Source organism: Cupressus sempervirens, chromosome 10 (assembly GCF_028749045.1).
Source record: "Cupressus sempervirens isolate cs-2001-9-10 chromosome 10, ASM2874904v1, whole genome shotgun sequence".
Lineage (NCBI taxonomy): Eukaryota > Viridiplantae > Streptophyta > Pinopsida > Cupressales > Cupressaceae > Cupressus > Cupressus sempervirens.
The window spans coordinates 67702362-67774450 of NC_143127.1; the positions used below are offsets into that span (position 1 = coordinate 67702362).

A 72089-nucleotide genomic window follows, 5' to 3' on the forward strand; every position below is an offset into this window, starting at 1 on the left:
AAATTTAATCTTTCACTTAAGTTGTCAATCAAATGAACAAAATTGTATTACTTAAATTTAAAGTTCCACGTGATGAATTTGTGTAAAGAGTTTTATAATGATATTGATTTCATGTTATAATGCATGAATCATAAAGGCTATTTTAAAATAGATACTGCTATGCACAAGACTTCCTTGTACCATATATAGAGAACCACTTTTATAGATTTTAGTATCTAAATCTTAATTTATGCTTTAGATAGAGTTGGCCTAGTGGTGGAGAACTTGTACTCTTGAAAGAGAGGTCACAAGTTCAAATCCCAATGGGGGGTAGGGTATGTACGCCTCGTTTGTAGCGCCAAGCGCCTCTCGAAAAAGAGTACGAGGTAGTCCCATATCACTGTCACCATATGTAAACCCAAAAACTATGGCATAGTGTCGTGGACTATAAAACCACCTTTCCTTTCCTTTCCTAGATAAACCTATCCATGCCTTGCACCTCTCCTTTAGGTGCAAGTGCTAGTACCAGTTACAAAGGGGCGTTGCTAGGAACTAACAATAGCCTGATAACGATAAAGCCCACACTGCGATTCTCTCTGGACAATTGTCAAGAACAAAAACTACCCGCTACTTATATAAATAAACAAGTGCGGGCCGAGGAACTAAGATTCAGGGAACAAACATATATACAGGGGAAGAGGGAGAAACGAACGAGGGATTTTCCGAGCAGATGTGAAGAGCGAGGGACCGGAGGGAAGGGAAGGAGAACATGGAGGAGGAGCATGAAGTGTATGGAGGCGATATTCCTGAAGAAGTGGAAGGCGACATGGACGGAGACACGGAAAACCACATGCTTCCCCACGACGTGGACATGGGCAAGGCCGATGAAGACACTGATGCTGCTGCCAAGGTTTTTTAATACCTTATTTCGTATGCCATTATATGGTGCTCCATATTTTTTGAACTAATCCGCTTCGTAATCGATTTGCTGTTCAGGAATTGGAAGAGATGAAGAAGAGGCTTAAGGAGATGGAAGAGGAAGCAGCTGCCCTCCGAGATATGCAGGCCAAGGTAGAAAAAGAAATGGGCGCTGTTCAAGGTTTTGATTCTACCCCCTCCCAAAATGAAAACCCTACACTTACGTAGATTATTACCTGTTTTTGCATCTGTGTACCTCTAATGTGCAAATATAAGGTTGGTTTGCCTGTTAAATCCCTCAAATGGCATATGGTGAAAAATATGCAGATTCCGCTGGGGCAGCCGCAGCTCAGGCAAGCAGGGAAGAAGCTGATGCGCGTTCCGTTTTTGTTGGCAATGTACGTGAAAGAAACTACCTATTTTCTTATTTCTTATTTCTTCCCTATATTAGTATTTCACGAACGCGCTATAGATTGCCTCATGGAGAATTAACTACATCGAACTTAACACGGTTTACTAAGAAAACCTCGCCCTAAATAGAAAGTATAAGCTATCTTATCAGCGTCACACGAGTTAGCGACCCAAGAAGCAAAGGCAACTCGGCTTGGAAAAAGTTAACTTCCCAGAGCGGATAGACAAGGTCTTTCCCTTTTTATGCTGTCATATTTAAAATGATACGTGGTAATGTAGGCAGGAGGGATGCATTACATCCTTTAGGACGGATTCGCGTGTAGGATCTCACAAGAGTGTGGTGTGGTAAATATTGCTCTAAATGGGCAGATTTTGGTCCAGTTACATCTTGGAGTGTACCCTGCCCATTTAGGTCCAGTTACATCTTGGGATGTATCCTGGTTCATGGTACTTTGATCTCTGGCATCTTAAGCTGTCGAGTTATGCTCCATTTAATTCTTCAGCCGTGTTAGTAGACAAATATTCTTCAGCCTTGTTGGTAAACATGTTTGTACCTGCAGATTTCGAAGTTTGGGGCACTGTAAAATGTCCCAATAGTTGGAGATTGGTACGAGATTACAATTTTCCTGTGTGTTTGATCTCACACTATGATGACTTTTTTATAACTTTTTTGGGTGTTTTTAACTTGAAAGTATAAAAAGAGAATACTAAAGATAAGTGAACAAAAAAAGCTCCAATACTAGACATGCAAACACCGTCCAAGATTTCACAACTAAAATACGAATGCCATATGGTGTGTTAGATACACAAAGACGATGAAAGAAGGAAAATGAATTCCTAGATTCAAGGAAACAAGTCACCCTAACAACTTCAAACCAATATTACCAGGGTGTGATTGTGGTAAGGGATTGCCAATTTACCATACGAGAAATCAACAATAATAATTCAGAAAAATGTTCAAGACAGCCAAATGCATTCTTCTCATCTTTTTGAAAATATATGACAATCAAATAGAAACCCTTTGGAGTCAACAAATATGCAAAGAGATACCAATTTAACACATGGGAAATTGACAACATGATGGCCATTAGGTGGCATCTCTGTCATGTATCTCTGTCTATGCTTCACATGTTGCATGCATGTATAATTACACTCTTGCAAATACAAGAACTAATGAAAACCTTCTATTCCTTATGTTTTGATGGCACTTCATATTTGTGTTTTTAAAGATTTTTTGTGTAGAACTGGGATGAGGTTAGCAAAGTTCATGGAGTTTATATTTATGTCTGCCAAATGCATACACTTGAAAGTTCCTATCATTGCCTTAATAAATCTTTTTTTGTGCAGACCTATCATCACTTGTAATGAGAAAACATCTTTTTGAGGTATCTTGCTAAATAGTTCAAAGCCTTGTCTATGGTTTGAGGAATGTGTTGGTAAACAGATTTGTTCTTCTTTGATTATGACTCTTGAATGCCCAAATTAGGAACAATATCTGATTACAAACAGCTGAAAAGCCACTTATGAGTAGATTGGCTTTTTTCTGAATTGATAGGTACACCTCCCTATGGTAGACTTGCAATGAATTATGTTTTGTTTCTAAAACTAAAACGGGGGTATGTTCTTGACCCGAGACAAAAGAGGTAAACCAAGCTAGACCTAAAAAGAATCTAACTCAGGCGAAAAGAATTTCTGAAGAATTGATTAAGTTTATGAATCCACACATCTTATGAACTCATAAAGCTTAATAGTATGATTAATAAGATTGAACTTAGTTAATTTGAATCTGAACTACAGTTAGCTTAAAAGAAAAACGCTTGAATGATCTCTCTTTGAACATGCAGTGACACTACTTATCACATCCGTTCGCTGCTTTGAAATAGAGGAGCGAAATTCTGTTCTTTCCTTGCCTCAATCCAAACAAAAGAGAAAGCATAAAACTATAACTAATAGAATTGGAACAGAAAATAATTGATATCAAAATACCATTCAATTGTCTCTGCAACATCAAGTATTTCACACCAAAAGTTTGCCGACCTTTTATTAATCTTTCAATTTCATACATATAGGATTTTGAGATGACCGTTACAATAAATTTCAATCAGTTCATCTTCTCAAAAAAAATGACAAATGGCAAGACACCAGTTTGTTGTATTACAGTAATTACATAAGAAAGAAAAAAGGGGGCAAAATGTGAATCACTTCGACTTCATCCCTTTTTTTGCTTTCGCTCTATAGGCCTTAGCGGCAACTATGATTGGGATTAGCTCTTCATGCTTAGGCACGTGTATGTTGGTGTATCTCAAGAGCCATTTGGAATGTTCTTTGGCCAACTCTTTCACATCATTCAATTGATTTGGTAGCTCCTTTGTGGCCACATGTATGCATCCGTTGAGTGTCTGGAGTTCTGCAACTTTGTTTTGACTACTGGAAGACACACCAGACAGACTATCCAAGAACTTGGAGAAGTTCTCCTTCATGACATTTATCTCGATGAGTGCTTTTCCTTGGCCACTAGTTTGTGAATCTATATGTAGCCCCTTCATGAGTTCAAATCCTCTATCTTGTGTCTTCTTCGCTTTATCCTCTATTTCTTTAAGTCCCTTTTCTGCTAACAGGATCATTTCTGTCTTGAGCTGCATGCTTTGAATTCGAAGAGAGGTTCGTCTACCTTTGGCAAGATTGTTGCTTCAACAACTTCCTTTGCCTTCATCTGAATGATCATCTTCAGAAGAGAGACACAATCATCGCACTTCGTCCTTTCTCCAGCCAGAGTATTGCTATTTGATAATATGTTATCCTTCTCTGTTTCCAATCTTAGGATAACATTACCAACTTGTTCTATAATAGCGACTCCTCCTAATTTGAGCTTCTCAATCCATTCCTTACCAATTTGACCAAAGTGCCTATCTTCCTGAAGTTGAGAGATGAGGGCTTGAACCTCAACAGTAGTAGGATTTTTGGTTACTGATACTCCAAAGATAGTTGCCAATGGAGTAACCAACTGTCTGATGAACCTATTCAATTCTTCTATCTCAGCGTTCATTCTAGTCTTTGACAATTTCAGACTTTCTAATTGTCCCTCAATCAACTCATTGGTTAACTTCCACAAGCCAACCTTGGTGTCATGCCTTGCCTCTCCAAGGTCCACCGATGCAAAGTCATTAGCAATCATATCTTCAATCCTTCCTCAGTTGTTAGGCTTGGCTATCTCCATTGTTAGGTGCCCTGTTTCTGGATCTTGCCCAAGTATAGACAAAGTTTTCTGCTTCTTTACCTTGGTTAATGCAGATCTAGAACGAACTGCAAGGGATATAGTGTCTTTGGTGGGAGCGCTTTCATCTTTCCTTTTCCTCTTCCTTTCTAGAGTATCCTCCAACCAGGAATCAATGCCTATCACTTTGGAGGCCGTCCCAAGTGATTCTATACTAAACATCTTCTTCTTAGCTGGATTGATTATCATTGCAGTTGAAGAGAAGGGATTCTTCGGATCTTGAGAAATGAGCTTGGAAGAGCTTTGGCCTTTATCTATCTCTGGAGTTTTCTTCATTGCCTCATCTGACTCAGTAGACTCACTACTATTGCTCTTTCCATCTCCCAAATCTACTATCTGTATTGGGGAGCCACTTGGTTGCAGAAGTGTAGCACTTATTGGTGGAATGGGGCTATGATGAGGAGAGGGAACTAGAGTAACATGGGGAGAAGGAACTGGAGAAACATGAGGAGATGGAATTGGTGTGACATGGGGGAATGGAATTGGAGTGGTAGCATTATCCTTTGGCTCCTCTGTCTTCTTCTCTTGAGCACCAGTTTGGGTTCTGATGATTGGGAGGGAGCCACAATAACAAGTCTTAGCTATGGGAATGCTTTTGTCTGGACGTTGATCACCTCCACCCGAAGGTTGCGCTGGTCCTTGAGTGGTAGCTATTGTTACGCCTGGTGTAGCACTTTGGGAGGAAGAAGGCGTTGCAGCTGCTGGAGAGGCTTGAGTGGCTGTACCTTTACTCCAACTCCTTTTGGTTGTCCATTCAACCCACTTCCCAGTTCTCTTGATGATTCTGGCCATCATAACATCTAAATCTTCCTCAGCATCCTCAGAAGGTTCCGAACTGATAGGAGTGCTTTTTATCTTAGTTAAATATGTATTGCTATACATATTTTGTCCATCATCCTCCAATCCTTCAACATTGAAATTGATACCATATGTTTTAATTTGCTCCACTGTGAGCCTGGCAAAAGCACTATCTTGGCTTTCCAATTCATCTTTGCAATCCACCCAATAGTCTTCAACAGTGGTAATGTGTTTGATCACACTCCCAATTTGCAACACATCCCTCGTATATCCATTTGGATCAAACATAGGTCTTATGACCTCATACTCCTCCAATTTGTATTTCATCTCGAACACTTTGAGCATATTCTTTGCATCGGAGCAGGACTCGCAACTGTAAGCTCCAACTTTCATAGGGAATTCATACCCTTTCTTCTTCAAGCTTCCGCTTAGCACATTCACTTGGACCGCTTGCCTCACGATCTCTATTAGCACGATCATGTTGTTCAGATACCTAGGCAGCTTTAAGGGGAATCCATCGAAAGCTGCAAGACGCAAATATGAGAAAGATGAGAACTGGATAAAATAGTTCCCGAATTAACTAATAGCCGCCGTTGCCTCCGGGTTGAATCTCCTCTCCGAGCATCCTTGGAGTTCCCTGCAAATTCTCATTGTAAATGCGTCATTAATCTTGACATATTTTGCATAACTGTTTTGCAATTGCAAACATGGATAGAACTCATAACATTTCACATCATCAGGAAAGTTTTCTATTCTTGGAAGGCCCGACCACAACTATAGAGATGCTAGCATATAAATCAGAAAGGAAGACATATAAAAGGTGTTGTACAACTTCGCAATGCTGAGAGCTCTGGATTGATTCTCACTTACCTCATGGGCCCAATCAATATACTGTGTATCTGAACAAATAACTTGTACTAGAAAGAAATATTGTTCAACAAAATTTAGAGCCTCTACCTCACCTTTCAATCTGTGCAAGAGAACCATAATGTCTACAATCTCAGGCTTGAGATTAGTACTAAATAGAGTTTTGGGGACCTTACTCTTGGTACCCCGTGGCTTTTGGAACTAGGATTGCATAATTTCTTTCCTCCACACCATCTTCTTCAAGGAGAACTCAGAGACTGCTCCTATTGTCAATTCCGAAAACTCCTTTCATTCTGGGACTCGGAGGCAATTCACCACAGTTTGCCTATCAATGGAGATTAGTACTGTATGATCAGGTAGCAGGATTTGTCTGGTATCCGGATTGTGGTGATTTCTGCATTCATAAATCAATTCTGGAGCTTGGACTGCCATCGGGAAACCAACTGCCTCCACTAGTCCACTTCCTTTGAGCTTCTCTGTTATAGGATGAATCAGCTCCGACCTTAGCCTCCTTTAGAAATCTTGCATATCATAAAAGCGGAGTGAAGTATCTGTGAAGTTCTGCAATGTGGACTTGATCCCATTTAGCCCATCAAACCTCGCAAATCTGGTTGCCATTCTATTTGAGAATGAAGTAAATTGAAACTTTGAATTTAGATGAGGCATGGGGAATTGAATTCGCAAGCACAGAATATTTGAAAGCGTTGTGCAATTTAATAGCATAACAGTTCAAGAAAAAGTAGTAGTTTGAAAAATTGTTATGTTTCCCTCTATATAGGAATCCTAATTTATCCGTTAATCTTCAAGATCCGCGCCACACAAACGAATTAAAGGATAAATCTGTTGAATCAGTAAATGTGGGAGCTTCTAACGGACATTTCGGTGTCTTTTCATTGTTTTCGTTGGCCCAATGGTAACTTTCCTCTCTTTCATACTTACCTTTCTGTTTTCCACTTAGTTTCGGAGAATTAAGAACAGAGTACTTCGTAAGGAAATATCCGCCTAGCTGGATTCTGCTCAGTATACCTTTCCAACAGTGGTTAGATTGTTTTCATTATCATCTTAAGATCCCTTGCGTGTAATTTGTGAGCCCAATTTGCTTACAAAGTTGATTTCTTTATGAATACGAAGAATTGTCTTTGTGGATTGAAAACCTGTTGAGGAGAAGACGATTTCCGTTTTTCCGCCCAGGCTTTATTTACACTTTATCTTATGAGTTAACATTTCCTCTGGGTTCGAAAAATCTTGAAAGGACTACGAAAGTCGAGAGGGGTTCACTTTCTTGTCTCTTTCCTTCGTAATTGCCTTTGGCGGAAAATAGACTTCATGGGTCGAAAGCTCGCTGAGGAGAAGTCATTTTTGGGTTTTCCACTTAAGATGATTTTGAGCATCATGATGAATCCCAAATGTTTCCCAAGGCAGAAAATTGTAATGAAAATCGGAATTTTCCATAAAGCAACTTATTATCTTCTTACCTCAATGCATAAGCCTCATTTGTTAATCTTTGCAGGAAATCACTTTCATGGGTTGAAAACTTGCCGAGGAGAAGGCGATGCTCAATTTTCCGCAAACTTCATTCTTTCACAGGAAAGACATGATAAGCCACGAACAAGTCCAGCTTTGTGAATAACTTTGCGAATTGCAAGAATCCCCATCGAATTAGGTACTAATCTACCCATAGACTCACGACATCAAGGAAAACCCACCCGGCCATAAAATGTGGGAGAAGGGAAAGATGGAAAATCCGATGGAGACTCTTTTCACCTAAGGGGAAAAACTAGACCTAGACATACCTAGACCAAACTAAGACACAAAAATTTCCACTTTTGCAAAATGGATATAGGGTGAAAAGTGGGGCAACAGAACATTGACATGCTTTTTGAAGCTTTTGCTTCAGTTTCTAAGTAGTTAAAAAAAGACAAATTACTCTCTTTAGTTTCTGTAGGTAGTTGCTAACTAATTATTTCATCCTCGAACATGTTAGCATGGGGAGTTGCCAACTAATTAAAGACTTGTCACTGTAGGGTGTTTGATATTCTAAACATAATTTTTTTCTTTCAATTTGTAATGTGTTATATATATTATTAAATATTAACTAGGAGTACCTTGGCCTAGACCAAGGGTAGTAACTAGTAGGGGTACTACTATCTTGAAGTGAACCATAACAAAGAAGTTGGGAAACAAATACGTTGGCCTAGACTAAGGGTAGTAAAAAGTAGGGGTACAACCATCTCGAAGTGAACCATAACAAAGAAGTCCAGAAAAAAATCACTAAATAAAGATAACATTTACACAACTAGAAGCATTACAATATTAAACCTTTATTTTCTCCCTATCCTTATTGTGAGAACATAGATTTATATCAAAAGACTCTTTATGCACTTTCTTCTCCTTCTTGACAATTTGCCATCCATCTTCAAGTTTAGCTGCCTTATCCTGCCACTTCAAAGTATTTGGAGTAGTCTCGACTCTCATCTTATCTTCTATGCCTGAGTCCTCAAGCTGGAGATTGCCATCCCCTATTGGAGTCTCCACCATCTCCTAAGAATGTAGTGAATTGCATTTTGCTCTTCCCTCCGATGTTACTGCACCATTTCTAGGTTGCAACACCCTTTCATCTCCATTGAAGAATGAAATTGCTATTGAGCATTACTGGTTGCACATCCTACAATAAAGATTCTTTAGGCTGTTGCACCCGGTCCTTCGCTACAACATGGGGCAAACTCTTTTGTTTTTCCCCTTGTTCTCCTTTCTTTATTACTTTATAATGCTGATGAGCAACACCTTCTATACCCGAGTCTTGAAGTTGGAGACTTTCATCCTCAAGTGGAGTCTTCACCATCTCCTAAGAGTGTAGTGAATTGCATTTTTCTCTTCCCTCTAACGTTATTCCACCATTACTAGTTTGTTACACCCTTTCATCTCCATCTAACATGGAATTGCTATTGAGCATTTTCGGTAGCACATCCTGTGTTAAAGATTCTTTAGGCTGTTGCACTTTGTTCTTCACCACAATATGGAAAAACTTATTTGTTTCTCCACATGCTCGCCTTTCTTTATTATTGTATAATGCTGATGAGCAACATCTTTTCCACCAAGAAGGTTCCTTATGGATTCTCTCTTTGCCACATTTCAAAGTCATATAGCCTTTTTGGGAGCATCTTCTACACCTGAAGGGGACCCTTTCGCAATCCAAAGGTTACAACCAACAACTAACACTTTGAGGTTTTGATCTCAATTTTTGTCGGTTGCCCTTTTGATATATCCAATTCCACCAAGATACAAGCAAAAGTTGAATGTAGAAGATAAGAAGAACCCTCATCCACCATTAAAACTTTTCCCAGTGAGTCCCAACCACCTCAAGACATGCATTTAACCATAAATGTAGGGGAAAATAAGGGAGGCTTACACAAAGTGGGACTATGCCAAATCCTTCAAAGGTAGGGCATGAATCTGAATGCCAAGGTTTCAACTTTCAACATGAGGGCAAAATGTTCGCACAAAATCTTCTTTTTATCTTGCATGTTGTCAAACACAACAATGAAAAACCCCCTTGTTAAAAGGTAGATTTGAACACAACCAACAAGCATGGGCTCCTAATTATCAGAAATCCAAGTTGTAGAACATGTAGGCTTGACTAGAGACCATTGAACTGTCCAATCAAAGGACTCTTTATGTACTTTCTTCTCCTTTTTTGCAATCTGCCATCCATCTTCAAGTTTAGCCACCTCACTCTGCCACTTCAAAGTATTTTCATTGAGTAGTCTCATCTTGTCTTCTGTGCTTGAGTCCTCAAGCTGTAGAGTGCCATCCTCTATCAAAGTCTCCACCATCTCGTGAGAGTGTAGTGAACTGCATTTTTCTCTTCTCTCTAACATTACTTCACCATTACTAGGTTTTAATGCCCTTTCATCACCATCAAACATGGAATTGCAATTGTGCATTTTTGGTTGGCACATCCTGAAATAAAGATTCTCTAGGTTGTTGCACCCGGTCCTTCACCACAACATGGGAAAAACTCTTTTGTTTCTCCTCTTGTTCTCATTTCTTTTCTACTGTATAATGTTGACAAGAAACTTCTTTCTACCAAGAGGGTTCCCTTTGGATTCTCTCTTTGCCACATTTTGAAGTCATTTGTCCTATCTGGGAGCATCTTCTACATCTAAAGGGCATGCCTTTGTAATCTAAAGGGTACACCTAAGAACCCCACCCTTTGAGGTTTTGATCTCGACTTTTGCTGGTAGCCCTTTGGAAATATCCAATTCCATCAAAATATGCTCAAAAGTAGAATGTAGAAGGTTTGAGGAACCCTCATCCACCTTTAGAAAATTTCCTAGCACTTATCAACTGCCTCAAGACATGCATTTAATCATAAATGCAGGGGAAGATAAGGGAGCCTTGCCCAAAGTGGCACTGGCCTTAGCCAAAGTGGGACTGTCAAATCCTTAAACGCCAAGGTTTCAACTTTCAACATTCAAACTTGTCCTCCCAGCACCAAGTATTTTTGCCCGAAATTTTCATCCTATCTTGTATGTTACCAAACACAACAATGAAAAACCCCCTCGTTGCAAGGTAGATTTGAACACAACCATTGAGCATGGTCTCCTAATTAGAAGAAAACTAAGTATGCTGACAACACAGGCTTGATCCGAGACCCCTTAACCATTCAGTCAAACCCAACTCAGAGAAAATTAAGACATTATGAGAAACTTCCTCTTTTGCCATTGCATTCAAACCTATTGAAATAGTTTTGGTGGGCTGCACCAAAGACAACACAGATGAGGCTATTGAACGTTGATGTTGCCCTTGTCCCTGTTTATGAACTCACATTAGGGACTGAGATATATCCTCTTAGAACCCATTAATACATCTCTTGAGCACTAGTGGTCAATTGGGGCCATGTTTCATTATGTGGGCCTTCGCTGTTGTTAGGAGGGCCATGCAACAACCATTTTTCCCCCAAATGCTGTCTGTTTACAACAGTTTTGGATTTCAAACCCACGGGACCCTCAAACTCTTGTCATGAAACATCCACCTTTCTTGTTGTATATTTTTGGGACTTTGCTTGATGAAAGAACCACCTTTTTCAAGAACAAAATTTTGCCGGCTTATTCGCTGAATCAAATCCTCTCCTGATGACGAACAATTGCTTTTGCTCTAATTTCATGGTGACATTATGCATCCAAGTCGGGGAGCTTAAGAAAAATTAACTTCATTTTTGGGCAAGGGAAAAGAAACCCTGGTGCCTGTATTAGTAGACTTCAAACAATTTTGCAGTGCCATTTGTTGGGTTTTCTTTTTTCATTCTAAACATGATTTTTGTTAAAATGAGACGGTCAATGAAATTGTTTCCTTTCACGTATGTATCAAGTAATAGCTATTGCTTTTGCCATGGCCACTGTAATCTGTTCTTGATTGGTGTTTAATAATGGATTTGTGAACTTGTATTAGTGATAAAATTAAATGCCCAAGCACATAGGTTCATCGAGTCAATTTTGTCTCAATTGACATGAGAGGCTCTAATCGACATGTCAAAAATGGATCAATGTTGATTCACTTTGCTTGTGCTTGACACCTCTAGATTTAATGTCTTCAATACAAGAACATAAGTACATCCTTAATTTTCATTTTGCCAACACAATCAATGATAATGTTGGATTTTGGTAGGAGTTCAAAAAGTTCAAAAAGTTTTTGTTATCTGTCTTGGAGACTTAAATGATTTTTCTTAATAAATTGGCAAACCTGAAAATTCAGATTACCATGGAAATTTTATTCAAGACAACGTTTTGTTGTGAAACTTAGCCCCATTGTTGATAAAACCACTGCAACCAAAACTCATAAAATAACACTAAAAACAGTCCCATAAAAGGGTTTTACATTGTCGTCTACAACTATATAAACTTAATTGTTTTTGTGAGTCTTGGTAAACTAGGTAATTGTTTCAAGGGTTTTGATTGAGGTAACACATGACTTTGCTCCAAACTGGTAAGATATTCAACATTTCATGGCGATTGAGAATATTTTTGATTAGGAGATTCTCAGCTCGAGTATTGTCATGTCCCCTTCTTGAAAGACTATTAATTATAAACGATACCAATTAAATTAAAAATATAAAGAAGAATATTAAAATAATTAAATATTAGTTAAGTTTAAAAAAAATGCCAAAAGGCATGAATGGAAAAGTAGTGTCTCTCTCGAATGAGAAGTATAAAAGGGACCGATGAGAACATCATTTGGGGTTAAAGGGAAAAGAGGAAGATAGAGTGGAACCTAAGAACTAAGGGGGTATTAAGGGAAAGGATTGGGAAGAAATTTAGGAAGTGCCTTTCAAAAGGTGAAGGGTTGTGACTCTATGAAAGGGCTGTAATTATGAAGGTTGTGTCTCTTGAAAGAGTTGTAATGATGAAGGGTTATGACTCTTCAAAAGAGGGTCAACTGTGAATGGTCACGACTCTTTCTAAAAGGCATACATAGTGAAGAAGTGTGACCTCTCCCTCACATGGGAAGAGATTAAGGAGTAGAGGAGATTTAGTGCAGATTTAGGGCAACATCTATACAGCCACGAAAATGCACTTCCATACGAAGGAGAGGACTTAGTTAATTTTTTAAAAAGTTAGAAAAAGCAATGTAAAGGAAGTGCATTTTCGTGGCTGTATAGCCACGGGCCAGATTTAGAGCAAGAGGAGGGATCTAAAATAAGACTTGAGAAGGAAGAAGTAAACAAGAACTGGACATGCAAATTTTAAATGGATATGTGATTCGAAGGGCAAGAGTCTTGCGGTGCAATGGGCCATGCTACATCATACAAAGGCAAGAGTACTGCAGTGGAATGGGCCTTGCTACATCATACAAAGGCAAGAGTCCTGCTGTGGAATGGACATGAGCTACATCATACAAAGGCAAGGGAATAAATCTTGTAGCGGAATGGGCATGAGCTACATCATACAAAGGCAAGGGAATAAGGCCTGTGGTGGAATGGGCCACGCTACATCAAACAAAGGCAAGGGAATAAGGTCTACGGTGTAATGGGCCACGGTACATCATACAAAGGGAATAAGGTGTGTTTGCTAATATGAATTGGGTGTTCATTTGCTTTTAGATGTTTCACATCTCCCGATAATTCAAAGTCAGGCCTTGTTATTCCCTAGTGTTACACGTGCTCCATTTAGATAACATATTTATTTTTAGTGAACTTCCAAATAATTTAAAATTATAAACATTATAAAGTGAAATTCAGATAATTGTAAATTATAAACATTTCAACTGGACAAATTGAAAACATTATTACAATATTATTTCCTTAATTTTATTACCCTTTGCCTATGGGAATAGAGGAATGGACTTTCAGTTAGTCCTTAATTAAATTTGAAAAAAGAGAAATGATAGACCACCCTTCCTAAAATTGATTTCCCTTGAGCAATGCAAATTTGTCTCTCCAAGGATTTTAACTCCCTCCAAAGCGATGTGCTCTATGGGGAGACTCTTCCCCCTTACCAGGTAGGTGGTGACTCTTCTACTTTTCAATCTCATCTCCTTTGTTTGCTGATGGCTTTTGGTTCTAGGTAATCAATTCCCCCTCATCATCTAAATGTTGCAAGACTAAAAAAAGTGTAATGTGCTGCCCAGCACCAGTTTCAAACACTAAACATGGAAAACATGATAGATTTTGCATCCAAAAATTGCAATAGTACAAAAAGTGTAATGTGCTGCCCAATCACTTGTTTCAGACATGAAAAATGGAAAACATTATAGATTTTGCTTTCTTTAGCAATTCTAGCTCATAGGAAACTTTACATTTCCTACGATCTTGACTATAGAAGCATGGTTTGAGCTTTTCAACTCAACTTCTTTTGAGGGATGATTACGTATCTAGCTACAATTTGAGGAAGATGAGATCAAGTCTCCCACCTCAATGACCTCTTAGTCTTGTGCTAATTGATTTGTAATTTATGTTGGTTTTAAACTTGATTTTTGAGTACCTTTAACAATTTTTGTTTTGCTCGAACCAAGTTCTTAGCCTTGGGCACCTTGCTATCAATAATTAACCAAATCGACAAAAGTCAATGTTTCATAATTATATAAAGCTTTAAAAGGAGACATACCAATGGACGTGTTATGCGGTATTGTAATAGTATTCTTCCAAGTAGAAGAATTTCATCCAAACATAAATGTTCAAATATTCTTTTGCTCGCTTGTTTATTGTCATCACCCTTTCTAGAATGAGACCCAATGATTATAATGATTAAAAACATTAAATATTAAGTATAATAAAAATATAATGTGATATATTAGATATATTATTATGTATGATTATATAGTCAAGGATTATTTTCTTATATTTAGCTATATGTATGTATATTTGTGTGAGATAATTATTAATACTATTATGAATAAATGTATATAGCTAAATAAGGGACATTGAATATAAATGGCATAGGCGAACAATCATCATGATTGCAACACCTTGATTACAAAATTCCTATGGAACCATTACAAGTCATCCTTGATAGTTGGAGAAAGGAGTTGATATTGAGTGGTCACAATAATATCATTGACAAATATATGAACAATTCATTTAATATATTAACATCATCTAATATTTTATTATTTGATCCAGTTATTAATAATCTATACAATTATAATGTACTATTATCTGTTTACATATAATAATAATGTTAACATTTTATCCATTTACATATAATGATAATGTTTATTTATTAAGTTCACACCAATCACATTTAATAATCTAAGGGGATGATTAGTAAATAATAAAGGCATCTTGGGATTGGTTAAATCGACCCACCCCACTTATTCAAGTGATGCAACCGCATAATGAAACATTTGGACAAGGTGCATATATGACATAATAAAGCCCAAGAACGGCATAGGGCGAGGGAAATATTAAAACACAAAAAATAATAAGAATATGGAATGAAAAAGGAAGCCTTTAAAAATGTATAAGGGCTGAAACAAATAATGAACCGCAAACTTAATTGGTAAAAGGGAATCAGAGGAATTTAAGGAGGGTAAAACATGAATAAGGAATATAGAAGGGTAAGTGATAAATACATGAGTGGGAGGGAATAAAGATAAAAGGGAATCTAACAATTTTTTTGCAGCCAATGAAGGTTAAAGGTAATAAAGATCGATAAAGGTGGGAGGACTTATAGTAGCCAATAAGGAGAGCGTATAATGGAAGAAATAATAATTATATGAGATAAATAGTAAGGGGCAACAAATATATAAGATAATAATTAAGGAAGGCGACTAGGGTTAAGAGGAGAATGAAATAGTTTGATAGGGGTTAAGGAGAATACGGGGATGATTAGAACAAAGTCCGTACAAAGATAAAGACATCAATACAAAGAGAAAAATCTAAGTGATTTATTAAAGGCAAGTAATTAGTTTAGTGAATTAAGTCCTAACCTTAATATTATTGGGAGAAAATAATATTAAATATGTTTGGTTTTTCATATATGAAGTAATTACCTTCCTTATTCAAAGAACTTGTATAGTTTGGGGAGATAAATTTTGTATATGTTCTGTAATAAAATAGGATTATAGTTCTCATCATAAATCCATAATATATATGCAATATAAATAAGATCCATTACCATAAGTTGGGGATTAGAAGCGAATAAAGGGTGAATCCCAAGAAGGGTCATTAAACTATTTTTGTTTGATCAGTTGTTTGAGGATGATAGCTTGTGCTCAAGGTGAGTGTAGTGCCAATTCATTGGAGAAATTCTTGCTAGAAAAGATCGAGAAATTTGACATCGTATCACTTACAATTGTCCTTTGTGATTTGTGGAATTTGAAGTTTTCTTAGAAGAATAATTTAGATATTTGAGGTGCCTTGAAATATGATGATATTGTTAGTGTAAATAATTATTATTTACACTTTACTTAAGTTTACTTAGGATAAATGCATATTTTATTATTTATTAGGTTAGACACCTAGGAGTCTGCGTACTCATATGAGTTGTCATGTTGACAACACAAGAGTTAGCAACTCTATTTTAACACATGGTCTCTACAACACTGGAGTTTGCATAATCAATTGAGTTGTTATGTTGACAACACAATTGTTCACACTCTTAATTAAGCACGTGGTGTCTACAACATAATTTTACGTGACACAACTTTGTAGGCTTATCCTCTCATCATTGCACTAACTCCTGTGCTTAATGGAGGATAATCCATGCTTGGTGGACATGTGCTTAGTTGTGAGGCTTATCATATTGCTAAGTCCTAGACATTCTAGAAGCATTCTAGAGGCCTTTATATTCAGGCACTCCTAGTGCACTTGTACATCAATTGAATTTCATATTGTTATTCTGTTCATACTCTATTGGTCTATTTTGTGCTAGTTGTTGAGCTTCTTGGTCTCGAGTGATTTTGCCCTAAGGCAAATTCTTACAAATATGGCAAATAAATGTTAAAGGCAATTGAGGAGCAGATATATAGACATAAGGATAAAACCAAATCTATGCAACCTACCTTATGGCTAACCTGCTTTAGGATATTCTAATGCAGCACTCTTTTTGAGAAGGAATTTAAACAACTTATAATTTATTTTTGATGCCTTCTCAAGAAGGCCGATCTCTTACAAAGGCCCACGATCTGTTTGAAAAGTTTATAACTTTTGGCATGTGGGGTATAAAATGTCTTTCGAGGATCATTCAAACATTAAATTTATTGCATGAATCATTTTAATGTAATGAGGATAATGTAATGTCCCCAAATGTCGATGAAATAAGCTAATTAAATGAATAATTTTAATATTTGTCTAAATAAATTAAATATTACAAGGATAGCTTTATTTCAGTTAATTTAATTAAAAGTGACTTCAATAAAATAAGAATTATTAAAAGTCACTTAAGTTAATTAAGTGACTTTATTATAATGACAACTTTAAATTACAACATAAAGTTGCCTATTGGAGAGAAATGAAATAAAGTATTTCTCTCAAATTATGGAAAATGCTATTATAAAAGGAGAAAAAAGGGAATTGTGAAGGCATTTTGGAGATTGTTATTTTTATTTGGAAACTCTAGGTTGGTAACCCTAGATGGTTTGGTGATTTGGATGGAAACCCGGGTCAGCCCAGCCTCCTTGGTGGATTCGCTTCAGGATTCATGGGTGCATTACATTGTCCTTTTCCTTGCATTGTAGTGAGTATTTGTGGGTATATTCACAATGACAACTACCAAACTCTAGTTAGGAAACCCTAGATGGTTTGGTGATTTGGATGGAAACATAGGTCAGCCCAACCTCGTTTGTGAATTCGCTTCAGGATTCACAAGTGCATTGCATTGTTTTGTTCCTCATATTGCAGCGATTATTGAAGCCATGATAAAATCTTTGTGCAATAACATGCATTTAGAAATGCAATTTTATATCAGAACTGAATTCTTGTCGAGGGATCTCCTAGGAAGCACCCATAAGGGCCAAAATGGTTGAGATAAAGGGTGGGAGGAGAGAACATCCCTGCAATGGCAAAAACAAGACAAAATCAGCAACAAATGTATAAATATAACAACATCAAATAACTGAGTCAGCTCATGGTAGTCCAATGTTTAGATCTTGTTGTCTAGTCGAGTGGTGGGTTGATACTCTAATGCCAGGATGCTCTGTGGTTGGGTAGGATGTCCCATGTCTATTTTCGGGTAGGGAGGGCCTTTCTCGGTTGAGATTGTGTGGGGATATTTAAGGTTCCGTGGTTGGGTGGTCAAGCCCCTGACAATGCTTCTCCTCTCCATCAGATGCCAAGGCTTGCACAAGATAGAGATATGATTTACAATCAATATCTTTTGGTAACGGGTATTTACTATTATGATATTTGAAATCTCAAGTTGAAGAAATGTTAGATGATTATTATTGTTTAATCAGTTATTCCCATCAATTCTAGAAATCAGTTCCTCTTAAGGGCCCGTTTGGTTGCTGGAATACAACCGGAATAGGAATAGGAAATTAGAATATGATTTGTATTCTTTGTTTGGTGCGTGGAATAGGAATAGGGAATAGGAATACGTATTCTCATTTTAGCCCCAAAATGAGCTTTTGTCCATTCCAAAAAATACCTGTAATTGGAATTGCTATTCTTGCATTCATTTTCGCTTTCTCAAGTTTGATTAAATTTTCAAATCCGCTTTGACCTGGGGTGAGCGCGGGAACTTTGTTTTCAATATTTTCAAATATTTCAGCGATTTTCCAATGACGCCAATTGCATCTTCAAAAATATTTTCAAACGGCGCTGATTGCAAGTTAACCCTATTCCAATTTAAGCTTGCATAACCAAACAAGGGATAAACAAGATTGGATTGCATTTTTCCATTCCTATTCTTCATTTTCCATTCTCATTCAAATTTTCTATTCTAATTCTCAATTCCTACGCTTGCAACCAAACGGGCCCTAAATGTATTCAAAAGTTAGTTAAATCAGTTGATTTTCCAATTGAACAAGAAATGTATCTGTATGCATGAGATAGGCTTACTTGATGGTTGTTTTAATTGTCCTTCGTTTATGTGAATAATGAATATGAACATATCTTTTAACTATATGTTATTTGCCATAGTTAGCAATAAGAAAGGAAAGGGTCAATATAGTGGTATTTGATGCCCCAAATGGTGTTGGTCATTACAATACAGTGGTATAACTATTTGTGCCCTAAATGGTATATGTAAACTAACTTGGGTTTTTCAGATGCTGCTCTAGGTGGATTCCATTTTCGGAATTTAGGGCTCGTTTGTTTGCTGGAATTAACCTGGAATAAGGAAACGGGAATAGGAAAATTGGAATAAATCTATTCCAATTTTGGCCCAAAATGAGAATAAATCGAATTCCAGGTTTTTTTAGAAATTAGATTTATTCTTGCATTGGACCAAAATTGGAATAGATTTATTCCAATTTTCCTATTCCCGTTTCCTTATTCCAGGTTAATTCCAACAAACAAACGGGCTTATATAGGGTATGGAAAACTTAAATCCTCTATTTAGATTTATTGATGATGCCTTCAGTTGTTAGATATGATAATTTAGTTAAACTGATTGTAATCGTTAATCTCTTTCACACGAACATAACTGTTATGATTGCCTTCTCATGAATGTGAAGTAGTATTTGTATTTGGATGTTATGCTAGGACTTGGAAAAAGGGGATGTTACATCATGATAGAAATTTATGAAGAGGATCATTTTATCATTAGTGGTTGTCATGAATATTAAAACTCATGATCCTTGATGCCGTTACTTCAAAGTGCCGTGTTTGGCCTTAATGAAATATTGAGAGGCTTTCCTATACCAATCATCAAGTGGGAAATTTTTAGTTCTTTGTCTAAACCTTGTAGCTCAAGATTATTGGCCCAATGATTGTGTTCATGTAAATCAAGTCACTGGAGATAAAGATGTATGAATTGGTGTTTTGTTTCGACCAAAGAACGTCACCAGATATAGAATATTAAAACAAGAACCTCATCCACAAATGTCAGTACGGAGCTGGTAATAATGCCAAATTTGTCAAAGGGAAAAGAGGGGCCCTTTCACTATGACTAAAGGGCATAAGGAAAAAGCAGTGACATCAAGGGACAATGCTAGAAAATTGTCCAATCATATTATTGCACACGCCACCAACCCATGTCTTCTGTATAATGGTAGTAAACACAAGTTTATTTGGTTATGCCATTAGAAGTGCATCGGGCATGGTTTTGTCCATAACATGTAGCCTTGTATAAAATTTCTATACTATTAAGGAAACAAAGAACAAAGTACGATGTTGATTGAACACATGGAAGTGAATGTGATTGATCATAAATACAAACCATGATGTCGAGTGAATGGGTAGTGAAGGTCCCATCATATACCTTGAGTAGATTCATACTAAAAGTGGATGTTCTATAAAATATAGGCCTCAAAAGGGAAGTATGGGGAAATATATAGTTCTTGAGTAGTCCCCTTATGATTAAACAAAGAGTTGTAATTACACCACCTCCAATCATTTAGCGACATTAAGAACGTGCAAAAAAGGAGGAAAAAGTCATTCCTGCAAAACAACCATCTTCTAAGGGATGTGGTCTAAACATAAAGACCATGTTTTATATGACTTTCATACAAGGTAAAGGGAGGAATGCAAATTATTTCAAATTATTATTATTATTTTTAATTTATGAAAAGGATATATGTGTGTATCTTGGGGGGTAATAATATTTTCTTGCATATATGACATGAGGGAATTATATTTTATATATACTTACAACATTATGAATTTTCATTTTATAAATGTAAAATCACTTTCTCATGATTGTAGATTATTCTATATAAAATATAAATATATGAATTTATACAATTGAGAATTATAATGTGAATCGTGATAATATTAATGAGAAATATATTTATGTTGTTAGTATGCGGTATTAGTTAAAACTACTAATATTCTTATTTGTATTATAAGTACTATTTGCCTTGATCTTTCCTTCGAGATTGTTATTGCAGAAAAAGGAAGACTGATATCAAATTTAGAGGGAATCTGACGCTCCATCAGAAGTATCATTGGATGAGGAGCTTAGATGATTGATATTCAGAGGGAGTTCGAAAGTCCATATATGTGATGATGATTCTAATGGGCCTACCCCTTATGTACACCATGAGAAAGTGATGACTTCCAAATGATGTCACTTGTACTTGCAGAAGTTATTGTAAGGTGACGATCTCACAATAACTTGTATTATGAGATCAAACAAATTGAGTACAGGGTGAATGTCTTGCATCTTAACATTTTGGAAGGCCATTACTCAGAGTATTTGGTGAATATCATTGATATTTTGGGAGGCCAATACTCTAGATATCAAATGTGATATCAAACTTTATTTTGAGTACTTCGTGAATATCATTGTAATTTTGGGAGGCCAATACTCTTGATATTAGATGTGATATCAAACCTTATTATGAGTACTTGGTGAATATCATTGGTATTTTGGGAGGCCAATACTTTTGATATTAGATGTGGTATCAAACCTTATTTTGAGTACTTGGTGAATATCATTGATATACTGGGAGGCCAATACTCTTGATATCAAATGTGATATCAAAGCTCATTTTTTGAGTACTTGATGAATATCGTTGATATTCTGGAAGACCAATACTCATGATATCGGATGCGATATCAAATGGTGGAAATCCTCTGAGATATCCTTAAATTTGTTATTTGTAATATTACATTGAAGTAATATTTATTCTTATATGGTTATCCTATTAGAGTGGGGTTGCCGTTGCACCAAAAGACCAATCTATCAATGCCTGATACAACCACTCAACTTATAATACATAGGAGGCGGTTAAGCCCTTGTCACGAATCTCAAGGAAAGTGCTGAACAAATTTCTAACAATCTCTCCCTCAGCGTTACTTGAGGGTTTGAGGATTCAAACCCATGACCAAGCTCTGATACCACTTGTTAGAGTGAGGTTGCCGTTGCACCAAAAGACCGATCTATCAATGCTCGATACAACCACTCAACTTATAATACACATGAGGCGGTTAAGCCCTTGTCACAAATCCTGAGGGAAGCGCTAAACAAATTTCTAACATATCCTTCTAAGCAAAGAGGGAGTGTTGATGTTTGATAGCTTCAACCGGATAAACCTATTATATATGTGTTATTTATATTTGAGATATAAGGTAATTATATGAGAAAAAAAATAAAATTATATATATAAAATAAAATTTGTTATTATATTAATCATCTGATTAATGAATAGACATGTCCTGTGAAGGGACATGTCTATTCATGGCCTATTCTCTATAAATAAATCTAAGAGGATGTTGCATTTGGAACACACTTACTTCACCGGCTGTGCTTAGTACTTTTGCAGCTATCCTCTATGAAAATCAACACTTGCCAGCATGTGACAGTTTTTTTTGCTTGTTAACCTTTTCAGTTGCATCTCAGATTTTTCAGTTACATGTCAAATATTTCAGTTGAATGCCAAGATTTTCAGTTGCTTGTCAAGTTAAATGATTGTATGCGAGTTAGCTGCTCTTGCATGTTAGTTCAGATGCAGTATATGAAGAAGTTTATCATTGCATGTTATTTCTGAGGCAGTCCAGGTTAGTCGATTTGCGTTGAATGTCAATTTGGTGGATACTTAGGGTGGAATGGTACTTTTGATTGATTTGTGAAAGTGAACTAATATTAGGTCTGTTTGAATTGATTCTATGCACCCTAGAGTGGCAGGGTCACACAGATATTACACTAGAAGCAGGTCAGGATAGTGAGTAGAAGCAGCTGAATTTAACCCAGTTAAAATAGAGATAACATGCAGGGGTGGATTGCTTGAGGGAAATCTTTGGGAAAGGATTGTAACGTCTACAAATGTTGGTGAAATAAATTAATCAAATTAATTAAAATAAAGCCTTCCTATTAATATGTAATTTATAGAGTTCATCAATCCAAGGAATGATGTAATTGTTCTAGATAGTCTTTTTGTTTAATGCTATGTAACATATGCTTCCTCAAAATTCCATTTCTCTTTTGGACTAAGAGTATCTAGAACTTGAATTGATTTGTCCTACCACCAATAACTTTGTTGCCTTTTATATTTCTTCTTTAGGCATCCAAGGATGTCTATAAGGTATTGGGATGACAGGCTTGGCTCTTTTCTCTATTTCTATGATATGTTGGAAGCCTCTATCATGTGGTAGTCCTAGAGGTATGTCATTGAGTATGTTGCCATGCTTCTCCAAATTATATCATATGTCTCTAACTCTATGATATTTTGGAAGCCTCTATCATGTTGCTATGCAAAATGTATCTCTCCCAAAGGTTCACCACATAGAAATCATCACGCTACTTTTCCCCTCTCATGGTGGTGATGCCCTTCTTTCTTTGTGCAAGAGATAGTATAGCCATATGTAATTGATATTGAATCCTCGTAAACCCGTAGTCTTAAGGCCTTTCTTGGCCACCAATTATTCTCTTATGAAGTAATATATGGCTCAATTATCTATAAGCATAGTGTTCTGTTGTCTCAATACGACTTCAAACTCTGAGTATATAGTATTTGGGGGTTCCTTAAAGTGTTTCAAGAGTGCTGTTGTTTACTCGTTTTATTTTCCAAGCTTGGGCTTTGAATCTTCTCTATTTTCAATGTAGTTTCTTCAACTTTGGAGTCTTTGTTATAGTTTCTTCAACTTTAGAGTCTTTGTTGAAATCACTTCAATGTAAATGAATTTGCCCCTTATTGATACAAGAGTGACTCGAATTGCATGGTTCATGACAGTTGAAGCACAATTTCTTTCTTTGGAGGTCATTCTTAGTATCTTTCTTTGACACCAAGGAGGTGAATAGTTGTTTGTTGATGATATAGCATCAGTAGTTATATGAAGAGACTCTTGTCGGGATAGATGAAGAGACATCTGAATGGGATTTGAAGAGAGTCACATTTGGAGTCATGAAAAGTCTTCTGTTAAAAGGAATATGGGTTAGTTTTTTGTGTGGACAGATGAAGAGTCTCCTGTGTGGACACATGAAGAGTCGCCTATGTGGAGATGATTGATTTTTGTATGCTATGACAACCAAGATAAATCTTTTACTGATGTCTTATATTATTGCAGAGAAGATGATCTGTACTTTTAAGGATTAAGGGTTTGATCTCAGAATGGGATTTTTCATTGGTTTTAGATTGGTACTCAGACTTCCATTTTATTCAATAAAGAGATTATTCTTGGTGTGGCTGGGTTGTTCTCAGATAAATTTTTGTGTATTAGTGTTCATCATTTGTTTCTGCTGTTTATTATTCACTTTTGGGATGAAACATTAAAATGATATCAGAGTAGGTTAGATAACCACAAATGAGGGTTTATTATCTATTTTGAAATTCCAGGTAGGATTTGATTTTAAGTCGAAGGGTTCGTCATCAATTCTATCTTTTGCTCTTGAAGGTTTCAAAGATTTATTTTAGGAGTCTATGTGTGTTTCCTTTGCATTTGTATTTGGCATTTGCAAAACATTGTGTTTTGGAAGTGTTTGCTGTTAGTACATTCTCGGGGGTTCATTAAGGAGTCTATTTTGATTCCAATTTGAATTGGGTACAGTGATCGCCTAGAAGTAGAAGACAATGGTGATTTGATCTGAATTTGTTCTGATGTGCTTGATGATGGTCTGCATGAAGTGATGTAATTGCACATGTATGACTGTCGATCCAAAGGTTGTTTTGTGTTCCCAGTCATAGTCCGTATTATGATCTCAAATTGTGAAATGGGGAGACACTGAGTCATCATTTGTACATAAGTGAGATCCATCTGATTTCATAAATCTAATCTCTATGGAAGATACCAAGCTGCCAATTGCCTGCTTCGGTGGCAGCTTTGGTATTTTGAAAACCTGCAATATTATTTTAGATCGCTTGAGGAATCAGTTTGCATTGTGACATCCATTTGAGGATAGCTATTTTATGTCCACGCTCTGCTAGCATTTCTCAAAGTCTTGTTTTTAAATTTTTTTTAAAATTTTTTATAGCCACCAAATTCGGTTAATGTTCCATCGACTATGTTTGTACTTGAGATATTGGCAGACTGACTGAGGAAAAGGCAATGACCTTGGACTGCTTGTTTTAGGCATTGTTGTGTAAGTATTATGGTATTGGGCCACATGTAAATGGTGTAGAGACTGTTTGTTGTTTGTATTCGGGTTATATTTGAAGATTCGGCTGCAAAGATCAAGAAGAATAATTAGTGAACTGTAAGGAAGACTATACAATAAAGAGATAAGTATATTATGTTTGTATCTTTGAACAATGATAATGAATTTATCTGGAATAGTGAATTATGTATGCTTCTTCAGGGTAGTTTTTGTTTCTATGAACTACTACTAATCTCTCTAAAAATGCTTTTAGGATGAATTGAGAAGCAACACGATGATGAGAGTCTACATCCAAAGTCATGCAAGCTATATAAATGAGCATGGGGACGCTTCTTGCAGCTATGAGATTGAATTGGTGGCACATAATTTTATTAAAATGGAAGAACTATATAGATTGTCATTGCAATTGGTTTCTTTGAAGAGGAAGAAATGGCATTTAGAGGGAGGCTATTCAGCTGCAGAAATCAGATCCAAAGGGAGTTTAAGTGGAAGATGTAGAGTACCAAGTCCTTTGCAGAGGATCAATAAGCATGTAGTAGTGTGACTGCAAAAGATCCTTGTTTAGTTAAATGTTGAAGTGATCTATAATTTATTGGGATAATTAAGCTGTGAGAGTGTTGCCCTTGCTGAAAGGGAGTTTCAGCATCAACGATACCTGTAATGCACTTTTCTCTAAGACGAAGAAATTTGAGGTGGAAGCCTTGTTAATGCTTTCTTCTCTATGAGAGAAGCTTGATTTTCTAGTCCTTGTTAATGCATTCTTCTCTGCGAGAGAAGTTTGAGGTGCAAGCCCTTGTTAATACATTCTTCTCTGCGAAAGAAGTTTGAGGTGTAAGCCCTTGTTAATGCATTCTTCTCTATGTGAAAAGTTTGAGGTGAAAACCTTTGTTCCACCCTCTGGGAGTAGCTATGGTGTATCTACCCTCGGGAAGGAGCCATGGTGGATGTCATGTGACAGACTTCATAACTTGTGTTTATTCACCCTCTGAGATAGCCATGGTGAACGCTATAATGAGATGGCGACATCACATTGATTGATTTTGTGATGATCACTTGTGTTCCTTAGCATTTCCATTTAAGGGAGTAGCCATGATGGACCCACCCTCTGGAAGTAGCCATGGTGGATATCACCACATAACTCAGATATCGAGAAAAGATAATTCCCTAGCTAAGAGGGATTGTTGATGATATAGCATCGGGAGTTATATGAAGAGTTCCTCACCAGGATATATGAAGAGACATTGGATTTGGAATCATGAAAAGTATTTTGTTTAAAGGAAGATGGATAGTTTTCCGTGTGAATAGTTGAAGAGTCTCCTTGTGGAGTTGATTGGTTCTTGTATGTTACGACAATTAAGACAAACCTTTTCCTGATGTCTTATATTATTGCACAAAGGATGATTTGTATTTTAAGGATTAAGGGTTTGATTTCAGATTAAGATCTTTGATTGATTCAAATTGTACTTATACTTCCATTTCATTCAATGAAGAGATTATTCTTGGTGTGGTTGGGTTTTTGTCCCTCAAGTTGGAGGGTTTTTCAGGGATAAAATGCTCTTAGTGTTCATTATTTGTTTTTGCTATTTATTCTTCATTTTTGGGATGAAACATTAACATTATCTATCGTTTGGAAAAGAAACAATGGTGATTTGATTGCTTTGGCGCATGACAGTTGAAGCACATGTTTTTTCTTCAGAGCTCATTCTTCATATCCTCCTTTTGCAGTAGGGGATTGAAATTTGTCCATCTTTTGGAAAAGGCTTCTTGTGTGGATCAAAGAAAGGTGGCTGGGAAATTTTTTTTGTGATATTGAAAATTCCACATCTTGGAGAGATGAGGTGTCGAAATCCTCTACTAGACCATTTAAAGGTTTTGATAAATCTTCCACAAATAGAACAATGATCCTCTTCTCTAAATTATCAAGAATCATCATCTCTATTGATTGAAACTTTGTTACATATATTGCTTGAGTTGGGATTGCTCTCGAAAATGGATCGTTATCTATTCTTTCAAATCTAATCAATGCTGAAATCCTCAAAGGTACTATTGAGTTTGTGACCTTGTGTAACCATGGCTCTATATTACCACTCAGTGACTACATCTTCTAGATGGTGGTCTAAATTTGATGGCCTCTTCCTCATACATGTTGATAAGGAGAGGTAAGTGTTGGTCTTCAAGATCCATGCATGCTTGAAAGTTTTGGTGCTCCAAATGTGGGAACAAAAATCTTGCCTAATTATTACAAATCTTTGTGAGCCTAATTTTCCAAGGGCTTTCAGTTCATGTAAGGCAATAAAGTCATCTCCTTGATCCCATTGTTTCTTCCTCGTGCTACTTGTTTAGAGTGCTAAATTCTGGTTTTGCTTTTTGTTTTGTGATTTTTTAATGGGTTTATAGTTACCTAACCTTGTTAAAATCCTATATGCCCTTAAGTCCTAAACCCTAGTGTTTTTGTTTGGTGTGCTTTAAGCTCCTAGTCTATTTTAACGTTAATTGCTTAAAGCAACTTCCCGGTCACATTACTCATGACTTTTAGTCCTTTACATTGTCATGTTGGCCAGGCCCTCTTGTAAGAGTTCTTGGCTTCCTTGATCACAGTAGTGTGCTTGTGCCTTCACAAAACCTTGATAACCGAAGTTCTTGCTTCCCTATCATTGTTTCAAGTGCTTTATGTTATTAAGAATGATCAACCCCTTTATGTACTAATGTGTTGTTTTGGTTAGGTCATAATAGTCTACCATGTTGCTAAATGCCAGAGTAGTCTAGATAGGTGAATAATTCAGATCTTTGTGCCACCATGCCAATGACCTCATCATACATCTTGCTCGTCCTATGCAAGTTTGCATGTTTTATGACTAACATTATGTATGTTGTTTATTGTAATTTTATCATCTTAAAATAAATAAAATATTAGAACTTTGTATGTTGGACCGATCAATTTTAGTATATCTCAAGCCCATTTCTTTTATGTTTTTGGTAGGTGTTTTCTATGCTATGTGTTGGTATGTTGTTTCTCCTTTGGGAGTTTTCCTCCGACAAGGTTTTACATCCTTCTCTCATCCTGATGATGGATCACAGAGCGTGATCCAAAACGTTGATGATAAAAAAACTTACACAATCAAATCCAGAAGCAACATCATCATTAGCAATGGATTGTGAAAATCTGATATTATTAAGGTATATATTCGTTGGGTTGGATGTTGTCAATATGTTTCTTGATTAGTTTGGTATTTACGACTTCTATATAATTCTGCTATTGCTTGCCATTTTAGAAGTGAAAGACCTAAGAGGAATTGAGGTCTTTGTTGGCACTTGGATGAGTAGTTGTTATGTTGTATTGGTGATTAGTTTTGTCATTGATGACAACATATGTTTGTATGTTCATGACATACACAGATTTTGTATATGTTTGTATGTTCATGACCTACAAAGACAATAACATTCTATGGTGAAAGGTACTTTATTCTTTTTCGTGATGTTTTGACTAGGATGATGTTGGTTGCTTTCTTGAGAGGAAAATTTGAAGCATTTGACAAATTCAAGATCTTTAAGGCAAAAGTTGAGAATGAATCATGAATGAGGATAAAATGTTTAAGGTTTGACAGAGATGGAGAATTTACTTCTAATCAATTCAATGCATATTGTGAGGATCATGGAATTCATAGACAAACTTCAACACCTAAGACACCATAATAGAATAGCATAGCAGAGAGAAGAAACAAAACAATTAGTGAGGCAACAAGAGCAATATTGCTCGAGGGTAAGGTATCACATGTACATTGGAGAGAAGCAGTTAATATTGCAATACACCATGAACTGAGTTTAGATTAGACAAGGAACAAGTGAGACACCTTATGAACTTTGGTTTGGTCATAAAACTACTGTTAAATATTCTAGAATTTTTAGAAGCAAATGTTATATCCAAGATCGTAGAAGTGATGAAGTCATATTTCTTGGATATTCAACTAAGAATAAGGCATATATATGCTATAACTTAATACTAAAGAAAGTTGTTGAAAGTGAAAATGTCAAAATTGAGGAAAGATTTCAGATACAAGAAAGAACTTCTAGGTATGATTCAAAAGATGATTCAATTCAGACAAGTACAAGTTAGAGATTTGTTCAAAATCAGAATGCAAAACATGAATTATTCTTTGAGATTGATGATGGAATTCAAGTTTAGATTGAGGAACCTAGAGAAGAACATAGAACACTAAGTATGTTGCTAGAAATCACCCTGATGATCAAATTGTTGGTGATGCAAGCAAAGGAGTATTGACAAGAAGAAAGGAAAGAGATGAAATTTGTTTGATTTCATAGATTGAACCTAAGAGTACTAATGAAGCATGAAAAGATGAATCTTGTATTAATATTCTGGAGGAAGAACTTGAGCAAATTGAAAAGAACAATACATGGGAGTTTATCCCTAGGCCTAAAAACGAAAATGTTATAAGAACAAAATGGGTATTCAAGAACAAAATGAATGAGCAAGGAGAAGTGGTAAGAAACAAAGCAAGACTGGTATTTAAAGGCTATTCACAACAAGAACATATAGACTTTTAAGAAAACTTTGCCCCAGTAGCAAGATTGGAAGCAAAAAGATTGTTTTTGGTTGTATCCGATGGATGTTAAGTCAACTTTCTTGAATGGAGAACTTGAAGAAGAAGTCTACATTGAACAACATAATAGATTTCCTTTGATAAAACAAGAAGACATGGTATGCAAATTGAAGAAAACACTATATAGATTAAAGCAAGCACCGAGAGCTTGGTCTGTGAGGTTGGACAAACGCTTGTTAAGTTTGGGTTTCAAAAAAGGTAATCCATATAATAGGTCGTACTTAAGAATCAATTTAGATGGTTTACTGATTATTGAGGTATTTGTAGATGATATCGATTTTGGAGGGAATGATGAGGTAAGTAATAAGTTTTTTGAGGAAATGAAAAGTTAATTTGAGATGTCTATGATTGGTGAAATGAAGTGCTTTTTGGGATTGTGGATAACACAAACAAAAGATGGTATTTTTATATCTCAAACTCTATCTTAAAGAGCTTTTAGGAAGATTTGGCTTGGAAAATTACAAACCAGTTGGAACACCTATGATTAGAGGATGCAAATTGACTAACAATGATGATTCACCTAGTACTATGCCAACAAGATATAGGTCAGTGATTAGTGGTTTATAGTATTTGACTCGTACAAGCCCTAATATTGCTAGTGCAGTTGGAATTGTAGCAAGGTATCAAGCAAATCCTAAGGAAACACATCTTGCAACAGTAAAAAGGATATTCGGATATTTGAAAGGAACATTGGAATTTGGCTTGTGGTAGGACAAATCTAATGATTTTACATTATATGCCTACACTGATGTTGATTGGGTAGGAAATGTAGATGAAGGAAAAGCACAAGTGGATGAGCATTTTTTTTTCTTGGAGGAAGGTTAGTATCTTGGTTGAGCAAGAAGCGAGATTGTATCGTAGTCTACAACAGAAGCAGAATATGTAGTAGCAACAAATAATCGTAATCAAATAATGTGGATGAAACAGATGCTAAAGGATATTGGTATTACATTTTTTGAACCCACTATCATGCATTGTGACAATTCAAGTACATTAAATGTCTAAGAATCCTGTCTTACATTCTAAGACTAAGCATATTGCATTTAAGTATCGTTTCTTGAGAGAGAAAGTCACTAAGAAGGAAATCAGGTCAGAATATGAGCACAAAAGAACAAGTAGCAGATATATTCATTGAACCATTGGCTGAAGACACCTTTGGGTATATCAGAGGTATGCTTGGGGTAATGACCTCACTTTGTGCAGAGTAATTGATGTAGATTTGCATCAGTCCAGTGCATTCAAAGCATATTTGTTCACGTGGACATAATGCCTGGTATCGCTCCTTAGGGGGAGTAGTTGCATTAAGCAGAGCTAATCTTAGAGCTCTTATATAATGATTTTGTTATAACAATGTTTGTTGGCACTTGACATCTGTTTGGTTGTAGATTGGCTTGATTATGCTGCAAGTACTTTGATGAAGAGCATCAACAAATGGGGAGCGTTTTAGAAGACCTATTGCTATTTGGCATATTGGCATCTTTGCTATTGATGTCAAATGGGGAGAAGTTTAGTGAAAAACCAAAGGATAAGACACCAAGGGGGAGGAGATAAGAGAAAAAGCTAATAGGAGAAAAGATTCATGCAGGGATGTATCTGAGTGAATCTGTAGATGAAGGTTGTATATGTTGAGGATATTCAAAAAATTGTATCAAGTTGTCAACAAGATACAATTCGTAAATTGATTCATGCTTTTTCACCATATGTTGCCATCAATGCCAAAGGGGGGGATTTTTAGGAATTGAGGTCTTTGTTGACACTTGGATGAGTAGCTGTTATGTTATGTTGTATTGATGACTAGTTTTGTGATTGATGATTACATTTGTTTGTATGTTCATGATAAACACAAATTCTGTATATCATAGGATGGTTATCGGTATAACATAGTTAGGCATGTGAGCTTAGATTTGTGTAGTAGAATGAGTGTAGACATCATGTCTATGTTTACTGGGTTTTATGTTCTGTTCTGAATGAGTTACAATTAATTTGGTGAAGACTAGTAATAGACTAGTACAAGGAATAATAGAATAAATAGTTGATAGTATTTTTGATATATCTTAGTAGCGAGCAGGTATTAATGTTTGTGTGCCTTTGTTCGTGATTGCAATGAATTTGGATTATTTTGGAAGGGTCACTATTGTTTAATGTGTGATATATATTATTGGTAATTGACTATGTTGAGGAAGAGGATATTTTATTATTGTAAAGTGCAACATCTCTATTGTAACTTGTGGGAACTATATTATATTAATTGTTATGATGCTTATGAAGGTGTGCATACCTTAGCATGGACCTGTGTAATTAAATGGACATCGGGGAAGCTCTAACAAGCCGATGTAATTAATTATTGGTAAAGTTGTATAAAGGAAAAATGTTTTCCTTGGTTGTGTATCATCATATATGTTATGTATGTGATTAGTTGACGTGGATGCAAATTATTATGTTGGATGATCTGAGCATTGCAATCATGATGTTGGATGATTGAGGTGAGCTTTAAAGGAAATGTTTTGGCAAGTAAGTTGTAGATCAGTTAGATCATGGATTTGGATATGTTATCTTGAATGATTGTTTTTCACAATTGCTGGAGCATTGTGGGTGTATTTGTTTCCTTTCAGCCTCTAACAAGATTGAAACCTTCCAACAAGGGTTCAAGGTTGCCTAATAGGGATTTGTCCTCTAATAGGGACTGTTGTACTAAATGCAGTGTATTTGACTCCTAATAGGTTCACATTCTTTAACAAGGAACTTATATATTTGTACATTATCTTGTACGTTCCATCCCCAACGAGATTTTTGCTCTAACCAAGTGTTTCTCTAGTCAACAAATCATTGTGTTTTGGTGTATGGTTTCCTGTTGTTGTGCATCATTGTTTTAATTGTTGGAGATTAGATTTATAAGTTTGGTTTTAATAATATTTGGTCATAGCTAATTCACCCCTTCTCAATTGTGTGTGGACTTTACTTCTTAACAAAACCTTCGCTAGTTGGCCTGTGCGATTTTAGTGGGATCTAGTCCACCCTATCCTATTTGTTGGATTAGTTTGCTCAGATCTGGCAAATCTAAGCCCCATCATTGTTTGCAATTGCAATCTCTATTTCAATGAATTTCATACCTCTTTCATTTTTGGCGAAAATGGTGTGCATTGTGGCAAATCTCTATCTGGCATTGGCTCTATCTACTTAATTGGTTTAAGGAAACTTATACGTTTGGCAAACACCCTCAGCTGGATATTGCATTGTACAATCCCCCATTGTAACACACTCACCGTAGAAGTCTGCACTCTTTCCCATCACCCCTCCACTTAGCCGTACGGATTGAACACATGGTACGCCAACCTCATCAAGCCAATAGCCACACATCCTTGAATATACTCTTGTCACCTTGTACGACCTCTTTAGACACCATCGTACAATGTCTTCTCTTCCCACCCTGTACAATCCATAGCAACTTCTTTCGTGTGGCCATTTATACCATATAGATAAGGGTGTGTTGTACGACTTCTACTTTGAGGCCCTCTATATGCTCATCTCTCCGCACACCCCTCTGTTAGTCTTTGGTGCTGGTGTATTCTCTTCAGCCATATGACTGACAGACTCCGGGGATATTACATTGGTTGCTTGAGAACAGTTGGTAGGATTATCACTCTATTGTGCAATATGAGCCTTAGCTCTGCATTGGTGCCGGTTGACACGTCAACTGTGTAAATATTTGGACCATCCAATGAGGATCAATGGTCTAGATTAACGTGCTTTTGCATGCTTGAGTAGACATGCCTACCCCAATTATCTCCACCTCACGAAGCATGTAAAGGTATTGCATGTACACTTAGATTTGTTGCAGGGTTCGAGGGATCACATCCGATGGTCTAGTTCTTTGCATTGCAATATTCAATAGAATGAGAGTTGAACAAGTAGTGATTCAGTATGGTTGTTGTGGTATGGTTGTCATTGATGTCAGCATGCTTTTTGTGTAGTGTTGATGAGGGCTTTGCTTTGCATATTCTTTATGTTGCAAGTCTAATGGTGAAATTTGTTCGGAAAATAGTGCAGTGATTTTTTTTTCTTTTCGGAGTGTGACAATTGTTGATAGTATTCTATTTGTGAAATGTGTGCTTTGCATTTCTTTGGATAATGGTTTTTGATGATGCACTTTTGGACATGAGTTGATTATATCCTTAGCTTCGTTCATTTTAGTTGGCATAAGATTTTGGGCTTCAGAGACATGGTTTCAAAGTTTTTGGTGCTGCTACTCTAATTTGGCTGACCTTGAGTGTTTATGTTTCAATGAATTTAAGTTGTGTAACATTTATGGTGTTATTTTTGGTCCTAGTTATGGCATTTGGTGGTCCACTTCTCATTCCTCCCTATTGCGGGATTTTTAGTGCCAACCATTTCGAACCTTGTTTGGTCCTTGCTTGGATGATAGCAGGAGTTTTCACAAGAGCAAATTTTATAAATAAAGGATGAATGGTTAGTGGCTAGATGTGGCATATGCGTAGTTCTAAGCAAGCTTAGTTAAAAGCAAGAGGGATAACCTAGGAACTAACAAACTAGGAAATAAAAAAGGAAACTAACAAACTGATGGACAACATGTATCTATAAGCCATCACCAATAAAAAATCCTTAAAACTGAAAATGTTGGGATTCTCAAAATTGAAACACCTTATGCTCCTTCAAAAATGCCTGCTAAGTCAATTCTCATTATGTCATTGGATACCAATTAATGTCGAGACAACTTGAACAATAATTTTTTGAAGTTTTGATTTGTTTTTTAGATTTAATGAAATGTTCAAAGTAGTGGGATCCTCTCAATACATGATGTATAATTTGGTTTTGGGAAATTATAAATGTTAAGGCAAGCTTACAAAATGGAGGGTTGATCTTGTAAGTCCATCTCGATCATGTCAAGTGCCATATAAGCTACCAATTGAAGCAAGTGCACAAGTGATTATGCAATCACACACAGGTTTCTTTTGACTGATGCAAGTTGTTATTTGTTTCATTTTATGCAATGATGAATTGAAGAATCGCAATGACGAATTATGTGTTTCAAGTAATACTTGTCTATTGTCTTTTTTGTGTTAATGTTATTACATAGTGAAGTCTGGTAAATTCTATGAGACATGACTATATGTATATATAAACATTATAATTCTGGAGAAATTAATGTAATAAGACTCGAGATATATATATATATATATATATATCAAATAAGAATCCAAGTGACTGACTGCTTAATTTTACCGATGGTCTCTACTGTCTAATTGGCATCTTAGTTAGAATGATCCTTAGTCTATCGTGGAGTCACGTCCACGATGGAGTTGCGATCCATTGTGGATGTGACTCCACAGTCATATATAAATATAGCATGAAGGTCTGCGTTGAATAACAACACAAACGCATAAATATTGACAGTCTTCAATTGTTATCATCAGAGGATAATATACAGTCAGAACCGACTTAATATCATCAACAATAGCAGGATAAAATTATCAGTGAGTGAATACAGTTTAGTTACAGAATATATATATAAAATTAAAATCATTGAAATAGAAATCAAGTTTTCTCAATTTTATAAATCTGATCATACTTTAACATTTTTAATTTCTACTTATAGCTTATTTTTCTTCATATTGGTTGTACTTTAGACATTTTATCAGCTTGCCACATTGCTATGAACAAAAGTGATTCTTATGTTCTTTGCTACCATTTTGACTATATTAGATACGATGTAATTATTGATTCTCTTGTCATAAACTTGTTATAGACAAATATTTTTACTAAGAGTAGATTCTACAGAACAAGAAAGCCTTTGACTTGAAAATACAAATATTGATGCTAAGGAATATGTAGTGTGTTCATATGTGTGCTTTCTCCTGCCAGAGTAATTTGTCATGCAGTCTTTGTTGTGACACATTTTGTTTTCAAAATGTAATCAGATCTCAGATATTAAGGAATACTAATCTGAAGAAATGGCAACCTATGATGCATTTGGTTAGTGTCTATTGTCTCAATAGAACTAAGTATATAGTGGGACACTCTAGACCTAGGTCAGCTGAATGTTTTCTGTTTTTAGTTGGGCGACAGAAAATGGGATTGGTGTAAGAGTTTTGAACATGTTTGCATCTATCCAAGATTTAAACCTTGATAAAGTTATCTAATAGCAGACAATCTATGTCAAGATGTCCAGATAGTTCAATGGTAACCCTGTACCAAAGTCAAATTAGAGTTTGATTATTGATTATGAAATGTGGTTACATTTGTTATTTCTTTTAATCCTGCACACTTGTTTATTCAAAACATGTCTACAATTTTCTAGATGCATGTGTTAATTTGTTACATTAACAGTTACACTAGTTTTAATCGTTGATGGATGTGGAGTTGCTGCTTTTGAAATGATTATCTTGTTTGCTGCTGGTTGATTTTGGAGGATTAAAGAATTCAGAGATGACTGCCTGTCTATGGTTGGTAAAATTATTGCGCATCATGGATGGAAATCATCTTGTCATAAACAAATCAATATTTTAGTTTTTAAAATTCAAATTTGTATGGATTGTTTTGTTGAAATCCGTTTTGTGAATAAACTTTGCTATTTAGTGGCAGGAAGCAGACCTTGAATTTATAACCTAATGTTTTATTGGGTAGAGTGCTATCTCTTCTGAAAAGATGCTTTGCAGCATTTTCTGAAAAGAGAGATGCTTTGCCTTATTGGAAGTGGAAGTCAAGATCTGAGAGTAGAGTGTTATCTCCTTCCATAGCCTACAACCTAGTATTTCTGAATAATATTAAAGCTCTTTTCCAGATACTTGTGTAAATATTCATAATATCCATACTTCATTATAGTTTGCATTTAGTGACAAGGCAATTTGGAAGTCCTTCAGTTTTTTGTCATTTAAAGTGACTTTGTAATATTATTAAGTTTTTGAGGTATGTTTGCTCATCTTGAATTTCTCTGAAGTAGAACAGATGCATCTGAAGGAAATTGATAAAATTGACTACTTTGTGTGAATGTGTTCTGTTTTTTTTGAGATGGCATTTTTCCTATCTTTTATAATTAGGAGACTATTTGTGACACATGCATGGCAATTTTGGCAGGAATCTTTGTTTCAGTGATGGGAATGAGATGCTTTACTGACTACGAAGCGGGAGATAGTAGATTAAGTAGGGAAATAGAATGAATGAGATTGCATTATAGATGAAAAAATGAGAAAAGTAAAAAAAAAAATGAAACAATGTCCCTAGAGAGAAAAGAAAAGAGGGAATACAGAAAAAAAGAATATAAATGCAAAGAAAAAAGAAATATGGATATTGAAAATCTAGAGTGAATGAATAAAACAATGTAAAGAAATGGTAGACTTGAGTATGAAAGTTTGAAGGAGAAGCAGTTGATGTGAAGATATATGTATCTCTGAAAAAAAGTGGTTAAAGATATTGTGAAATCTCTAAAAGTAGAATTCAGTGAAAAGTATGATGCTGAAGGAACTGAGAAGTGACCTGAATTACCACAAACATCATTGTATGGTTCTGCTGAGTACACCAGGAAGGCTCTGTGCATGACATCACATGAAAAAGCTGGTCTCTGTCTAGAATGCACGTTGAGCTCATGACTGGAGATGTATGTAAGCAATTGTGTTTAAAAAAAATCTTAAGTCAAACTGGAAGGTGTTGGATGACTCCAAGTGTACTGGTGAGAAATCTTTGCTGTCATTATTTGTGTGCACAGTTCTCTTAGTTATAAACCAAAGCCGATTTTTACCAAAGTCAAATTTAAAGATTCTTTTAGGAGACATGAACTATATGAAGTTAAGAATAGTCTCCAGGATGCTATGAAATGTTGTTGTTGAACCTATATATTTCACGGATCAAAATTGTATTTCAGATGTAATGTAATGCCTGAAACATTTTTATCCAAGTTACAACCTGTCATGTTGTCCAAGATCTTTACAATCCTATATAGTTAAGCAAATTTGGAACTAATGCGAATCAAATTTTGCATGATATTGGCAATGTTTAATGGATACATTTGTCTGTGAAGCTCTGCTGCTATTGATGAAGTTAAGGCATCTTCTCTTGAGCCTTGTGTAACTGGCATTATGTTCTGAGAGTACAGCCATTTGAATTCATAATTGAGCCTGTTTTTTTAAATTTATTTATTTCTGATTTATATCGTAATGTGAATCTTGTTTTAGACATCTCTGATTTGGTTTCTCCATGTAAATCTTGTTTTAGATCGTCTCTGATTTGGATTCTCCACTGTAATTGTTGTGCAATCAAATATTTGTGGATTTTTCTGACTAAATTGTTGCCTCACTTGAGAAAATTGGTTATCTTTTCATATAAGTTCTTGTATTCAACCTGGATTTATAGCTGTAGCGCATCTAATGTTCATTTATAGGATTGTGGTTATTAAAACATTTTCCTTAGCTGCAGGATTCCAATAGTGCACTCAGGTTCAAGAATTTCTAAATTGGCTTGTGCAATGGAGACTCCTCATTTGTTCATGATCTGTGTTTTGATTGAATTGTTTGAACTTTGATAGACAGCAGAGTAAAACTTACCTTCTCAAAAATCAATATAGTTTAGTTAGTTCAAGTTTCAATATTCTATACATAATTACTTCCCTGAATTAATTGATTTTTGCACACTTTTTCTGATGCACATTTAAATTCTCCAAATATTCAATTTATCTTTTTAAGCTGGGTTGTCAAAATATTTTGTATGTTATTGACCGTCTACATGGTTATAGCAGGCAGCATAAAGATGATACCGGGAGGCCTGTGTTTTTCTTACCTAAAATATTCACAACTTGCCCTGATTGTGAAGTCCCCATGATGAAATGCTTGTTGAATTGCTAGAGATGCTATTGAATTTTGACATTTAAGAAACTATAGTATATCTAGTTTGTCTTACACGGCAACATGGCCACTAGCCCATACAGTACAATCTTTTTCCTCTAAAATTTGATAGGTGGCGGTATGGGCAGTATGTCCATAGCCACTTAACATGTTAAATTGGCTTTTCATTTATTTATATGTCTGAAGTCCAAAATTTATTGTTTGAACTGTCATCATTATCTGTTATAATTTTTCAGAGACTAAATTTGTCGTGATTTCAAAAGTTCATTAGCATGAGATTGTTAAGTTTCTTTGCTTAGTCAATTTTTCACACACTATTTGGTGGAAAACATATTAAATGCATTCCTAACAATTTCAGGTTGATTACTCATGCACTCCAGAGGAAGTGCAACAACATTTTCAGTCTTGTGGCACGGTGAATCGAGTTACAATTTTGACAGACAAGTTTGGTCAGCCAAAAGGGTATTTCATCATGTTGCTTATGTAATACAAGCTATATTGCTTGCACAATTTTTCCTATATGCAGAGCAGTTATAAATTAGTGGCACAGGTATGCATATGTTGAGTTTGTTGAGGTTGAGGCGGTTCAGAATGCTCTTCTTCTCAACGAGTCTGAACTGCATAGTCGCCAGTTGAAGGTGAAATGCAGTTCTTTCTTTAATTCCCATACTTGTAGTTTGCTGTGCTCTTTAGTTTTTAAAAGTTTTGTTTGATTTAGATTGTTTTTTTTTTTTTGCTTTGAAAAACTTCGTTTTACTTTTTTTTCCTTGGTTCATCAATTGTGGACATGGTATTAACTCCCATGTATATTAAGCTTCAATTGTTTTTTAAGTGCTACAATCTTTAACAAAAAGACTCTAATCTATTATAGGACAGCTAAACTATCTAGAGAAAATCTTATGCCTGCTTGTTGGTGTTGTATGTCTGATGTGGCTGGTCATCATTAATTGTTATTTCCTCTGTGCAAGGTGTAATGAGATTGAATTTACTTATGATACTATCCCATGTGTTGGGGGTTTATTAGTAGTGACTTCATCATTTTGATTTATCAAGTAAATGGTAAGAAAGCTAACTTCAACATTAGCCTTTCAAGAGCAATGATTGATAGTAAAGAAATACAAAATCTTTAATAAACCAAGATAGGTAAAATCTTGAGTGCAATGTTGGTCAATTTTCAGTTTGATGTCATTCTCTTTTTAATTGCAATTAATTATTACGGAGGTAGTCCTGTTCTTGATACAAATATGAAAATCAAGCATAAAGACATGTGCCTCCGCATCATTGTTGGTACTGGTTGAGGCTGCACAAATTATTTTCTTGCATTAATCCTTACAATATTCCCAGCTCCAAAAAGCCTTTTGTTACCTCGTGCATTTCTGTCATCTTTCAGTTTGAAATATTTAACTTGAGGAGACCACTTCATTATTTTTTTGTTGTAAATCTTGGATTTATCTGCTATTGCCCCTTGATTGTCGGGACGTTTCCATTGGAACCATTTCTAAGCATATCCCTATTCCAAGGCAAAAATTTCATTTTGTTCAATTGTTCAATAGCTTTGGTCATGAGGATTATTTACAACTGTAAATTTGTTAGAAAGTGATTAATCCAAAAAGTATTGCACTCCTTTGTAAGGAGCCTGGTAGTCAAAGAAGGGATGATAATCTATTGAGAAGAGAAAACTGATTTTATTTTTTCAAGTGAAAACTTGAACTATCCATATGATATAAGGAATGTTGATTGCTATTGCTGAGATGGTGATGAACAGAATGCTTTCATTGAGAATCAAAGCTAGTGAGTCAATTTTTTCTACATGTAACTATTGAGGATGCAAGTTGGTTAAGAGACCAAGTATGGGCATTGTTGTGGTCGTTTTGCCACCCATCACACATGCTTGGGACCCCTGTTCGCATGTTTGGAATCTACTGTGTCTTTTCCAGAGGTTCCTACTTTCCTTTTGTGACAAAAACCATGAAGTGCAGTTCGCCATGCAAGGAGCACTAGTCAACCCATCCTGTGGAATGGTCAATGAAGGAGAGCATAGTTTTGGAGTGGTGGAGGAATTTGCTTGCCGTGGACAAAATCCTTGACGGACTTCAACTTGTGCTCTCCACATTTTCCAGAGTGCATTTTTCTTGTTATGAAGGATTTTGTCCAAATCATAGGAATCTAAGACACTCTTTCCAAGAAACTTTTTTTTCCCCTTGAATGTATACCAAGGCACTCCATGGATTTTTCATGATAATTAATGTGAAATATCCAATTGTCTCCGACTTGTCGGGAAAAAATTTTTTTTTTTTCCAAAAAGTCACCCAAGTTTTTGGAAAGTTCGAAAAATTGAAAATTGTGAAAAATTGTTAAAACATGGAAAATGTGAAAATCCAAGATGTCCTAAAAATACGAAAGGGAAGAAAAAAGAAGTTTGGAATCCAAAATCTCGCAAAAATTCAAAATTCTCGAGGATAAAAATCCACAATCTCGCAGAAAATCCCAAGTGTGAAAAATTTCATGAAAAGTTGAAATATTTGGGAAATTTGAGAAAAATCCCAAATTTGAAAAGAAAATCGATCGAAATCAAAAAAGAAAAAGAATGAAATTTCTTCATAAATGGAAAAGTTGAATTTAAAAAAAAGGCAAAAAATATTTTCTTTCAAGGAGATTTTTTGGATTTACATGGAAAATTAAATATTAATTTTATCGATATTTAATTTGGTTGTTTTAAATAATAATCCAAAAAAAAAAAAATTGGGGAAAATTTTGAAAGAAATTTGATTTTTTCATTAAAACATGGAAATTAATTAAATATTGATTTTAATTGATATTTAATTAATAAAAAAATCAAAAATAAAAAATAAAAAATCAAAATGGGATAAATGAATACTTAGTTTCATCTTGAAGATAAAAGCATCAATAATGGCAACTTTTTGAAACAAATAGTAAAAAGTGACAAGTGGCACAAAAGATGGAAACTTTGATGGCTAAGTAAAGCAACTGCCTAATTTTAGCTTATAGCTTTAAAGACATCTTTTTTGAGGGATGATTTATATAAGAAACCCTCTCATTCATTCCTTCTCACACAGGAATTTGAAGAGTAAAGTGAAAATAGGAGTGAAATTCAAAGAGTACGGAGAGAAGATTTTTGGGGAAATTTCTAAAATCATTGAGCAGTTTTTTAGAAATTCGTGACAGAGGATTTTGAATTTTATCAAAAGGGAACCTTTTTAGCGAGTTGTGGAAAATTGCATGTTTCTTGTGGAAATATTGAAAAGAGAATCCCGAGAGGAATGTGGAAATTTTGGCAAAAATCCAAAATGTTTGTCTTTTGGACAAGCTGTATCTTTCTCTGCATAGTCTTATGTGTGGACATTTCCTATTTTGTAGGAAAGAAGAATGACAGAACCTAGAGGAACAAGAGAAACACGTGGACAATTGATAAAGAATGAAAGGAGAGGATTCTATCCTGAATCCAAAATTATGTCAGAGTGGGCAGAAATTCGAGATACAAGCCTCGGCGGCCTCGATTTGAATGATTTTAACTGGAGAATGCTTGGATACAATGACCATCACCCAACACACCTAGCCACAAGAATTGTGAGAAGTGGAATTTTTGCTGTGGCTAGCTTCCCTCCTTTTCAGCATCTAGAATTAATTGTGGAATGTACCAAACACTACAGTCCTAGGGATAGAACCATCAGGGATTCTGAACGAAATATTCTAGCAAATTTTTCTCCGGCATCCATTTTTGAAACGTTTGGGATTCCTTCTCACCCAAGGATGGTCACAAAAACACAAGAGAAAGCATTGAGAATCTACACCTGTGGAGCCCATTTCTGTGAAGAAATAATCAACAAAAGATGGTTGAAAAAGAATAGATTGCATCATTCCAAGATTCCTAAGGAAATAGTATGGCTCGACTTGTAGAGGGAATATAGCGACATGATCATGATGTTGAGTTGCATATTTGGTATGCCTCATTCTTATAGATTTGAATCTTGGATGTGGTATTTTGTTGAGCAAGTGATGGAGGAAGGCGACAAAATAGATTGGGCTGGGCTCATAAGTGATAATTTGAATGAATAGTTGATGAATCTAGAGCATACAAGGAAATTTTACATGAGCTCATATGTCATCTACATGCTAGCACGGAGAATGAATTATGATGGACTACGATGCAAAGGACCGGTTGGAAGCGGAACCCAACACCTCAAAGTCCATGAATGCTACCCGTAGTTTCATTTATATTCAAAGTTTGATTACATGAGGGTTAATGATACATTTGCCATGTGCATAGTAAGAACACTACAAAAGAGGCTACATACGAGATTGTCAGTGGGTGCGATGAAGTTGGTCGAAGATTATGGTGCATGGTTCAATCAGTTTCCCACCTTTTCATACATCCGAGTTCGGGGAATCTCCATGGAGCCATACAAACTTCCCAGGTACCCAACGGACAAGATGGTCTTGTTAGAGCTTACTCGACAACTTATAGCCTATGACAAGATTCAGAAAGGGATGAAGAAGTTGGGATTATAGTTCCAAATTTCCATAGGAGAAGGAAAAATTGAGGTATGCCCATGTCTAAAGGCTACAGAGAGATCATCAGACAAGGTCTACTTCTTCTGTCTTCTGCTTTATCCGAAAAGGAATGATTTTGATCCTTACAACAAGATCTCATGAGTAGGACGATCAAAGTACCAACACAAAGTTCACCTTGAAGACTTTTGGGCAAATGTAGCAGATGAGAATGAGATTAGAAAGAAGACGCATTAAAGATTACTGTTGAACATTATCAAAACATGCAACATATTTAGGGTTCTTGATCAAATGGAGGAGGATCCAAACGTGATGCGAAAGGGATTCAATATAGAAATGATAGCTCAACCATATGATTGGAAGAGGAAAGAAGTTACAAATTTGGAAGCTCTTTCAACGCCAGTCTTGGATTTTACAGAGTGGTGGATTGAGTGTAAGCTTGAAAAATTAGTTGCACTAGCTAATGGATTCACATATAGGTTGCTTGGTCATAGACCACTTAGGGATGAAAGATCAGGACAAATATTTGAAGGGATTGTTGAGGAAAGAGGAACTCCATCTAAGGATGTAGGAACCATGAAAGGAAAAGAGGTACCTCGAGAGAAGCATCCTAGGATTGAGAAAGTCATCCATGAACCTCAAAATAAGAAGCAAAAACATGGAAATGTATAATGGACACCCAGGAATGCTCAAAAGCTGAACCAAGGCTGAAATTATATTAATGCTGCAATCAATTACAAAGAGATGTATTCCAAAGGCCAAACCCTAAGGGAATGACGTCTAGAATGTTACAACAGAGAATGAACGTCCTCTATTGCCAAAAAAAGGAGTGTGATTCACACATCCAAGCTCTTATCAAATGCAAATCATAATCATCCGATACAATAATCCGATGATCAGCAATGAAACTTTCAGCCTTATTTATCCTTCCTTCATCCTTCTGGAAGGAACTAAACATTAATTAATTGCAAGAGCTAGAAGCTTCCTCCTTCCAATAATTAATGTGTTCTCTAGAAATTCCTCCCTGGCAATCATTAATTAAATCACGAGAGGCTTCCGTCCTTCCAATAATTAATACATACCCTAGAAGCTACTCCCTTGTAATTAATAATTAAATTAATTAAATACAAAGTTACCTGACTTTATAAGAAATAAATTTAATTTCTTCTTATCCTCCACTTAGACTTTGGAGAACGTGAGAGCTAAAAGATGGGATCATTACAAAATGCCCCCCTCTTCTCCAAGTCGTACTCCAAGTGTTCAAGAGATAGAAACATTTGAAAGGTAGGATGTAGAGACAAGCATAAGGAGATTTGAGCGAGAAGAAAATTTGGTTAGGCCAATTCATGATAGAGTAAGTATAAATGCCGATTAAAAATCCATGCAAGAAAGAGGGAGAGATCAAGATATCACTTCAGAGGAAAGTCTGGCTACAATCTTACAGCGAGAAATGATTAACGATGGAGATGGTCCACTAGAGGAAGAAACTCTAGCAGTAGCAATATATCTTCCAAATGTTGAAGCCATAGTTCCTGAAGTTACAGTGGATAGTCCAGGAGGTGAAGAGGAGATCGACATTCGAGCAGTCCAAAGGAAAGAGAAATTTGTGATTTCGGGGACCAAAATATACCCATTTTGGAATGGTTAAGGCAACGAATTCAATTGAGTCAACAAAGGGAGGTTGATTTGACAATTGAATTACAGGAAATTTTGGACCGAGCAAATCGATCAGAAGAGCAAGGAAAAGCAAGAAGATATACTAAATTCATTAGAGGAGAATTAGGGTCCAGAATCTTGCAGATTGCGATTCTCACAGTTTACAAAGTCAAAAATCAAATTGCTCTAGACGAATACCATGTTACGAAAATAAAACTTGGTCGGGTCTCCCGAGAGCAAATATTAGAAGAATTTGATGGCTCTACACAGGCTTTGAAGGATAGGCTGAAGAAAGTGGAAGATGGGTACGAAAAATAGAAAAGAGAAATTAGGGCCTTATGTTAGTACATCAATGACTTGCCTCATCCAGTAAGAGAAAAAGGTCCATCATTTGTCCCTGCAACAGGTGTTTCCATTGAAGTGGTAAGTGATATTGATAGAATAAAGCGGACTGCTCGAGGTGCAAAGGTTTGGGTTGAAGGAGTTTAGGAGGAAGCCTTCAAACGTGCAGAAGAATTAGTGCAAGTACACAATAGGGCATTAGCTGCACTCTCCAAGATCCAGTGCATGGAGGAATCATGGGGTGGATGAGCATATTTACCAAGAAGAGGTGATTGCCTTGACATTCAAAATTTGATGGAGACCTCAAAGCAAGAATTGATCGATGGTCAAGTTATCAGCGAGGGGGATGTCTATGATTTTATTCTATGGTACAATGCAGTGATCGTAGCTAAGGAAATGTTTGAGAGCTTCACCAAGGAATCCACTTGATGGAAGAAGGTTGTTGACAACATCAAGCAAGGAATATCCAACGCAGTTGCATCCTCGTTATCAAAAAGATTGGTGGAAGAAGAAATGACAATTGATAATTTGAAAGTCAAGTTACAGGAATTCCTTCAACTAAATGTCTATGAAAGAGATGATTTTGAGAACTTCTCCATCTTCTCGAATACTATGCACACTACTAAGGATGTACTATTAGATTGGGATTAAAGCTTGGGAAAAGCAGAAAGAGCAATTGCAGTTCTAGAATTCAAGCAAGAATTTGCACCAAGCATCAGTACAGAGGAGTTGGAAACAATGTTGGATCGATTCCACGCCTTCAGGTGGATTCAAGGATAGATGCATTTAATGCATAGTGGGTGTTCTTAGTGGTCATTTGTTACACCCCACTCCTTCCTAAACAAGCATGCATAGTGGGCATTTATTACCCACTACAGTAGTGGATTCCTTGTTGCATTAATGTAGATTCCTTTTCTTTTTCCTAACCCTAATTAGAGCTGATGTGGTATGATCTTGGCCATTGGTTATTGTGATCATCGGGGTCACCTGTTGTAATCGAGGACCTATATAAAGGCCTCACCTCTCATTTGTAAGGGGGGGATTTTTATGAGATTGTTGCTATGAGAAACTAAGATAATTAAGTTTTCATTGAAGCTTGGTGATTACTTGATGTCTCTTAGTGCTTGCTTGTTCTCTTAAATTCCTTCAATTAGATTAAGTTTGGCCTAGTTAATGTGTGGTGATTACAATGAAGAATATGATGGTGTATTGATGAATTCCTTTGGTTCATACTTTTGATGTTGTAGTGATTCTAACTTGTTGTGCAAAGTTAGCCTGAACCCTTCATGCATATGCTTAATTTCTATCATTTGTATACATTGTTCTTTATGATGGCGTATGCGGTGGTATGAAAATCTTTGGCATAACCTTTGAAGATTGTACCAATTCACACATAGTTGTAATATAACTTGGCTAAGCGGAGCTCAGTAATTTTAGGAATTTGTCCATTAGAGTACTATTTATTGTCATCACTACCCTTAGGATTAGAATAGAATTCCTAAACCCTATCCTATTTAATTCTTGCATATTTTGTGAAATTTCCAAAAAGTTCTTCATTGCAAAACCTTAAGATAGCTCCCACATCTAGTATGGCTTGAAATGAATCTGAATAAACACGTAAGGCCTCTTGTGATCATCAACAAATCACATCAATCATCGATCTTATCCACAGTCAAGACCTGATATTAAAGGAACCTTGAAGTCATAATATGATCTTCTAGCAATCTTAGCATACATGAGACTTTATTCAAGAGAGGATAAGATATTTCGATATTTTGTTCTACTATTTGGTGGGTCATAAAACACACATCAACTGACATCTTAATTTTTAGGGATTGGATATGTTTTTGTAAGAGATGTATGGTACACCAGTTATCAAAGAGTAAGAGGAAAAGAAGTTTGCAACAATTGAGCCATTGGTAAACAAGGACATGTTTCTTAGAAGTGAATGCAGAGGCAGCCGTTGGACCTTATTCATTAAGATCTGTGCAGCTCTATATTCAAGACAAGCATATGTCTAACCATAGTTCACATGCTTGAAACTAGTGAGCTCAATTTTTTTTTGACTTGGTGAAATCTTGTCATAAACATGACAAAACACTGCAATTTGAAAAAATACATTTGTTTTAAAGAATCATCTAAAAAGTGTATTAAATGAGTCTAGAAAACCATGAGGAAGTGTTTTCTATTATATTTGATTCTTTAATTTATATGAATTACAAAATCTCATTATTATGTGAAGTTGGACATATTAGGTGGTTACTAATTGATAATGCTCATGAAATTATTATGGTTTTCTTTTGGAATTATCATCGTAAATTGCATATCTCTGCAAGTAACAAAATAAGTTTTACAATTTCCTCTTCTTTGTTTTTTGTGAATATGTAATATCCCCATATAGGATACTAAAAAGAAGATAATAATTTCTTCAAACTAGGATACAAATTTGATAACAAAAACTTTTACAACTGGGGCGTAAATGTGGAAATTTGTTTGCATTATAGTAGTTTCAATCCAGTCCTAAATTGCTGATCATATTTCAGTTCAGAACTAAGGAGAATACTTTGTTCCATGGCATTTTAGGGACAGGGATGGGGGATGGCGGCAAGGGATGCATTTCCAAGATGTTTCTAGAGGGTCAAAATAGGGACGACAATATACAAATTTTCTAATATATTATATTTTGAATTTCAAAATATATTGATATATCTTAAACTTTTAATGACAACATTTGGTGAAATCTGTAATGACCCCTAATAGGATCCCACTTGATATTTTAACTTATAATGCATATTTAATTCTTAATTCCTTACTCTTCTCCTAATTACTAAGCCTAAGACAGATGGTAGAATTACTAGATTGCAGAAACAGTCTCCAAGAGGCTCCCTCATGAACAAAGCCCATTTTGGGAATCTTCTCCTCACTGTGACTGAATTACTCTGCCACTCTTCTCATGAACTAAGGGATTAAATAATTGAGTTGGATACAACTATAATATATCTAATTATTAAATCATTTTTATATTTAGATACTTACATGTACACATATGTAGATATCTTATGACTAATTACATTTATTTATTTAATCATTATTTATTACCATTATATAAGAATAATTCCATATTATATATAATGAATTTATTGATCAATTATATTAAAATATCTCATATGACCAAATTAATTCATAAATAACTATCTTATTTTTCTATTAATCATATTGATAAAAGTTTTAAATTTTAAAAACATGAATATAAAAAAATCAACCTTACATACCTTTTGGGAAGGGAAATTCTTTAATGTCTTTACTTTTGCTAATTTGCCACATTGCCTTTTCTACCCAATGATTTTACATTTTATTCTAAGTGCCTCTTTCTTTTTAAATCCCTTCTCCACATCTTTAGGGAGAATAGTTTTTGTCTTCTTCTTATGATATTTGATCCCTAAACTATTTTCTTTTCCTTATATTATATTTTTTCCCCTATTTCTTCTCCTTGATTTCCCCCTACATTTTCTCTTGTATTTCCAATTTATATTGAAGATCATTTACAAACCTTGGGCTCATTCGAGCAATAATATGAGACTTGCAAGCTTATTTGAGCTCCTTATGAGCAACCACACTGGAAACAACAATTGGAAGACCAAGAGTCACAACAACCAATGGAAGACCAAAAGTTACAACCTAGAATTCTACAAAGATATCCCTCTTGAGATTTGAACCAGAGTCTCCACAATGAGAACTCATTGCTTCAACAAACTAAGTTAAACCCCTTAGAGCTCTTGTATTTCTTTACTTTATTTCTAGTTAAATAATTTACTCTCCTAGCATTATACTTGTTTCTTTCTTTTCTCTAAATGATTCTCTCTTCTATTCCTTAACAATATTTATATCTATTAAGATGGCATCTCTTGATGAAAAGATGTATCTCCATCGAATATCTTTTCATTTAATTTGATTTTGTCAAAGTTATTTACTAATTATTTTTCTAATATAAACTGATATTTAATGAATGATAATATATATGATCACCATAATACTGGGCAATAATCTTGGTATAGTCTTTAAGTAATTTAGGGTCCTTGTATGGTAATTTGTAGTTGTTTTACATGTAATTTTTATTCTCTCACAAATAATGTATTTAGCTTTACAATGATATTTGAAGATTAAATTCCATTATCTTTGTATTGGAATAAAGTTCTTTAGATAATTAAATAAATAATTTATATTGATTAAATATTAGATTTACTAAGTTGTTATTTTTTGAAATTACACATAAATTTATTTAATGCTAAAAATGAACAATTATTTAGAGACTTCGTTATTTTATTGTATTTGTTATTTATATATTTACATTTTAGAATCATTATTTATTATTTTGATATTTAATTACTTAACACATGATTATAATCAATATTATTTATTTACATGATTTATTTAATAACAAATACTATTTGTTAATATAAAAATTCATATCAAGAATTTAGTTATCTATTCAAATGTATAATTTAGAACATTTAATACGTGTTAAAGCATATTTTGTATTATATATGGCTCATGACAAAATCAGATAATGTCTTGTCTGAACATAAAATAAGTCCGCAACTCCGACACTTGATGCATGCATGTAACATAGATTCAACTAATAGTCTTAGCTTAGAACCATTAGTTAATGACAAAGCCCATTTGGATTTGTAGCTTTTCTGTCTTAAGAAAAACATCAACTTGTGTAGGGGTTTAAAATGTTCCACAATATTTCAAAGATGAGAACAAGGGGTTGAGAGGGGATGGCAGGGGATGCATTTTTGGGACATTTCCTAGAGTACCAAAAATAGGGGACGTGTCCTCGTGTAACATAGGGAGACTATGATAACACAGGTTCATCATACTTCAGAGATATTAAAGAGATGTAGTGAAAACATTAATTGAACATAAATCTGCCTTAAATCACAAAATACTTCAATGAAACTACTTTGGATACTGCATATGCAAATGCATACAGTTCTGACCTGCAAACCCGTATTGTGAACAATTTTATCTGGGGTTCTTCATTAGGCAAAAACATTTACTCATCTTTGACGGTTAAATCTTCCTTGTGTAGTTATTTCTAACTTGCTGGTGTAGGTCTTACTCTGCAGTAGGCCTCACTTTCTTTCTTGATGTTTTGTGTTTGTCAAATAAGTTTCTATTTTAAATTATAAAAGACAAGTAAAGTTCCTTGGGCCAACTTGGACCAAACCCACATGCAAACGAGGGGTAAAATACAAGGAGACAGGTAGGTCTTACTCCCTAGTAGGCCTCACTATCTTTCTTGATGTTTTTTTTTTCGTCAAAAATAAGTTTCACCTTTCAATTATAAAAGACAAGTAAAATTCCTTGGGTCAACTTGGACCAAATCCACTTGTGGATCGGGGGAAGAACATGAGCAACCATTGAGGGTTGAGTGACTACAGGAGGTGTAGATTGACCTGAGGAAGGAACAAGGGAAGGAATGTGACTAGCCTTGTATTTTGGTAGTCTAAATAGAGTATTAATATGAGGTTGGAGGAGGCAAGAAGGGGTAGGCAAGAAGCAGTCAAGTGACATGCTATCTTGAATGGTGAGTGGTTTGTATTATGAACAATTTTATTTGGTGTGCCACTGTGCTAGTGATTGTTGATGGAGAAATTTGCTGAATGGGTTGTTTTAGATCATTGTGATGACAACAAACATCAGACAACAAGTAAAAGAGAAAAATATGTCATGAGTAAGCTTATTAGTATGATGCTGAAGCAAAGTAGGAGATTGAGTATTGTAATTGTGTTGTTTTGATGAAATATGGATAAATTGGGAATAAGATAGATCTATCAATGTCGAACAAAAGATTTTTCCAATATATCTATAAATCTAAGAGAATGTTTTAACCAAAAATCTTGTGGATGAAATTTGTTTTTGTAAGAATTTGCCTTAGAGCAAAATTCACCCTAGATCAAGGAACTCAGACACAAGGACAAAATAGACCAGAGTATGATCAGAATAACAATATAGTATTCAATTCAATGTACAAGTACATTAGGAGTGCCTATACATAAAGGCCTCTAAGATGCATCTAGAATGCCTAGGAGTTAGCAACATGATAAGTCTTACAACCAAGCACATGTCCACCAAGAGTGGATTATCCTCCATTAAGCATAGGAGTAAGTGCGATGATGAGAGGATAAGCCTACAAAGGTGTAGCACGAAAAATAATGTTGTAGACACCATGTGCTTAATTAAGAGTGCAAATAACTGTGTTGTCTACATGACAATTCAGTTAATTATGCAAACTCCAGTGTTGTAAACACCATGTGTTGAATTAGAGTTGCTTACTTCTATGTTGTCAACATGACAACTCATAAAAGTACGCAAACTCTTAAGTGTCAAATTAATAAATAATTAAATAATGCATTGACCTAAGTAAACTTATGTAAAGTGTAAATAGTGAATATTTATTTACACCAACATCCCCCCTTAAGTGCAACTTAGGGGAATGCACTTAAGCTCACAAATGCATGATGGGTCTTGGCTATGAGGCCATGTTAGGTACCCATGTACAAAAGCAAATGCTCTAATGTGATGCAATGCAATCTCTCATAAAGCGGAGAAAGAGGGAAAACCTCATGGGAAAAACCCTCCTCCAAAAAGAGAGATAGGTACAATAAAGAAGATGAGAGAGAAGAAGACCTCAGATGAGGAAAAGATCCCTCCCAGAAGAAAGAAGAAAGAAGTCAAGGGACTCCCCTTTCTGCAACATCCCTCACCCCTAAGAGATCTCGCAAGTTTGGTGAAGATATCTGCGACTTGCTCTGCTGTAGGACAATACTGTAATGTAATGATCTGCTCTCTGATGTAGTGCATATGAACCCCAATGTGTTTGGTCCGCTGATGCTGAACTGGATGTTCAGAGATCTCAATAGCACTCTGATTGTCACAATGAATGACTGTAGGTTTAGGTAGATCAAATCCAAACTCCTTCAGGATTTGTTGTAACCAAAGAGCCTCTGTGGCTGCATTGATGGCTCCTTGATACTCAGCCTCAATTGAAGAAAGAGCAGTGTTATTTTGCTTCTTACTCTGCTAACAACCGGAACCAAGGTGAAACATGTAACCTGAAGTAGACTTGCGAGAATCAAGGTCCCCTGCATAGTCTGAGTTTGTATATCCAACTAGCTGAATTCCTATACTTGCTGCATAGTGTATCCCATGTGTATGTGTACCCTATATGTAGTGCAAGATGCGCTCGGCGACCTTCCAATGAAGCTCATGTGGCTCTTGCATGAAGCGAGAAACCATGCCAACTGAAAAAGCTATATCAGGGCGTGTATGTGTCAAGTAGATGAGACTCCCACCAACTGTCTATATGATGTAGCATCAACAAGTGGAGTGGTACACTTGGCCTCTAACTTGACCACCTGAAAGAAAGGGAGTAGGAGTAGGCTTGCAGTCACTCATGTGAAATCGAGAAAGCAAGTCAAGAGCATACTTGGGTTGAGAAAGTGTGATCCCTGCTGAAGACTGTGTGATCTCAATACCCAGGAAAAAATGTAGTAAACCCAAGTTTGTCATAGCAAATCTGTCCTGCAAAGAGGTCTTGACACTGACAATGATGGATGAAGTACTTCCTGTAATGATCAAGTCATTTACATAAAGCACGAGTATCAAGTGTGAGTCATCCCTCTGAAGAATGTAGACATTCGAATTAGAATGACACCTAGTGAATCCTATTGAGAGTAAGAAGGAATCCATCTTGGCATGCCAAGCCTGAGGAGCTTGCTTAAAACCATAGAGCTTCTCTGCAAACCATAGTAGAATCCTGTATGAACCCCTGTGGCTGCTCCATATAAATCTCTTTGTGAAGATCACCATTTAAAAAGGCACACTTTACATCTATCTGACGTACAACCCAACCATGAGTTGTGGCAATCACTAGTGTCAAGTGAATGGAGTTCATTTTGGTGACTGGTGCAAAAGTTTCTGTATAGTCAATACCTGGAACTTGTGAGAAACCTTTGGCAACTAGTCTGGCCTTACGCTTATCCACACTTCAATCCATTGCAAATTTGGTTTGATAGATCCACTTACACCGAACCAACTTTCTTCCCTTAGGAAGGGGAACTAAATCCCAAGTGTTGTTTTTCATCAAAGAGTTATATTCTTCCTCTATAGCCTTGTCCCATTTTGGAACCCCTGATGCTTCATTAAATGACTGTGGATCTGAAGCAATGGCAATATAAGCATGTGGAAATGATTTGTGCTATGACCTTGTCCTTCGAGTGTCTGAAGGATTCCCCACAAATGAACCTGCTGAATCAAGGGTTTGCTGTGCCCAACAAGGTTTAGTGGAAGAAGAAGGAATGCCCTCAACTGTTTGTGGACCCTACAAAGGTGGTGTCCTGTGAGTCAAAGTCGAAGGAATCTCATCTTCCGAGTCACTATCATCTCTATTATCACTTTCTGCGAAGGAGGAAGGAGGAGTTGAAGAAGCTAAACTTGGACACATTTCTTCAAAGTGAACACTCATCTCAAAAAAGATTTCATGCGTCTCTAGATCCATGAGTTTGTATGCCTTAAGATGGTCAGGATATCCAACAAATACACAGGGTTTTCTTTGAGGTTCTAATGCCTTTCGCTTTTGTGGAGGTATCCTTGCCCATGTCGGACAACCAAAAACTTTAAAGTGCTTTACACTTGGTTTTTTGCCACACCAAGCCTCAAAAGGTGTACTTCCATCTAAGGCCTTATGGGGACTTCTGTTTTGGATGTAATTGGCACAACACATGGCTTCTGCCCAAAACACTTGATCTAGAGATTTGTGTTGAAGCACACAAGTGGTCATCTCCTTAAGGGTTTTATTCTTTCTTTCAGCGACACCGTTTTGTTGTGGCGTGTAGGCAACTGAATGTTGAAGATCAATACCCTCATGAGTGCAAAAGTCTATAAATCTGGAGTTGACATTTACCTTGCCATTGTCTATTCATAGAATCTTGATGGCATTCCTTGATTGCTTCTCAGCTTGAGCTTTGAAGGTGATAAACTTATCAAATACTTCACTCATATGAGCAAGAAAAAAGACCCAAGTGTAGTGTGAAAAGTCATCAATAAAGGTGAGAACATAGCGAGCCTTACCAAAAGATGGTACTGGAAATGGGCCAGCTACATCACTATGAACCAATTCAAGAACAATAGTAGCCTTCCAAGACTTCCCCTTGTCATATTTCTCTTTGGGATGTTTGCATTCTTCACAACCTGGACATACACCCTCTGAATACTTGACTTGAGATAGACCGATGACCATATCCTTGCTGTTAAGTTGTTGAAGGTAGTGATAATTAAGATGTCCAAATCTCTCATGCCATAGTTTACTTTGTGAATTTGAATGAGTCAACAAGGCAAGGGAAGTGGACTTCGGCACAAAATGAGAAAAAGAGTAAAGTCTTGTCTCATGATTAGCCTTTCCAACCGCCACCATAGAATCATCTTTGAGTTTTTTCACCACAACTGTATCAGGAAGGAACTCCACTATGTTGCCACATTCATAGTGAGTTATTTGGTAGATGGAAAGGTTGGTGCTAAGGTTAGGAACATGAAGAACATCCTTGAAGACACCATTTTCCAACTCAACATTCCCTTTCCCTTCAACTTCCACTTGAGTTTCATTGCCCACATAGATGTAAGGTACATTTGATGGTTTCAAAGAGGAAAAATGCTCCCTTGAAGCACCCATATGATGTGTAGCTCCTGAATCAAGAACCCATTCCTCAGCATTGTTTGTACTTGCTACCAAAGCTTGTCCCTTACCCTTTGAAGTGGTTGAAGATATCTTATCCTTATAGGCATTTGGTACATCAATTTTGTGTTTCCTCATTAGGTTTACCAATTCGTCAATCTGCTTATCCTTATACTCATGTTCATCATGACCATTCTTCTTACAATAGGCACATGTTTTCTTCTCCCTTTTGTTGGAGTTGTTTCCCTTCTGATTATTTTTGGAAAAAGACTTGCTTTGTTGTGAGGAAGGTTGTTGAGTGGGAGAAGATTGATGTGAGGAAGATTGTTGTTTAGAGGAGGATTGTTGTGTGTCATCTTGTGGCTTAGCTTTCCATTGCCTTTGCTTCTTGTTGGAATTTTTACCACTTGAATTCCCTTCATTAGCTACCAAGGCTTTGGTCTTGGAAGACTGGAGAATTCCCATACTAACTAAATTGTCATGTTCTATGACCAGCATTTCTGAAAATTTCTCAAATGAAGGCTTAGTGTAGGCACTACCCATTGTTAATTTGTGAGTATTATAATTGGAAACAAAATGAGCATATTCAGGTGGAAGATGAGTCATTATATGTTTGATCATCTTTCCATCCTTGATGGGTTCACCACAATCCTTAAGTTGTGCCCTACACATGTCTACTTGGGTAAGATAATCTTTGATGGTGTCGAAATTCCTAGGATCGAATTTGAGAAGTTTGTCCTCAATAGTGTAGGCCATATCTTCATCTACGGTCCCAGACTTCTATTGGATTGGTAAGTTTCCTAACATGATATTTGACGGGATCTGAGATATTCTTGAGCAAGGTTCCTAGGGCCATTTCTTGTTTGGATTCCCAGTCTTCTTTTTGAACCTCATTAGCATTAGCAGGAGGTTTCGTTGTTGCATCAGTTACATAACGCAGTAAGCCTTTTTCGACCAATGGTTTCTTTATGTTTTCTTTCCAAGTAGCATAATTATGTGGAGTTAACTTTGAAAAAGAACCCATAACGCAAGAGCACAATATCAAGGAGACACAAAACACAATACACCCCCCCCCCCCCCCCCCCTTTTCACTCAATCAAAAAGTCCCCTCCCCCCGCCGCCCCCCCCAACCCCCAAATGAAAGATTTTGGCACTTTATATGTAGTGCGTTTATAATAGGCCACTTGTCAAAATGGACAAAGTGGGCTTCTGATTTTGCTATTTACAACCTCCTCTTGCAGTTCAAATCTAAAAGTTTATAATGTAGCTCAGAAATACAACAATTTTGAAGCAATATAATGCAAAATAGGACCTATTTCTGAAAGTGGTATTTTTTTCCACAAAAGCCTTTAATTTGATTGCAAATCTGGAAGTAGACGAAAAAAATGCACTTTAAGAAAAAATGGAACTTGATTATGTGTCCAGATGAGCTCATACTAAGCATTTGAGGTTGCAAAAATTAGGATTTGCGACTTGTAGAAAAATTTAGGAACAAAGAGCTCAAACATCCTGCACCAATGTGTAGATCAGAAAATTCTACCCCAAAACAAAAAAAAATTGCTCACAAAAAGGAGTCTGTAGGAGGGAGATATCGCTGTTCGAAAATCATCTTTGTTATTATTTTTCCTGAATCGCTGCCGTCGTGCCTTCAAAAATCAAATGATTCTTAACTTTCACCTTAGATGTCTGATTTTGGTGAAACAAAAGTCGATTTGGGTTTTTTTTGACCTTTTGAATATGATGCCAATATTTGATTAGCACTAGCAAGCTCCAATCTTCCCCTGCAAAAAATCTCTCCTACTGGCTTGATGGCCAAAATTTTTCCGGACAAAATATGCAGATCTGAAAAATAATGCAGAGAAATTGCAGAGACTGAAATAATAAAATATGTAGATCTGAAATTTAAATTCAGAGATCTGAAATGATCATACCAAATTCGTAAATCGGGCCTTCGAGTTCCGGTTTGCAAATTTTTTTTCTTTAGATTTGACTATGGCCTAATATAGGCCTATTTATAGTCAAATTTCACCGATCGACATTCCAGACGCAATGTTAATGTGCTTTGGCTATAAACGCTCCCATTGACTGCAGATGCTCTGGATTTGAATGGGGTCCCTTTGAGAGATGAAGCAACAAGGTCTCCAGTGGCTATGTGAAGAGAATCTCCATCAGCTTTGATACCATGTAAGAATTTGGTATAGCTTTGGTACCATGCAAGAATTTGCCTTAGGGCAAAATTCACCCAAGATCAAGGAACTCAAACACAAGCACAGAATAGACCAGAGTATGATCAGAATAGCAATATAGTATTCAATTCAATGTACAAGTACACTAGGAGTGCATGTATATAAAGGCCTCTAAGATGCATCTAGATTGCTTAGGAGTTAGCATCATGATAAGTCTTACAACAAAGCATATGTCCACCAGGAGTGGATTATCCTCCATTAAGCATAGGAGTAAGTGCGATGATGAGAGGATAAGCCTACAAAGGTGTAGCACGGAAAATAATGTTGTAGACACCATGTGCTTAATTAAGAGTGCAAATAACTGTGTTGTCTACATGACAACTCAGTTAATTATGCAAACTCCAGTGTTTTAGACACCATGTGCTGAATTAGAGTTGTTTACTTTTGTGTTGTCAACATGACAACTCATAAAAGTACGCAAACTCGTAAGTGTCAAACTAATAAATAATTAAATAATGCATTGACCTAAGTAAACTTATGTAAAGTGTAAATAGTGAATACTTATTTACACCAACAGTTTTATATTTCTACTTTTTTGGAGGTTACTGTCCCATTACTGTTTCATATGAAATTTAATAACAAGGACTGTCTTCTGAATCAGTTACTGATACAATACTAGTTAGGACATTTATTATTTGTCAGAAAGCAAGGCAAGTTCAACCAATCTGGGCTACATAGAAACCCTCCTATTCTTTCTGCTGTGTAACTGAAGCCTATCCCTTCATTTTACTTATTGTAGATGCCCTTTTGGCAATGATATCCACCTAACTCCAATACTCCACAGAATTGGAGAAGTTAGTCTGTGATTATGCTAGTTTTGGGAAACCACCCTTTTCATTTATAGAGGGTAAATATAATTACATTCTTCTTCCAGACTGATTTTTTTGTCATGAAATGAGAGAAAAGCCCTTGATACTTGATCCCAAACTAAAGATTTTCGAAGACAGCCAAAACATCCATAAACATTGATAAATTACAGCAAGAGACTGGAAGGCATGGCTGCCAATTCTGATGGTCATGTAGCATCTGAACCTTGACAGGAGGAGGGAACCACAGAATTCAGAGACCAACTGAATGTACTTTTGGTTCCACAAAATTTTCCATTCCATCTCTGGATGCCCTTGAAGCATGGATGCTTCACATTTGTTCACTTTGGTTTCTTGCAAGAGAGTCAAATCTGAGCTTAATTCTAGGTGACACTTGACTGCATGTTGCTTATTAGGGACATTGATGTCCCTAACATTTCAAGAGGGTTTGATTCTGATTCTGATTCTGCACGATTTTACTTCAGCTTGTAGCATTATCTCATGACAGGCTTCTTTGAGAGAATTTTTTCTTTATAGTAAATAATTGTTTTTCATTTTTAATTTGTTTGGGAATTTGGGCATTGTTGCTAATCTCAAATTGTTGATTCTTTAAATGTGTAGCAGGTGTCCACATGAATGCATTTAGATGCTTCTGCTAAATATTTGTGACATGACTTTTTTTTTTGTAGTTTCTGGTTGCTTATAAATGCATTGGATCCTACAGGTTATTGCCAAGCGAACAAATGTTCCAGGAATGAAGCAGTTTCGAGGACGTAGATTCAATCCCTATTTTGGATTTCGTCCTCGGAGACCTTATATTCCACCGTACTTCTACTCTCCTTTTGGTTATGGGTATGTTACATATGTTGTATGTTTTGCTTTGAAGGGTCACATTATGGCACTTGTGCAATAGTTTTGACTTGAATGGTTGCTTTCTTCATTTTCCTCACTTAATCTTCTACTTTTATAGGAAAATGCCTAGATTCAGGCGGCCTATGCGATACAGGCCTTATTACTGAAGTCATGAAAGGTTAGAAACCCTTTACAAAAACTGTTCTATGGTTCCAAATACAAACATGATATATTCTTGACTTGCAATGCAAGGTGGCTATTGCAGCTTGTAGAAAAATCACAATGATTTTGTACCTGTCATGTTAATTGGAGTAGGCTATATTTGATGTCGTGTCTTTGTGATTGTAATATCTAAGATTTTGAATTCTATAATAATTTACAACCTACAGTGTTGGAGTTGGGTATATTTGATGTTGTATCATTGTGATCGGAACCTAAGGTTTTGAATTTTATAAAGTAAAATAGGAGACTGGTACATCAGATTCATCCACAACTACCGATTCTTTTATGCTTGCAGTTTTTCCCAAACTTCCTTTTGTTTTAAGTTATTAATATGCTTAACTTTTGGCACTAATTCAATGATTTTTGACGAGTGTGTTTTCCTGCTGCAAGACTTTGGTAAAAGTAAACTCCAAGATTAGATAAGATAAATTTATTAATGTCCAAAGGACTTCCAAAAAGAATATAGTCACCTTTGTGTAGAAATGGAATGATATGGAAGATGACACGGTTGATTTAAGAAATTTAGAGTGATTTCTGTTTTGAAGCCTGTTGAAAAGTTATTAGAAACCTATCAGATCATGTTTTCTTGTTGAAGCTGCATTCAATTTTAGTGCACCATATTAATCCTGCATGGTGATGTGACTTGCCCTTGCTAGGTAGACACTCAAATGTTGTACATAGACACATCTTGATCCATATGCAAAGTGACAAGTAAAATAAAACAATATACGTAAGGTGTAAAACAATCCAACAGTTTAAGAAGGGGAAAGACACAGCCCATGCTTGGTAGACACTCAAATCCATTACATGGAGAATATGCAGACCATATGTAAAGTAATACAAAATGAAACAAAGTGATATAAATTTGCAGTTATGTAACTTTGACTGACGCAAAGTTTTGATGACTCTAAGATATGGAAGGATAGAGAGACCTAATATATCAGGTAGGGTAGTGTGGAAAAGATTATTTTTGTTGTCATAATTGTCACGAACAAATAGTCCTTCATGCAAAGCTATTTTTCTTCAAGACTCTTAATATAATAATATTGATTGATGAGCCACCAAAGATCTGTTGTCATATGTTAAAGAGGAACACAATTTCTCTTGTTATTTTTACTTATGAAACAGTTTTATGGAATCTTTATTTATGCGTAATGCAGATGGGGTACTTGGAGACTTTGAAGACAGTACCGGTACCAGTACAGCTATTTAAGAAAGAAGAGATGGGGGTATTTGGAGACACCAGTCTTTTTTAATACAATATAATAATTTCCAAAAAATACAATGGTATAGGAGGCTGTAAACAAGAACAGTGGCAAAGTAAAACCACAAAAGTTAATTAAATACACAAATTGAAGTGTCAAATGTCATTGTGTCAAAGAGTCAAAGAGGTTAAAACTCACTAAATATACCATATTAGATTATCATTACATATTGAAATTCAAAAATGTTGATAGTTTAATGCTGATATGCAAACGAAAAACGAAATCGGAAATATGTTGCCTGCTATTCAGTGTTATGATCATTAATATCACGATCCTCATATGATGCGTGGGAGATGGCCAGAAATCTGGTGGGAGATGTGAAAGTGAAGTCTCGACCTGAAAATGAAATCTTGACAATTCCCCAAGATGGGTCTCAGGGGGGTGGATATGGGTCTCTTGGCTACAGAGACGTAATGTAATATCTAGGTCCAAAGTCTTATACAGATCAACATTTTGAACTGTGGCTTAATTAGATGTGTGTTAAGGAAAATGCTTAAAAAATGATTTTTGTCACGGATCCAAATGATCAGTTGATTTTGACCATGGTAAAAAAATGATCCAAGGGCTCAACATGAGAATGGGAGGATGCTGAGGGAGGCTAAATGTATGATGAGTAAAGGGTAAACATCAGATTTTATATGTCTTAAGTGGCAAAGGAGGGACGAAAGAGAGGAAGGAGATGCTTATGATTACTGAAGCAGTGCAGCAACAAGCCTCTTGTCATGAAAACCATTTTAATCCATATTATATGTATACAAATTATGCATAGTCAGATATGGTGCGTGATATGGAATCTCATATGATAGATTAGACAAATGTGCTTTTGAGAACAATATTGTGGAAATTTAGGTAGAATAAAAATTGCGAGTTTGAAGGAGGCTCTTCAGTTACTTCTTTAACGACATGAACTCAAATGATAGGTCAACACCCCTCCACTTATGATTCATTCTGTAGGGATTTTTTGTCGCAGTATGATCATGTTCCTGCAGCTTTGTTTGTTGGTGATTCAGTTGGCCTAGGGAAGGCAATGAAATATAAATTAAAATGAAATTGTATGTGTTACTGTGTATTTGAGAAGATATGGTGCATTCCTCAATTCAATTGAATTCTTTGGAGCCTAATAGTTCTTCTGGAGGGTAATCATCACGACTCGTTCCTCTTCCAACAATAAGGCTTGACAGTATCAAGTAAAAGCATTTGTGTTCTTGAAAGCTAAGGGATAAATTTTGTAGAAATTGGGGTGCATTTGAGTTTGAGTTGTTTGGCAATGACAAGTAATTCATTTCTGATAGTGGATGCCATCATCTGGGGGATCAAGAATTGTGTTCTTACACATGGATTTTGGTTGGGCAGGGTTCTCATGTTGTACAATGATATTAGCATTATTTTGATGCTAGGGATTGGAATCCTCTGCCCATTTATCATGTTTGACATTATGGAGATATTTTGTGTGATATTTAGTAATTTCAGTAAATTTTGTTTCAGTAAGGTGGTAAGAACGTATAGTTATATTTGTGCTTAAGCATATAATACATGTTTTTAACCGAGAAGAGTGGAAGATGTATAGAAACCCCTGCTAGATTAGCTTGAAAAAATGAGGACTAATAATTGATATTACTTCCCTTCAATGTGGCAAATGTTGGACTATAGAATGTGCAAAAGTGAAAAATATATTTAGAATACATGAATGAACCGTGGAATTGAAGAGAGACTTTCCAAAGCAAAAGATCAAGAAAGAGAGGAAAGCAGGAAAGTATACCAGAGAATTGAAAAGTTGCAACTAAAAGGTATGAGTACTAGTCTGAAGCGAAGATTAGTAAAATTGGACTGCCAAATCCAATTTTCTTAGTGCAATTCTTCTTTTCTTCTATTATGTCTTCTGGTTGTCATTTTGATAGAATTGGAATCGCCCTATATTTTGTTACACATGTTTTGCAATAGTGTGGGGTGGAATAAGACATACATATTGGTCATTAACAACTTGCATTGGACTTGTCCAAATAAGATATTTTCAAGATTCATATCGGTGGCGCCATACTGATATATCATAACTATTCACTTTCGATTGGACTCGCTAAAAATTGATCCATTGCTATATGCTTCCCTCTTCTCATTCCTTGGGGATGTCGTGTAGTTATAACATAATTATCAGAGCGTGTGCTTAATGATCCCTTTGCTTCGCTTGGAGTACAAATTGTACAATAAGCAACTGCAGTATCTCTAAATGAGTTTAATGCTATTATTAAGAATCTTCTATTTGAAGACTAAAATAACCATACAAACAATCTCTTATTTTCTTGTGTGCGTTGAGTCTCTTGCCTTGTGATCATTGACTATAATGAGAAGTAGCCAATGCTATGGTGATGACTTACGAAATGAAAATTTCCCCCCAAAAAAGCGAAAAAAAAAAAGCTTAATCAATGCAGTATTTGGAAACTCCAATTACACAGAAGACCTAATTTTATTGTTCACTTATTTCTTGACATAAAACTAACTTTGTTTGATCTTAACAAAAACGCCTAAATAGAGAATTGTGTAGTAAAATCTCAATATATTAAACAATGCTGTCCGGATGTAAGAATTTTTATAAATTTAATAATGCTTTAACAACTTTGTGGATATAAAACTGACCGTGAAATCTTACTCTTCCTTATTGAGTCGCTCCGTTCTTCCATTTTTTCCCCACTCTTCTCTTTACAAGATTGTGTCTCTGGTCCTCGACCTTTATCATGAGTGCATAAATGGTATGAGGTTTTTCACTTTGACTTCTCTAATTAGTGGTAATAACCAACTACGAACACCTCATATTAGGAACCGTTGGAGAGTTTACACAATGGCACTTTGCACCTCAAATAACAATGTATAATTAAAGACAATCTCTCTTTGACCTATCACCTGATGTCTTAGGCCGCTTTGAGTATCTCACAATTACACGTCTCTTTTCTCTGTGTTCTCACCGAGAATGTATGTACCACTACCAAATACCTTACATTGAGTAAACACCTTACATTGGGTAATAGTATGATTTGGACACATCCTGCTTTTTCTATGTTGTTTTATACATGGAAAATTACATGTCTTACTCTCAAACTTCTCAGGGCCAAAAATCCTTTCATGTGGTTAGTTGGCTAGTAATAGTAGTCTTTTAGGACTATAATATACGATCTCCTGTGGCCACGCAAGAATATCAAGAATCTGAAATTAACAAGCTAGTAGACCTATGATTGGTAAATGCTTATTCTAATTGGAGACAACAATGTCTAGTTGCATAAACCACTTATCTTAGCTCCATATCTATGGAGCTAAGTAGGAAAGATTTACATAATTTGTGATAAAACAAATTACATGATCCTTAGAAGACTCTCTAAGAAAATTCCGAACCTCTAAAACTATGAATTATCTATAGAAAGAATTAAAACACACAATAAGTTGTGCGTTCTCTATCTTTAGAAGAAGATAGCTTAGATTCCAAATTGTTAAACAAAGAACTAACAGAGAAGATAACTTAGATTCCAAAGTGTTAAACAAAGAACTTAGATTACAAAATGTTTAACCAATTGTATTCATAATTACAATCACCCAAAATATGATCATAGATGGAAGCATAATATTACTTGCAAATAAATGCAATATTATCTCCATACACGTTGTACAAATACAATCTAGGCAACAAGCTAATAATGGTTTACGAGAATCAAGTGATGCCCATATCTGAGACACAAATTCCAACATCTACTTCTACGAGTCATCACGCTTCTTGAGTACTCCATTTGTCATTCACTTCACTTACAGGATACATTATGATGTGCCATACATGTGTTGTTAGTTAGTCAAAAGTTAGAGCTTAGTATGTAACTCTTTTCTTACATGCTCTTATCTTTATCATAAGATCATCATGAAATCTCAACGACGATTAATACACGTCTTTGTAACGTAGATGTTTTCTCATATATGAGAGGATACATTTATCATGGTGAAGAGTACCAACTCAAAGAGGGGTGTCCTATCTTATGACTCATGTTAAAAAGTATGTTTATGTGGAAAAAAAACAAAAAATTTATGTGGAAAAAAAACAAAAAATAGGGTTTATAATTTTGGATATTGCTGATGGAAATTAGTCGATGGAATTTGGGCATTGTTGTTTTGAAATTGTTGGAGGGTTTTGTAGTTTTACTAAATTTGTTTATTGGGATATTTGGTTAGAGTTTTCATGGAGTGGAAGGGATGCTATTATATTGTTAAAATTACTTTATAATTTAACATTTTGAATACTCTTAATGCATCATGTGCTTGAAGTTGTATGTGATTTTAATTTTATTGTACACAATTGCCTTCGTGCTATATAGAGTACCAAATCTTTCTTTCTAGATGTTTTCTCCATGTGTACTTTTGTGTATTTTTGAATTTCATGTCTATTTTATGTGATTGTCTATAAATTTGTCATAAGAGATCGTTAGATTTGAGGTTTTGTTTATTTTCTTTCCCTGTATACTTCTGGAAGAAACATTTTTGCACTTTAGCTTCCCATGTGTGATGAAGAGTGACACATGTAGCTAATGTATTTCAGCAAGTGTCTTCATAGTTGTTACAATTAATAACCTGGGCAAATGGAAAATCATGTGGCATAACCTTCTCAGATGATTACAAAAAAGGAGTTAAGATGACAGAAATAGCCAAAAGAGGGTAGAAGCCCAACTACCCTATAACTCATTGAAAAAATTAAGGTTATTAAAGATTTCACACCAAGTCAAAAGAGTGTGTAATTCACCTACACGTGTGCATATACCTAATGCATTTCATGACGTGTCTTCATATTAAAAACTCCTAATAAACAAAAGGAGAGCCCTCAAATCCTATAATTTCCCACATTTATTCATACAAATAGTTAACTTTATATGTTCATAACCTTCCAACAATAGTCTTTTCTTTCCTAAGTTTGTCAATATCAAGCATACAAAATATCGAAATATCGTAAAAGATCCTTGCACAATAAATATAACCAACAAAAATGGCAGGGAATTCAAATTCAAAATGATTCATTCCATGATGTTGAGACATCCTCTCTGTCTCTATGAAGCAAATGAATGAATACTATCATTGAGGAAGCAACCCTTTTGCCAATTAAGAAATCGGAAGCATTTCACCCAAACTCTTTTCCATGGCCAATGGACTCAAAGGATGTAACACCCAAAGCAAATGACACACTGAAAAGTAGACATCGAAGGAATACACATATCTCTCTTCAAGATACAAGTAAATACACTGTTGTCGACATGACTTAAACATCTAACGAAGGCAAACGTGAGCTCATCGAAAAATAATGTTTTTGATCAAGGAAAACAGGTTTTGAAGGGTGCCTAAAACCCTATACAAATCAAAATATTTTCAACGAAGCATCGAAAAGTAATGTTACATTAATAAGGAGGATCTCAAGGAGACATACAAGTGGATGTACTGATATTGATATAGCATTGAGTACCTAACAAAGGAAAGGGGCATCCATCGACACAGTTTATCATGGAAAATGTTGTTGGCCTTCAAGCAATTGAGGAGATGTTGAAAGGTCACCGCGATGGGCTATGGCCAGTATAATTATTGAAGAGAACCATAATGTACCCCTCCAAAGGGTTAAAGACATAACATATTAAACATCATCGAGGAGATGAAAGACTTCCATCAACAAAACAGTCATATCGAAGAAACTAAGCCAAAAGAAGTTCCATTGAAGTAAGGAGTTCTATCATAAAATATAATTGACCACAATACATTTATTGTCTTATTCTGTGAAATGAAATAAAGCTTATAAGGATAAAATACGTTCATAAATGAGACATTATGAATTGACTAAAGCATAAAAGCATCTCAACGAGACACAAAGTTGCTTCGGAAATACATTTATTGAGAAGACACTCTGGTGTCTTGTCGTTGATTCAAGTGACAAAAATACATTCATTGAAGGGGCATCAAATTTCACTTAGACCAAATTATGGTTCCAACGAGGCCGTAAATGGTCACTGAGAAAAAGAAAAATCTATCGTGGTACATCGATGTGATATGTTAAATATCTTTGATCACCCATGCATAAAGACCAAACGGAGACAATCAGAGATATGTGAAATTGAAGGAAGAATCACTTGGTTTCGTTGAAAAGTGCAGGTTCCTAGATGAAGAATGCATCACGCATTATATTTGTAAAGGGTGTCACATACGCAACAAAGCTGTGTAAAAAATGTTTGTTGCAAGAAGGCAACCCAAGGATTTCAAACTAAATTAATTAATAAAATGTATTATTTTGAGACTTTTATAGTGGTGTTAATGCTTGGAGTTCGAGATAATTATTTCCCAAATTAAATTATTTTAATAGGAAAAACTTTCTTGTTTTAGATTAAGGTAAAAGCAGGTTTTGAAGGGGTCCCGAAACCTTTTACAACAAAAAGAAAGATAAACCATTAAGCACACCCAAGTTTTAAGAGGACCTGAAACTAGCAAAACCGCTAAACCAGGTTTTACAGGGACCTGAGACCAACAGATGTGACTAGAAAAAACAACCATAAGAACACTGGAACCTGGAAAGTCGACAGATTGGAACAAAGCAACCTGACAAACCTCCCAAACCAGTTTCCAGCAAACCAGAAACTCGGCCAGTTCACCATCACTAAAAAACCAGTCAGCATAAGGTAGCAAAATTTTTTCCTTTTGATTTGAACTTGTCCTTATGCGACCGAAGGATCATATCTAAAGGGGGAGCAGAAGACTTGGTCTTCTTCCTTTTAACCGCAATCCAACCATCCTCAAATTTCGCTGCCTCAGCAACCCAATCCTTAGAAGATGACCCGAGGAATCCAGGGGACACAAAAGCCACATCATCAGACGACAAATGGTCCCTAGGAGGATCAACCGAAGCAAGGAAAGAGACCAAAGCATCCTCTTCAACCACCGGTGTGGAAAGAACACGATCCACAACCACAGCATCCGCAGGAGCATTTAGGGAAATCGCCAAAGCATCCACCTCAACCACTGGCTCAGACTGAATGCTAGCCACAGCCTCAGAATCCACAAGAGTAGCCCGAGATTGTTTCACCATGTAGTGCTCAGAAGAGGCCCCAAAGCACCAAGAAGGTGGTCGTCTAGACTTGGATTTCCCAACAGCACAACGGGCAGCAATGTCCCCCGTTAAGTGGCAGATCCTGCAACGAAAAGGGATACCCTCAAAATCCAACAATTGTGTCCAAGAACCCGGCGGGGAGTCCAAGAAAATCGCCTCAGGAAGGCCCTTAGAAACATCCAAGTCTACAAGAAAGCGCGCACAGGTCGAATGGAGAATATCCGAAGTGTTGGCATCCACATATAAGAAATTACCAATAGTTTCAAAAATCGAATCTTGCTAAAGATGAATAAGAAGATTAGGAAGCCAAACCCAGACAGGGAACTTATTAAAGGATTCTAAGAGTGGATCAAAATCCATGTGCCACGGTTTGGCCATAAGAGGAAATCTGCCTTGCCAAGAAAAATTATTGTGACACAAAATAATCTTCCTGTCATCAAAACTTTGAAACTTAGCTATAAAAAAACCTTTTGCACACGAGAAGATGTGTACATTATTTTCTATAAGTGGCATCCAGTTCTTGGAGATCCAGACATGTAGATCAACAAGAGAGGGCCAGTAACCTCGGAAGCGAAAAATGGCAGCAAGAGAGGAAAGCTCTTCTGCCGTATGAAAAATATCTTCAACAGGTTCTGGATCAAGAGAAACCTTAATGGGATTTAAAGCTCTTAAGGTGACACATTAGGGGGCCCAGATGAAGCCGCATGATGGAGAGCGCCATGTAAGCTAGCATGAGGGAGAGCACCATGTAAGCCAGCTTCGAAGGTAGCCACGTCTGCAAAAGTCCTTCCCCTCAAACAAGGAGGAGACCTAGGAGCCGAGCGAGGGGCAGAAGGAGCGCTAACCCCACCCGCAGAAGAGGCCGAACGAAGCCCACCATCACTAGTAAAAACAACACCTTCACCTATGCGACCAGCAACGCCATGAGCAGAAGGTCCAAGTTTTTGAATGGGAGCAGGAACAGAAGAACTAGGTTTACAAACGGGAACAGAAGCCCCATTCCCAACTGTAGAACATCCTCCAAAATTGGTTCCTCCACCCAAACGACCGGTGGGGGCAGAGACCTCAACGTAACCAAACATTGAAGAAGCAGAAGCGCCATGAGTGAGAGAACCAGATTTTCGAACAGGAGATCCAGGTATTCGAGTGGGAACAGGAGTGGGAGCCATGCTGCTTAAGTGTATTTCTACAATGGAAAAACTTTCTTGTTGGGAGTTACTATTTTGCTAATTGTTGACAAACACCAAAAGAGTCTCATTGTAAAATCAATTAATGTCTTAATTAGCTTGTTGGGTAACTAATTAGTTCTCAACTACCAAAAGTTGTGACCACCTTGAAAGGGTCCCTTGTGTTTTTAAAAGGGAAATCGAAGATTGGATAGTCAGAATATAATGAGTTTTAATGTATCTTTGTATAAAAGACTTATATATAAATACTTCTTTGTCTCTATTGTGCAATGAGTAAAGGTTAATGTTTTCTAATTTGGCTTCACTTGTCATATTGGCTAAAGTAGTCAAGACTACTTGATGCTTGCTATATGTTGTGGCTGTCTTATTTGCATTGATTTGGGTATCAAGGGGATTCCATATAGAGTAGAGAGACTCCCAATGTTTTTGTATGTTCTACTTGTTTATTTCTCTTAAGAGGATATTAAATTCAAGTAGCTAGGGTATAGTGAATAAGATAAAACCATCAAATGTACAAGGACTTAGGTAGTTGACATATTCATACAAGGTATGAGTTTAAAAATTGTCTAATAGGATGATTCAAAACCATTGAAGAGGCAAAATATTGACTCTGTTGTCAAATAGGTTGAAGACACTGATGGATTTTAAATCAAACTACTTAAAACACTTCAAAACACTTTCAATGTCAGTTATAAGAGTAGCAGTAAAAGATATATTAATCTGTTTCAAATGTCCATGCCATCTTGGAATAGAGAATGTTTCAATTAAAAAAATAAAGTTATAACATGCTTAAACATTGAAAGGTACACCCACCTTGGTCTAGCAAAGCTATAGGTGTAGGGGAATTTGATTGATCACGTTCATTGGCCAAGTCAATTGTAGAACCTAATTGTAGACCTTGGCACGGTATTGGGGTTTACAATCCGTAGATTTGGGAGCCAACACCATTTGTATTTATGAAGCTCGAAGAGACTATTTTAGTCCAAAGAGACTTAGAATATTGAAAAAGCTCCTATGGGTGCTCTATGTAGATTTCCTCCTAAAAGCCACCATGAAGAAAGACACCCTTCATGCCCATTCAATGAACTTCTTGACGATGAAAAATAGCTGTAGCCATGACAAATTAGATCAATTCATCTTATCAATTGGTTGAGAATTCTTAAATAGTCAATCTTGGGAACCTAGGAGAATGCTTTTGTTACCAAATAAGCTTATGCTTGTCAACTACCCTATTTGTTGCAAATGTTATTAAATAGATCCACTCGCATTGGACAAAATGCTTTCCCTAATGAAAACCAATTATATCCCATTTATTTCCAAGGAAATGGGTCCTTTCTAGATTGGAATATCCCACTCGGGGATATTTGAAGCCTTTGGAAAGGATTGTGGACCAAAAGATCAATCGATATAGAGATCTAGAGCCTATTAAAAATGTGACCTTGTTCATCTAGTATTTGATGGATCGCCTACTCAATCAACCGCTAACTCAAATGTTTGAAAAACCTATGAAGGTGATATAGTTGGAGGGTTTAGAGGAGGATAATCAACCTTTGAATAATGACTAGGAGAGGATTGCAATCCTCATCATCACTGTCACTATTTGAAGTAGAGGAAGAAGACCTTTCATGAAGATTAGGAGATTTTTGATCCAACAAGAACTACCATCATCATGCATTATATGGTTGTAGTTGTATTCTTAAACAAAGGAGATGAAAGCTCCTTATATAGATTTGCAAATACAATGTTTCTAAAAGAAACAATTGTGAACTCAAGACAAACAAAAAACTACTTAATAAACTAAAGGCTAACTAGGATGACCATTAAAGAAACATTATAATATTCTAATACCTTCCCTTAATTGTCATTATCAAATGATGCCTTTTGGTCACAAATTCTTCAAAATATTTGGTTGTTGTTGAGACCCTCTCTAGATCTGCAAAATATAAATGACCAAGAAGCCAAAATTTGCCCAAAATGAACATATAAGGGTATCCCGTTCTCTAGAATGCTTTGCAACAAAAGGTAAGAGCCTACCACTAACTTTTCCACTGAGATGAGCCTACCACTAACCCTCAAAAACATCTAACTAGAAATCATCACAAAAGCATCCAACCTAATGTTGGATAATGAAGTTGTTCTATTACTATTTAGAGGAATCTATTGGGCGACAGCCGGAGGTAGGGCATTGATAGTTGCAGTTGGAGAGAGGGCACTTGTGTGAATGGTAACTTCATTGAAGCATAATTGATAATAAAGGGGTTCAACTAGTTATCTTGAAGTAGCGTCGACAAGAAATGGGGAAAGAAAGCAGACTTGGCGGCTAGAGATTCTGGAGTCATTGAAGGATAGGGCACGAACTGGAAAAACAACGAATTGCATAATAGACAAGAAGCTTGTGCTATATGCAAGCAAGGTGTGGAGTTGCAAAGGAGTCCCTGTCGTGAGTGCTTGTCGTGATCAGACGCCATTATATTGTGGGGCTGCTGATACTCCAAACCAAGTGTTTGACAATATACCTTTGCAAGCAGATCATCCATAGTACCTTGATATCAAGACTAGATTGCATGAGAACTATTTGATAGAATATTAGGTATCGTATATGCTTTGGTTTATTCAAATACAACTTAGTATTGTTTATTCATATACTGCTTAGTAATATTTTGAATCATGGACCCCCCACCCAATCCAACAACATTACAATAGATAGTTGATTGCTTGACATTATTAGAGAAGGATAATGCAGCTTTGAAAGTCACAACTCTTTCTCTCTCGACAGTTTCCTAAGGTCTCTTACTACAGTTGTAGAAGTTTGAATCAGTGAACTAAACTCCAGGACACTATTCACTCCCTATTTGAATCATTAAATGACTTGAAACAATAGGTTGTGGCTAATTCTTCACGCATCCAAGACCTCTCTAAAACTTTTACCACACAAACAATAGACATTACAAAAGATATCAACTCCATTATTGAAGACTTCAGGGATATTGGAAACCTCAAGGACAAGTAGATCGAGCTCATTTATAAACAAACATCTCTCTTGATTGAAATAGAGCAACAAATTAAATCTTGGGCCTCTACTTGCAAAAACTCTAGCTCTACACCTTTGCCCGAGGTTGAAAAAATTGTCCAAGAGAAGTTGGCAGAAGATTGAGTTAGGCGCTTTAGGGAACTCAACCTTCAGGTTAGAGGTCTTCCTTCGTCCTCCATTGATCCTCTCCCCATAGGCTACTCATTTCTCAGCCATAAATTGGGTATTTCTGATATTACATTAGACAGAGCATGGTTTGGACACGATGGCACCCTTTTTTTTAGGTTTCTTTCATTGGCTGATCGACTACAAGCTCTCAAGGCAAAGAATAAGCTCTTCCTTCTTCCCACAAAGATATTTCTTGATGAGGACTTCACAAATTAACAGGTAGTTGAACTAAAGCACTCTAGGAATCTCATGGTAGAAGCAAGGAGTAATGGGAAATGAACAATAATAAGGAATCTAAAAGCAGTTATTCGTGACTCACCTCCCAAGGGTTGGGATATGAGACATTCCCAAGCCAAATGACAGTCTGAGCACCAACAATTGGGCAAATCTAAGCCCTCCATTGGCTCTCTGCTTGTCAATTGTTGGAATGGCTATGGCTCCCTGTGGTCTTTGCTAGTCTTACTTCATGATGCAGTTGGGTATGCTGATTTGTTGGTTGTTATTGAGAGTCATGAGCATCCTACTCGGACCCTTCCAGGTTACACAGGGTATCAATGGCTTTTAGTTCGCAGAGAGGAGGTTTGCGGTTC

General features: G+C 36.0%; 1 protein-coding gene across 2 annotated transcripts; it reads left to right on the plus strand.

The window, feature by feature from the left end:
- Positions 1 to 585: 585 nt before the first annotated feature.
- On the plus strand, positions 586 to 60211 carry LOC149532608 (RNA-binding (RRM/RBD/RNP motifs) family protein). 2 transcript variants are annotated; one of them, XM_089803370.1, is made up of 8 exons: positions 586 to 889; positions 976 to 1078; positions 1225 to 1295; positions 38709 to 38812; positions 38901 to 38988; positions 58394 to 58521; positions 58640 to 58699; positions 59904 to 60211. In XM_089803370.1, the coding sequence occupies exons 1-7, from the start codon at positions 749 to 751 to the stop codon at positions 58686 to 58688; spliced, it is 684 nt and encodes a 227-aa protein (XP_089659496.1). In that variant the 5' UTR covers positions 586 to 748; the 3' UTR covers positions 58689 to 58699; positions 59904 to 60211. The 2 variants fall into 2 exon arrangements, with proteins under 2 accessions (XP_089659496.1, XP_089659497.1); XM_089803371.1 differs by lacking the exons at positions 586 to 889; positions 976 to 1078; positions 1225 to 1295; positions 59904 to 60211 and adding an exon at positions 36960 to 37182 and having other exon boundaries at positions 58640 to 59014.
- Positions 60212 to 72089: the final 11878 nt, after the last annotated feature.

Excerpts from the sequence above, each read along its gene's own strand:
- LOC149532608 (XM_089803370.1), top strand. The coding sequence starts at position 749 with ATGGAGGAGGAGCATGAAGTGTATGGAGGCGATATTCCTGAAGAAGTG. Across the intron at positions 38,813-38,900 it reads AAGTTTGGTCAGCCAAAAGG|GTATGCATATGTTGAGTTTG; the intron begins GTATTTCATCAT and ends TTAGTGGCACAG. Across the intron at positions 58,522-58,639 it reads TACTCTCCTTTTGGTTATGG|GAAAATGCCTAGATTCAGGC; the intron begins GTATGTTACATA and ends CTACTTTTATAG.